General features: G+C 36.2%; 4 protein-coding genes and 1 long non-coding RNA gene across 5 annotated transcripts; 2 read left to right on the top strand and 3 right to left on the bottom strand.

Annotated features, from left to right (window-relative positions):
- Positions 1–17793: 17793 nt before the first annotated feature.
- On the bottom strand, positions 17794–18564 carry LOC122195680 (uncharacterized). Its single transcript, XR_006186203.1, has 2 exons — positions 18324–18564; positions 17794–18134 (listed from the first exon to the last, which is right to left on the bottom strand). It is a non-coding gene; the product is annotated as an uncharacterized LOC122195680 (long non-coding RNA).
- Positions 18565–32891: 14327 nt separating this feature from the next.
- Positions 32892–34952, bottom strand: LOC111914293 (monooxygenase 2). Its single transcript, XM_023910067.3, has 6 exons — positions 34777–34952; positions 34393–34539; positions 34257–34325; positions 33939–34104; positions 33619–33853; positions 32892–33531 (listed from the first exon to the last, which is right to left on the bottom strand). Exons 1-6 carry the CDS (start codon positions 34854–34856, stop codon positions 32999–33001), a joined length of 1230 nt encoding a protein of 409 aa, XP_023765835.1. The 5' UTR covers positions 34857–34952; the 3' UTR covers positions 32892–32998.
- A 1780-nt stretch (positions 34953–36732) lies between these two features.
- On the bottom strand, positions 36733–39538 carry LOC111914294 (uncharacterized). The gene is made up of 9 exons (XM_023910068.3): positions 39381–39538; positions 38632–38755; positions 38425–38505; positions 38242–38330; positions 38076–38150; positions 37919–37980; positions 37755–37823; positions 37227–37661; positions 36733–37082 (listed from the first exon to the last, which is right to left on the bottom strand). The coding sequence occupies exons 2-9, from the start codon at positions 38752–38754 to the stop codon at positions 36991–36993; spliced, it is 1026 nt and encodes a 341-aa protein (XP_023765836.1). The 5' UTR covers position 38755; positions 39381–39538; the 3' UTR covers positions 36733–36990.
- Positions 39539–49311: 9773 nt separating this feature from the next.
- On the top strand, positions 49312–50034 carry LOC111914247 (uncharacterized). The gene is made up of 2 exons (XM_023910021.1): positions 49312–49321; positions 49391–50034. Exons 1-2 carry the CDS (start codon positions 49312–49314, stop codon positions 50032–50034), a joined length of 654 nt encoding a protein of 217 aa, XP_023765789.1.
- Positions 50035–53175: 3141 nt separating this feature from the next.
- LOC111914295 (E3 ubiquitin-protein ligase ATL23) lies at positions 53176–53855 on the top strand. The gene has a single exon (XM_023910070.2). The coding sequence runs from the start codon at positions 53268–53270 to the stop codon at positions 53652–53654; it is 387 nt and encodes a 128-aa protein (XP_023765838.1). The 5' UTR covers positions 53176–53267; the 3' UTR covers positions 53655–53855.
- The last annotated feature ends 18234 nt before the right edge of the window (positions 53856–72089 follow it).

Raw genomic sequence — 72089 nt, 5'->3', positions numbered from 1 at the left:
GATCCAAGCGATAAGCAACCCGGCCCACCTGAGCCAAAACCCTGAAAGGACCGATGTACCTGGGGCCCAACTTGCCCATTTTCTTGAATTGGATGACACCTTTTCAAGGAGACACCTTCAGGAGAACCATATCACCAACTTAGAACTCAAGATCTGATTGGCGCTTGTCGACATAGCTCTTTTTCCGACTTTGAGCTATCTGAAGTCTACTCTGAACTTGTTGAATCAACTCGGTAGTCTTGAGTACCACTTTCGTACTCCCAAGACTCGTTGGCCGACCTCACCCCAGCATATTGGGGTCCTACATTTCCTCCCATATAGCATCTCAAAAGGAGGTCGATCGATGTTGGTGTGATAACTGTTGTTATATGAAAACTCCGCCATAGGATGATACATATCACAACTCCTACTGAAATCCAATACACATGCCTGAAGTATATCCTACAGGGTTTGGATAGTCCGCCCACTTTGTCCAGCAGTTTGTGGGTGAAAAGTCGTGCTGAAGTGCAGACGAGTACCCAACTCCTCATGGAACCTCTTCCAAAATCTGGAAGTAAATCAAACATCCATATCTGAAACCACTGAAACCGACACCCCATGTCGTGCCACAACCTCCTTGATATAAACATCAGCCAACTTCTCTGCAGAGATACTCTCCTGGATCAGAATAAAATGCTCTTGGTGAATCGATCCATGATGACCCAAATCGAATCTACTCTGCAAGCTATATGAGGAAACTTCGTAATGAAATCCATGGTAATCTCTTCCCATTTCCAAATGGGAATATCTAACGGCTGCATCTTTCCATGAGGTTGTTGATGTTTTGCCTTGACCTTCCTACAAGTCAAGAACCTCTCCACATACCAAGCTACATCTCGCTTCATATAGGTCCATCAATAATCAGGACTGATATCTCTATACTTTTTTGTCGCCCCAGGATGAATAGAGAATCTCAACTTGTGCGCCTCCTCCATCAAAACATGTCGTGCACCACCCCAATAAGGAACCCACGCCCTCCAATGGAGAGTCAATATACTTCGACTATCATAATCGAAAGAAGCCACCTGGCCTACTATGCGATCACGCTTTCAGTGTTCTTCCTTCATAGCCTCAACCTGATGCTCTCGAATATGCTCCAAGAGTGGAATAATCCATATCATCCTCATACAGATATCCCTGATCGGAGTCGCGACCGCCTTGTGGCTGAGAGCATCGGCCACAACATTGACCTTTCATGGATGGTAAAGGATCTCACAATCATAATCCTTCACCACATCTAACCACCGGCACTACCTCATGTTCAGATTCTGATGATCCATGAAATACATCAGGCTCTTGTGATCCGTGTAAATAGTACAGCGGACCCAATGGAGGTAATGTCGCCAAATCTCGAGGGCGAACACCACCCCTCTACATCAAAACTGAACCCAAACCCATGATCAATGCATCACAACAAACTACAAAATCCTCAACACCCTCTGACAGGGTCAGAATCGGCGCCTCACACAATCTATGTCTCAGGGTCTCAAAAGTTGCATGTTGCTCATGTCCCCAGCAAAAATGAAAGTCTTCTTTATCAATCGAGTCAAAGGAACCACGATCTTGGAGAAATCCTGAATGAATCTCCGGTAGTAACTTGCCAACCCAAGGAAACTCTAAATCTCAGATGCAGACTTCGGAACCTCCCATCTCATCACGGCCTCGACCTTGGCCGGATCGACCAAAATATCATTCTAGTTGACAAGGTTCCCTATAAACTGCACCTCACACAACCAAAACTCACACTTGGAGAACTTTGCATACAGTCTTTCCCTCCTCGGAGTTTCCAATACCTTCCTCAAATGCTCCTCATGCAACTCGTGAGTCTTGGAATAGACCAAGATATCATCAATAAACACAATCACAGACCGATCCAACATCAGCTTGCATACGCAGTTCATGAGGTCCATGAACGCGACTGGAGAATTGGTGAGCCCAAAGGGCATCACCACGAACTCATAATGACTGTAACGAGTCTGAAAGGCCGTCTTCTTCATATCGTCTTATCTGACCATCATCTGATGATAACCCGAACGTAGATCAATCTTGGAAAACCAAGATACGCCCTGAAGTTGGTCAAACAAATCATAAATCCATGGGAGTGGATAACAGTTCTTCACCGTTCGCTTATTCCTCTCCCGGTAGTCAATACACATCCGATGTGACCCGTCCTTCTTTTTAACAAATAGGATCGATGCTCCCCATGTTGAACTAACCAGTCGAATGAAACCGTTGTCTAACAGATCTTGCAGCTGTGTAGACAAATCATGCATCTCGGGAGGACCTAACCAATACGGTGCTTCAGCTATCGGAGTCGCACTAGGAACCAAGTCAATCCGAAAATCCGCTTGCCTCTTTAGAGGCACTCCAAGAAAATCCTCCAAGAACATATCTAGGTACTCCTGCACAATCGGCACATCATCCACAGTCACCTTACCCTTCCTATGGGTATCTATAACATAGACGACATATCCGGAACAACCCTGATGAAGATAGCGTTTGGCCCTAGCTGATGTACATAGAATTAGAAATGTTGAGCACTATCTCCCCGAGTCAATAACTCTCCCCACTTGGGGTCCGAAGATGTACTAACTGATGGTCGCAATCCATCACTGTCCTGTTGGGGCTCAACCAGTCCATCCCTACAATAACCTTGTTCCTGCATAAAGGAATAGGAACCAAATTGATCGGATATTGCTCGCTGAACATCTCCAGAACACAATCCTGATGAACCCTCGATATCCGAACATATCGATCATCCGAAATCTCAATCTCTAATGGACAATCCAACTCCCCCGGAGCACCAACAAACCTCTTACTGAGTACAACAGATACAAAAGATCAGGTAGCCCCCGAATCGAACAACACCAAGGTCGAGATACCGTTCACAAGGAACGATCCTATAACAAAACACACAAATATAAGCAAAAAATTCAACATAAATAAAGAGATAAGGAGAAGATACGTACCCGTCACCACATTAGGTACTGTGCAATCCTCATCGACTGTCATCTGAAAATCCTTGCTCCTAACCACAAACGTATCAGCCTTGCCCTGACGGCCATCAGTAATCCGTAGAGTCGCTGGAGCAGATGCTACCACTGGTCCCGCTGCTACCAAACTCGAGCAAGTAGCCTTCTTATGGACCCTCTTATTGCAATGGAAGAATATAAGGTCAGATGTTTGAGTGGTGGTAGGAGCAGTGCAATCCCTGCTAATATGACCCGTCATGTCGCACTTGAAGCAGCCAAAACCACCCACCTTGCACGCCCAATCATGCATCTTGCCGAACTTGCCATAACGGTTCCGGCCCTGTTAGCCTCTTGATATCGAATCAAATACCTTGGGCCTCTTTCTCGAACTCCCTAAACCCTGATCCTGATATGGTTTCCTCTTCATCTCCATCTCTAAATCGATCTCCCCCTCTCTGGCTCTCGCAATCATATCCTCTAGTGTCCTACAAGTGGATCGGCTCACAAACTGTCTGATATCACTCCTTAACATCTCATGGTATCTCTCCTGCTTCATCTCCTCGTCCACGAGATACTACGAAACCAGCAACACCCTCTCGCGGAACATCGCAGTGATCTCAACCAACATCTCAACAGTTTGGCGAAGGTCATGAAACTCCCTCGCCAACTGCTGCACCTCAATCACATGTGCAAACTTAACTCGAAACCTCGTCACAAAGTCATCCCATGACATCGAATCAACCACCTCGTCCCCTACGGCGCATCCAACCTCCTCCCACTAATCTCAAGCTTTGTCTTTAAGAAGACAGGAAGCAAGTCTGACCTTTGCCCCCATCGAGATAACTGCTAGTGTGGAAGGCATTAGTGACATCTGCTAACCAACGTTTGCTCGTGATCGGGTCCTTCTCCCAGAAGTACTCCGGAGCCCCACATGCCCTGAACTCCCTGAAAGTCAACATGTGAGCTCATATAAATGCCACCATCTCAGAACAAAAAGCTCTCATCCAAAATCTCCAGGATGCCGTCCTTGACCGTACCAAAGATCACATGAGTACGCTCAAGTATTTTTTGGGTGATCTCAGAAGAAATGAGCTCCAGCATCTGATCATTTAACTGTTCGGCTCCAGATCCCGAACCAAAACTACTACCAGATCCTCCTTGTGTGGCCACCATACTAAAAATATACCACATAAACCATTAGAACACACACACACACACACACACACACACATATATATATATATATATATATATATATATATATACACATCGTGGAGTCCCGTACTCTACAAGCTTCCTAGTATCATCGCAACTTTCCTTGACTCGAGTACGGATCCTCTGCTTCCGGTAGTACAAGCCTATACTACCTTCCTCATCTATCCATACTTTCCTCAAGGACCGCTTTGAATCCTCCAATTCACTCCCTTATCCTTACATACAACTCTCAACAAGACAAGGATCCCAACACTAAATCTCTTCCTATGCTTTTCCTAGGGAAATCACCACACCACTCTCCACCATCAGCTGCAAAAGGAACTCCCTCTAACCCCCTCTAACTAGCTCATTAATACAATCACATATCACCAACACCAGATAATTCTTCGGATGAAAGGTCTCACACTACAACAGTTGGACTCAAACAAGAGTTGCGCAATAGAGTTAAAACCTAACATTCTAAAATTATTTATCCTCAATAATATGTAACTTAGCATATTCGCTTACTAGTTAGCCAAAGTTATTGGGAACTCTTAAAAAAGCACAAACCAAGCAACATTTGAGCATTGAGTGATCGGAATCAAGCATAACCTAAACAGGTCATCCTATCACTGACAGATCAGTACTAGCATGCAATTCTACAAGCTCATATAGCATGCATACAAAGGAATCTCTCCTAGATCCTTAGCCCTAATATAGCATACGATTCACATATTCACAAATCAAGCATATCATAAAACATATATGGGTATTTTGGAAAAACTTACTTGAGCTCGGTCGATTGCATGCATCACATCCCTTTATTTTGTTAGAAAATTCTTCTTATAAAACATTCCTTTTATAAAAACCTACCAAATCCTCAATTTGAGTTCAGACAAACCCGAGAGTGTTTCCGAATCCATCAAAACAGGGCTCTGATACTAACTTGAAACGTCCCAAAAATTAAGACCAAAAATTTCAATTTTTAAAATAATAAAATCATCATTCAGAACACGTTCATAAAACCATGATAAAACCAGAGTATGATCGAAACATCCAAATACATCAGAGTCAAATAAAAAGTAGAGTGATATGATGTTTGCGGTGTGATCACCCCTAGCTCTTCTCCTTGGATCCGGAAGTACTTAAAACATAAACTGAAAATCGTAATCACAAAGCTTAGCGAGTTCCCCAAAACACCACATACCATACATATCAAACATATAATGGACCATGCCTGTCATCGGGCCCCGCCCGACATCGAGCCCCGCTTGGAACAGATCTGTCAGTAATATGAGATGGGGCCCGCCACATCACATTCATTAGGCCCCGCATGTATCGGGCCCCGCCCAGTATAAATACAAACACACAATCACATGTAAGAATCAAAAATATAAATAGCATACAATATAGTAATCATGTCTCGCCTGGCATCAGGCCCTGCCCGATATACATATAAATACATAGACACATCTAAGAATCACAAAGATAAATAATCATGCAATATACTCATCAGATCCTGCCTGGCATTTGGCCCCGTCCAATATACATATAGGTTATCATACATGCAAGAGTCACGCAGAAAAGTAACATCCTAATCATAATAAACCATGGGTCAGCATTAGTGCCTTCGACCCGCCAAACACAGTGAGGAAACTCACCTCGAGCTGCTGAATCTCTTAGATAAAATCTCGGACTGTTGATTATAAAAAATCCTCCCGCTAACACCATCAAATATTATCCAATTAATAATTGGTCCACAACCTATAATTGGAATCCTAGTCTGATGTCCAACCCGCGGGGTAAAAGTCCATTTTACCCTTTTCCCACTTAGCCCAAAATCTAAGGCCCAAACCAATAGCACCAAAAAGCCCAATACAACCCAGCTTCCTAATTGGGACCAAAACCCCATGGGCCTAATCCAAGAAGGCCCAAATTCCTAGATGACACCCAAAGCTCAAAATGGACCCGAGCGTAAGAAGGCCCAAAGTCAGAAAACTAGTGGCCCATTAAGGCAAAAAAAAGCCCAAAACAACATACCATGTCGTGACCAGTCCTTAGTCATGTTGTGAGAGGCATTCGTTCCAAGTCCAAAAGACCCGTTCCTGACTAAGACAACTCAGCAAGGACGAGGGGCTCATGCTCACGTCATGAGAACGATCTGAAGCCAAAATCATCTTTTCAATGTTCTTAATCCATTCAGCCACCCATTTTATATTTCCAAAAGCTAAATGGTACCCTAATGTTCCATAAAAATTCTTGCTTTATGGACATGCATGCACCATGCATGTCCCTCCATCCTTATGGGTCAAAAGTAGAAGTATGGTCTCAAACTCACATACAAGCCTCTAATACTACCCCGACTTCAAGATCTAAATGATATAAGACTCAAAAGACCATTTGAATCCATAAAGTTGTCAACTTTATGGATCTACTCCACTCCAATCAACCCAAAACACAAAAAAATGGGACCAAAGCCTAGATCTAGCCATGAAATGAAGTAAAGGTTGAGTCGTGATACTTATAATGGTCCAAACAAGATGAGATCTGATAAAGATGATGATCCCAAGCAACTTCCTTCCCAAGATGCTTCTTCTTCTTTCATGTTCCTTTCTCGGGGTTCAAGATGTTACATCATCTTACTTGGATTCTTCTACTACCTTTGTTACCAATAAACACACTTTGTCTGAACCTGAGTCATATAGAGAGGTTGTTTCCAATCCCTTTGACATAATTCTATGATTGAAGAGCTTACAACTCTTCATTAGATCCATTTGTGGGATATTGTTCCACTCTCACCCAAAAAGCATATGATTGGTTATCGTTTGGTATATAAGATCAAAATCAGGACGGACAGATCGGTTGAACGGTAAAGGCCATACATGTTGCAAAGGGGTATTCAAAAAAATGTGGTATGGACTACTAGAACACTTTTCCCCAATTGTAAAAAATTATGATTTTTCAAAATCTAATAGTAGTTGCCTTTATTTAACAATTGAAGATCTTCTAGATGGAGTTCAAGAATGCATTCTTAATTGGTGATCTTTATTAGGAGGTTTGCATGACCCCTCCCCAAGTATTGCTCACCAACCAAGTGAAATATGTCATCTTCAAAAATATTTATACACTCTAAAACAAGCTCATCGGGCTTGGTTTAAGAAGTTCTTTATGTTGATTATTTTTGTAGGATTCATTCCTAGTAATCATGATTCAATATTATTTATTAGATGCACATGTGACAGATATGGCACGTACACAAAATACATATATATTGAACATAAAACCACCGAAATTCCAATCATAACTCTATCATATGTGAGGTGAGACATAGAAGCCAATAAAGACATGATATAAGAGATAGAAATACAAAATTAAATTTTTGTTTAGTTGATTTGTATTGAATATTAAAAGAAGATTTATAAAATATAAAATTATATGAAATTAACTTATCAAATTTACGTAGGTTTCATTAAACCTAGTTCATCGCCCTGGGGAGCTCCGGTGTTATTCGTAAAGAAGAAAGACAAGAGCATGAGGATGTGCATTGATTATAGAGAGCTGAATAAAGCAACAATAAAGAATAGATATCCTTTGCCGAGGATTGATGATCTGTTTGATCAATTGCAAGGTTCGAGCTATTTCTCGAAGATCGATCTTAGGTCAGGATATCATCAGCTGAAAGTAAGAGAGCAGGATATAGAGAAGACTGCATTCAGAACACGATATGGGCACTACGAGTTTTTGGTTATGTCGTTTGGGCTAACCAATGCTCCAGCAGCATTCATGGATTTAACGAACAGGGTTTGTAATCCGTTCCTTGATAAATTTGTGATATTGTTCATTGATGACATTCTGATTTACTCGAAAAGCCAAGAGGAGCATGGCAGACACTTGCGAGAAGTGTTAGAAGTTTTGAAGAAGGAGAAGTTGTATGCAAAGTTCTCCAAATGTGATTTTTGGATTCGAGAAGTCCAATTCTTGGGTCACATGGTCAACCAAGAAGGGATAATGGTTGGTACAGCAAAGATTGAAGCTGTGATGAAGTGGGAACAACCAAAAAGTCCCATGGAGATCCGAAGCTTTTTAGGATTAGCCGGATATTACCGAAGGTTTATCCAACGCTTTTCTTCGATCGCTAGTCCATTGACAGCTTTGACCCACAAAGGAGCTACTTATGCTTGGAGTGATAAGCATAAAGAAGCATTCAAGAAGCTAAAGAAGAAACTATGTGAGGCACCGATACTTTCTCTACCCGATGGAGTTGAAGACTTTGCTGTTTATAGCGATGCGTCTGGGGTTGGATTGGTTTGTGTTTTGACCCAACGAGAAAAGGTGATCGCATATGCGTCTCGACAATTGAAAGAGCATGAAAAGAACTACCCGACTCATGATTTGGAGTTGGCAGCGGTAGTTTTCGCTCTGAAGATATGGAGGCATTACCTCTATGGCACAAAGTGCACACTTTTCATTGATCATAAGAGTCTCCAATATCTCTTTAATCAGAAGGAATTGAATATGAGGCAACGACGTTGGCTAGAGTTACTTAAGAACTACGACTGTGAGATACTTTACCACCCTGGTAAAGCTAATGTTGTTGCTGATGCTCTCAGTCGGAAAGTCAATCTTGAAAGGAAAAGGCCAAGAGCGTTGAGAATTGAAGTTTTCTCAACCATTGTGGAAAGTATAAAGAAAGATCAAGAGGAAGCTTCTGAGAAGAATGACTGAAAGGAGGAACATTTGGGAAAAACGTTGGTGTTCGGTATAAACAGTCATGGACTGAAGGTGTTCCAAGATTGGATTTGGATACCTAAGACAGGAGGAGTCAGAGATCTTTTGATGGAAGAAGCTCACAAGACCATGTACTCAATTCATCCCGGTAGCACTAAAATGTATAGGGACCTGAAACCTTACTACTGGTGGCCAACGATGAAGCTTGATGTTGCAAGGTATGTGGCCGAGTGTGTGACTTGTGCGAGAGTCAAGACAGAACATCAGAAACCATATGGGAGTTTAGAACCTTTACATGTGCCTATGGGTAAATGGGAAGACATCGCTATGGATTTTGTCACTAAACTACCCAGAACAAAGAATGGTCACGACATGATTTGGGTGGTCATTGATCGATTCACTAAGAGTGGGCATTTCATAGCAGCCAAGGAGAAATGGTCTATGGAAAAGCTTGCAAATTCTTACGTGAAGGAAATAGTGAGGCTTCACGGTGTTCCGTTAACGATTGTGTCAGATCGTGACAGCCGTTTCACCTCGCGATTTTGGAAAAGTCTACAAGAGGAATTGGGTACCAAGTTGTGTTTAAGTACAGCTTACCATCCGCGGACTGATGGTCAGAGCGAACGGACGATACAAACACTTGAAGATATGCTGAGAGCATGTACCCTGGAATTCCAAGGTAACTGGGATGAACATTTACCTTTGGTAGAATTTCCCTACAATAATAGTTTCCACTCGAGCATTAAGATGGCACCATATCAAGCTTTGTACGGACAAAAGTGTCGTGCGCCTTCTTGTTGGCTTGAGGCTGGGGAAAAGCAGTTTATAGGACCGGAGATGGTTCATCAAACTGCTGAAAAGTTGAAAATAATTAGGGAAAGAATGTTCGCAGCTCAGGATTGTCAAAAGAGCTATGCTGACAACAAGCGAAGACCGATGACTTTTGAAGTTGGAGATTCGGTTTTGCTTAAAGTCTCGTCGTGGAAGGAACTTATAAGATTTGGTAAAAGGGGAAAATTAAGTCCAAGGTTTATTGGACCGTTTAAAATTCTTTAGAGGATTGGGAACCAAGCTTACAAGCTCGAACTACCAGAAGAACTAAATGGAATTCATAACACTTTCCATGTGTGTTATTTGAGGAAGTTCACGGGAGAAGTTCCCGACATGATTCCACTTTCAGAGTTGAGAATCGATGAGAACAAAAGGTTGATTGAAGAACCAGAGGCAATCGTTGACTGAAAGACTAAGAAGTTCACGGGAGAAGTTCCCGACATGATTCCACTTTCGGAGTTGAGAATCGATGAGAACAAAAGGTTGATTGAAGAACCAGAGGCAATCGTTGACCGAAAGACTAAGAAGTTGCGACGCAAGATGGTCAAGTTAGTGCTTGTCCGATGGAAACACACGAATGGGCCGAATCTCACCTGGGAGACGGAGAGTGACATGATGGGTCGCTATCCGCATTTGTTTGTTGATGTGTGATTCCAGGGACAAAATCATTCTAAGGTGGAGAGACTTGTAATGCCTGTGTTTCTGGGCTTGTCATTAATGTTGATATAATAGTCTAGGTTAACCTTTGTAACCCGTTTTGAAATAATAGAAGTGTATTATTTGAGTATTATGTGTTTTGTGCTTAATTGTGTGTCTTAATGTAATTGAGAATAAAAATAAGCATCAAAATGAAATGTTAGATAAAGCTGATATCTATAGATAATGTTGTAGTAGTTGAAATGAGGTTTCCGAATATATAGAGAATGCCGAAATCCGAGCTATAACGAAGAAGTTATGACCTGTCGAAGTTTCGCGACAGAACCGGCAACTCTAAATGACGTAAAAAGTGAAATTTATGTTAGAGCGATATTTAGCCCTAGTGATCTAAATGAATGTTGTAGAGTTCGTTAAACCGAGAGCGTGCATAAATAGAATGCCCAAATCTGACTTCGTATGAGGAAGTTATGATTTTCTGAAGTTTCGACATAGCAATATGCAGCCCAAATACTCGATTCGAGATCGAGTGATTGTTGGTTGAAACAATCTAAACGAGAATCGAAGATCTCGTTGATAGTAGCGCATTCGTGAAAAGACAGACGAAAACGGACGTCGGATGAAGAAGTTATGAATTTATAACGGAGTTTTCTTGTCCCGGCCTACTAAAAATAACTAATGAAAATAAATTCAAAATTAGCCGACGGAGTCTAAACGAAAGTTGTAAAGCGTAGTCTCACCTACGCGTGGATATAAAGAACGTCGAAAACAGAGTTCGTATGAAGAAGATATGAATTTTCAAAGTTTATTAAATAATTAAAATTAAAATTTAATTATTAAATTCCGATATATCCGAAGGAAAGGGGAGTCATCGACCCGATCCGAACTACGCCCAGCGTAGTTGAGTACGCCCAGCATACCCCGATGCATGCACCGCCTCGGACTCGAGTGCTCCGATGACGCATGCAATGACGAACATAGGCGTACGCCCTACGTAAAGTTGTACGCCCAGCGTACTGCGAGGCCTCAGCCTCCTATAAAAGGGTTGCGAGGGCAGCCGACTCCATTTGCCAAATTCTCTTATCTTTCTCCCGTTTTGCATCGTTTTGTATGCCAGAAGTATCCCGAAGCCCCGGTATCAATCCCGAGCCCCGAAGCAAGTTCCGAAGCCCCGAAGATCCCAAGAAGTGCAATTCCCGAGCCGAAGCTCTGCTCGCAAGAAGCCCGGTTTTTATGAAGATCTTCCAGATCTACTGAAGAATACTACTTCTGCAAGTCGTAGTGCCGTCCGATCATCTTCTGATCAAATGAGTGTGTAGTTACTTTCTTCTAACGCATAATTATGAAGTATTTTATATGAAATACGTGTTATGTGTATAATTTTGTTGTTATGTGTGTGAATGTATATTCACTTTCTTCTATCTCATAGATCTGATTTTATTCTCTATGAAATACGTGTTATGTGGGTGTGCCTCATCTGTTATGTGGAATATGTATTGAATGAGAATGCTATACAGGTTTTAAACTATGTATAAAAATATATATTTTTATCTACTAATATGTTGGGTAGAACATGGGTAGATAGTTGATGTGTGATAAATAGATGAGAGGCCTCGATGTTGTTGTTGTTGATCTAGTTATTCAGCAAAGTATGGATAACGACCACAGACTCTTTCTAGACAGTCCTGTGGAACGCTAGCAGGTTCATAACCTGTAGGTGTTGTGAACGATGTGTTCACCGGTGTACTCTATCCCCCTCATGGTTACCTTTAGGATATCTATTATTGAGGAAACCCCTTAGCAGTAATGTCCGTCCCGATGAAAATCCTAGATTAGGTCCCTTGAGATAGATGTTGTTTTAGGGACGTAAAGTGAGGATAACGGGAATGGGTAATCGGGTTATTGTTGGTTGGTGAAATTAAATATAATTTATTTATTGTGGGTTGAAAACCCTATATGCTCACCAGGCTCCCAAGCCTGACCCACTCAGTTTTATTTGTATTACAGGAAGTGGCGCAAGGGCATAAGATGGATGAATCATCGAGTTGTTTTGTTTACAAGTCTGTATATGTATATATTTGTTGAATGACTTGTAATGTTATCGTTTATGCTTTATGGTATGTATCGGAACATGACATCCCGAGTTTTGATTATATAGTGAAAATGCATCTCTTGATGAAATGCTTTTATAAATATTATTTTATCATATTTTGTTTCGGGAACAAATTCCGCAACTCTTTTAAATCAAAAGGATTTACTCTGAAATTATTTTAAAAAGCATAAATGAAATCGGTCTTTTCTGGCCGAGATTCTGGGGATGTCACAAAATGGACCCTGTAGTTAACTCCCGTTAAAAAGAATTTGTTAACCCCCTCATGTGTCTTCCACGTGAGGGTATTTTCGTCTTTTTACTTCTAGGGACCATTTTTGCATAAGAAAAAATAAAACCCCCTTTATAAACTATTTTCTATTTCCAGCTTCTTCCCCAATGACTGTTCTCCCCCAACGGCTATTTTCTTTCATTTCTCCTTCCTGGCCTGCAATCGAACAATGTTGTTTTGTTTTTCTGGAAAGCTCGCTTTGGTGAAAACGTCTTGGAAACCACTGAATCCCAGAAGGAGGTTTTATGCAAGCCCTACTAAGGATTCTATTTATGGGTTTATCGGGTGGGATGACCCGCCTATGTGTGCTAGGAGTAAAACCATCATACCTGGTCTGCTAAGAAACATCAATACATTGGAGGAAAGGTGCAATGGACCGGTAAGAAGTATCAACATGTTAGAGGAACAGTGCAATGGACTTTTAAGCAGGAACAACATGTTGGAGGCAAGGTGTGATGCATTGAAGGATGATGGTTTCAAGCTAAAGATGTATTTATGTGCAAGTTGGTTTATGTTTGTGATTTTTATCTTTGGTATTTGGTCTGTGTAAGGGATAGGGTTAGACAAATTTGGGGGGTTTTGTTGATCAAGTGATGAAGGGTAATGAATTCCAATGTGTTGGTATAAAAATGGTATTATTTTGTTGTAAGTTGACTTGATCATGTTTGTAATGAATTCCAATGTTGTTAATGATATAAATGATATTGCAGTGTGAAAATGTGATCAAAATATGTATCAATAGTCAAATATAAGCACACAAATAGAACCAAAATGTGACAAAAGTACATTACCAAAATATGTGTCATAATTTGACCAAAATGCACATTTCATTAACCACATGAGTGGAACCAAAAACAATTACCAAATTAAGCATACAAGTGTTTGTGCACCATACATAACCACATCATCAAACCATAACTAAAAGTATTAAAAAACAAACAGTTTTTAACAACAAACAACCAAATAGTCATTGCACCACAACAAACAACTAAAATCACTTCTTAGATTGATTCTCACCTTGCCCTTTACAATTCCTAGAAATGTGTCCCTTATTCTTGCATTTACTACAAGTAACACTGATATGCTTCCTTGATAACTTCTGCACTCCTTCATTTGTTGGTCCTTGGGAACTTTCACCTTGCATTTCATTGACTCCATCATCTTGACTTGCCCTCTGCCTTTTGCTTAACTTTTCACCCTCACTTTGTTTTCTTTTTTTCTTAGGCCTTCCCACCTGAGTGCAATGTGGAAGAAGGATTAACTTTGTTGGAAAATTACTTTAAGGCCACATGGGTCTCCTTTTAATTGGCCCCACCTTAAATGAATAAGCTTTTTGCCATGTCTCTATCCAATACACCATGTGTACCTACTTGTAAATTTCAAGCTCAGCCTCAGGGTCTTTGCTCATTTCATTCAGAGTTGCAATTGCATTCCTGCAAGGTATTCCCATTAACTCCAACTTTATGCAAGTACAGGTTTGGTTTCTAACATTCACCACATGTTGATCTTGAAAAGCTCTAGTGACTAGATACTTGTCTCCCCATTCCACCTAGCAATATATTGTGAAGCACCTTTTTTCTGTGCATCTAGGATGTCTGTTGATGTGGGTGTTAGTAGACCTTTATCCTTCTTCATTGCCTTCATGACATTGCATATCCTCTTCATTAGATACTCCTTGATGAACTCTAAACATGAAATTACAGGTTTTTCCCTGCCTTTCTCTATCTTCCCATTAAACACTTCATATATTTTTGAAACCAACACATCAGAAACTACTCTTCTTGAACATTACAATAACATACAATTAATGCTGATAAAATTCTAAAACACATCATCATCATATGGAAACATATACAATTACCTGAGAAATGAGTCATTGACCAATGTATAGGAGGAATCTACTTCAACCATTGACATGCCTCCTTATCATACTCACTAAACTCCTTCATCAAATGCTCAAACTCAGGAATGGTGGTTGCTGATGCACACCTCCATAAGTGGTCCCTATACTCAGTTTTCCCCCACTTCTTTCTCATATTGTCATGAATATGTTTGATACAATATCTATGCTCTACATTGAAAATAATTAATCAACTACAATTTGTAAACCCTACATGACTCAAAATACAATAATTATAATTAATTAACAAAAAAACACAATCTAAATGACCAATTGATGAACTGAAATTACCTTTTGCCTGTCACTTATGAAAGTATAGTCTGAGTTGCTTCCAAGCTCCAAGTCATCTCCAAGGTTTTCTAAAAACCACTTCCAGCTAGCTGTGTTTTCAGACTCAACAATTGCATAGGCTAAGGGATAAATTACATTGTTGGAATCAAAACCTACTACTATAAGAACATGACCAGAAAATGGGCCTTTCATGAAGGCACCATCCAAACCTACTAAGTCCCTAAGACATGCCTTGAAACCTTTTTTCAGTGGACCCAAGCATACATAAATCCTTCTAAACTGCCTTGTTGGGGAATCAGGGTTTCCATTAGGACACACATCTATTTTGACTATGGTGTCTAGGTTTGTAGCTTGAAGTTCAAGTGCATAGTCCCTTAACAATTCAAACTGTTTTGTGTAGTCCCCGGTTACGTGCTTCCTTGCCATATCTTTTGCCCTAAACACCTTGTCCATAGAAATGCCCACCTGGTAAGTCTTTTGAAATTGATCTTGTATGGCTCTCAAAGGAATCTTTGGATCTCCCTCAACTTGATCTATGATTTTCTTGCAGATTAACGAAGCAGTATAAACCCTGAGTTTCCTTATTTGTAAGCATGTATGAGTTTTGTTTAAGGTCCTTATAAACCAGTCAAATTCGAGATTTAACCTAAATGCATGTATATACCAACCACATGTTACTTTTTGTGTCTTTACTTATTTGCCCTTGCTTTTTGAAGTGGTAGGTTGAGTCCCCACTTGACCTTTATTGATGACAGGTACAACTCCTCTGCATTATACCCTAAGCCTTAGATTTTCATATTTTTAAAAAGAATAGATTCCTTCTTGTTTCTAGTGCATGCACATCAATTAGCTCCTTTAATTCTTTTTTAGTTTTAAACTTTTGTCTAACTGAGAATGATTGTATATGTACTGACCCAAGGTTGCACCTTTTTTCTTTTCCCAAATTTTTTATAAGAGCTCTTCTTTCTCTGTCTTGGTCTGATCCTTCATCCAAAGATTTTAACTCCTTATTGTTGATCACTTCCATATCTTCAAGTTCATGACCATGAAAATTATTAATACATGCTCCTTCAACATTACTTTCAACATTTAGACAGAATTCTGCTATGTCCATATCAACATCTTGTATATTGTTCTCCTCATCCATTATGTCATCCAGTTGATTTCATTTTCAGATTGTTTCCCATCCTCAACATTACCTTCATCCTTTTCATATTCTTCATCATGCTTTTGAGATCCATCATCCCTTTCATACTCTTCAGCATCTTCATTACTTCCAAGTAAATAGTCTACAAGGTTATCAAAAAGCTCATTATATTGTTCATCATCATTAACAGGTAGGGTGTTGTAGCATCCTTCAATATGATCATTATCCTAAACCCCAGTCATCTCATCCCTCATATTAGCAATATTTGAAGTAAAAAGCTTGTAGCATTCTTCAACAACAGTTACAGCCTCCTGAACCTCCTTAACACTCTTAGCAGTGTTTTCCTTCTCTTTTAAATCATCAATATCCTCTAAATTAAGCCTCTTGCTACAAGAACCTTCACCTCTTTTTAAATTCCAACCTCTACCCTTCTATACTCTGGTGAGAAAGCATCACTTTTACTCCCAAAAAGAATCAAATACATGTACTCACCAATTGGCTCATCATTGACATGGTTCATATTTCTCAATGGAGATTCTACATGAACTTCAGCCTCAACTTCAGCCCATTGATCATCATTTTCTGGTAATTCCTCAATAACAACTTTACCCTTTGCATTTGGAGACATGAAGTAAGTGAGTAGATTTGTCTTCCCATGTTCTTTATACACCTCAATCAACTTGTTATTTCGAATAAATTTAGAAAGATTGATAACATCCTGATCATTCTCTAAAGCTCTAAAACCAAATTGAAAGTCACCATTGGGTATCCTAAAATGGTAGTATATCACTGGGGATTCATCAGCCAATTCAATCATCTGTGGGTCTGGGTAACCTAGGTCAAGCATTATGGCATCAAGTTCATGTATATAAAACTCATCTATGTCCACATAATCAACATAACGCACTTCACCTCCAATGTATTTTATATCAGGAGGGAGGTGGGGAGTTGACGGGTGTTTGGGAATGTAAATGAGGGATAAAAGATAAAAGGAAGCGTTGACATTCTTATGCAAAAATGGTCCCAAGAAGTAAAAAGACGGAAATACCCTCACATGGAAGGCACGTGGGGGGTTAACGGATACTTTTTCACGGGAGCTAACTACAGGGACCATTTTCACAAACAAACAGTCTAAAAGGACCACGAAGCCAAAAAAATCGTGGTTCGGACCAAAACCCCCAAAAATGCATACCATAGGAACCATTTGTGCAATTTTGTCTTTTTTTTTAAATAATTTTATAGTAAAAAAATATTTTGCATGTGGTTATTCAAAAAAATTCCAAACTATTTATTGCATTAAATTTGAAAATAATGAAAAAAATATGAACCAGAAGCAAGAAATCAATACACATACTTTTGTTTATTTGTATTGTATATAACATATTTCTTTCATTATTATATTTTCAGTTCTTTAACTAAATCATAAATGATATAATTAAATTATAGAAGTTATACTTTCAACTTTTTTCATATTAATATGTTATATTTTAAAAAACATATCCAAATATAACAAGTCATGAAACTTACTTTATATTTGGTTGGCATTTTTGTCAATGAGTAAATTTATCAAAGTACAATCGTACAATACGAAACAAGTAAAAGATATCCGGTGTGCCAAGAATGCTCTTCTAAGTTCTAACGAATCAAGATTAGTCCTCATAGTCCAAAATTTACTTTATATTTTGCTGACAATTTTACAATCGAGTAAATTTATCCTGTCTTACAATATCTGCAAGCTGGCTCTTGTTTAACACCTACCAAATCTCACAATCCGAATGTTCTTCTAATGGATCAAGATTAGTCCTCATAGTTCCTTGAAACAAAGTTGGATCTTGTGGAATTATCTCCAATTTAGACCTCAAATCATGCAGCCCAATCTTCAAAATATCAATACCATCAATCAAGATCCAACCTTTAATTCGTGTGTTCAACCACCCTAAAAAGAGTCTGAATCAGCTACCGGTTGAACCGTATGTAACCACTAGCCGCGGCTAAACCTGTGATTGCAAGATTTAGTTGATTAACCCGACCGAGATACACTAATTAATGATGACTTGATGTGTTGGGGTATATATTAATATGTCATGAGTTTTTCTTTAACTTTAAATCCATGCAAAACAAAATAATAGAGTGAAGTTGCAAGTAAATCTGAAAGATATAATTAAGAAAGAAATTATAGATTTTACCAAGCAGATTAGCATCCCAAACCACAACTATTATTCCGAGTCCACCCGTTCCAATGATCGAGGCAAGATATAGTCGCCATATATGCCATCGTCTTCTCTTGTACCCGAGTTTTGAAATGGAAAAAAATAGGGTTGCAGTGAGTGCAACATCCCAATAGGAGTTTGCAAAATTAAACAGAAGCTACCTAGCTACTTGAATACATAAATGGTGGGTTTTATAAACAGAGATTGAAATGAGAAGCTAGCTAGTTAGCTAGGGGATGAGAGCTAGATGCATGTGAGTTTAAATAGAGAGGAGATATATAAAAGTTTGAACCTGAGCTTTTTTACTACAGGTTGAACCTATTTCATCACAGTATCAATAAATTACCGCCATTAACATAAACATTAAACAAATATACAAAGCAAGTTAATTATTAGGGTTTTTTGTTCATCAGTAATAATATATATGCTTTTCGGCTGTGAACAATAAATTAATGAGAAAGCAAAAACCAGCACTAAAATCAAATGTTTATAAATCTAATTACTAGTGTTTACTTTTTCTGAAGGGGCTCATAATAAAAATGTTGAAATTAAGCGTATCTTATTTTACAACATTAGAGGCATTGTAATTTTTAATTTTTATTTGTAAAATTACTTTTCTACTTATTAGAAAAGACATTGTCTTACAGAATTAATTTTAATTCAACAAAATAATTTTAGTTTTGTGAGACTCTCTCTAACCCATTCTTCTCTTGACGTTGATAAGTAAATGCATGCGTATATGTAATTAGTACCATCCTTGGATCGGAGTGAATCATATCGCATGACATGGGTGTGTGTGTGGGTGTTTTGATGTAAGTATTATTTTGTTGGTGAAGCATATCACATGGATCACAGCATGATGGTGAAGGACGAAGGTTTTTTTTGACGTGCAAACAAACATCGTTGTTTACTTCTTTCTATTTTCTTTTCTTTTTGAGTAATTATTTTAATTGCCCCTTGGGGTTTGGTAAAAATTAAGTGTTTTGACTTTTTTTTTTCGCTTTTTATATTGTATGATTTTGTTATGTCTTTTGTTGCTTACACACATAAAAAATAAAAAAAATGAAAGTAATTATTAAGTAACACTTTTTTTCATGACAAATGACTTATAAGTGTAATCATCTTTGTCGTTTTATTTATATTTTGGTAACTTCTTTATTTTTGTACACATTTCAGCATTTAACTTGTTATATGTGTTTACATATTGACATTGTCACCGGCTATAGCAGGTGACAATGGTAATATGTGAACAAATTAACAAGTTAAATATGTATAAAAAAAATTGTTCAAATGTAAACAAAACGAAAAATTAATTACCCTGATGAGTCATTTTCATCACTTTTAATAGCGATTTTATTTTTCATATTTGTTTGTATTATTTTTTTAAACGTTATTTTTAAAATATCCATAATTTCCTAAATATTTATCAATTTTAAACTTTATTTTTTAATTAATAAATATGTTTTTGTTTTGTGAAATATTTTATATAGCCTCTTAAATTTTTTTTCTTTTGTTTTGAAGCATATACAATATTTTTAAAGTAAATAACATCTAACAATAAAATTAAATATGTTACAATAATTATGGAGTATCTTTTAAAAAATTTAAAAAGAAACTATTACTTACCAAATAAAAAAGAAACAAAAAAAATCTATATAATGTAAATGTTTTTAAATTATTCCAAATTTTTAATGCTTTTTACTTAGAAGTTTATAAACTTTTAATTTTTTTAATATAATGTTTTAAACTAGTATTTAATGAAAGTATTTTAAAATGTTATAAAAAAATATTAAATTATCATACAAAATCTGTGAAACACTTTAAAAATATTATAATGAAAGTTTAGAAATAAATGTAGGAGGGTTATAGAAAAATTGTATGAAAATGTAAAAAAACAAGTAAAAACTTGTAAGAGAATTCTAAAACATTTATAAAATATTTGGTTTAAAAACACTTGTATTAAAAGTATATGCAAGTATAAAAAAAATTGAAAAAAAAATTATAAGCAAAGTTTAAAACATTGTGTTAGAAAAACCTTTAAAAAAATATCATAAAAATACTGTAAGAAATTTAAAAGAAAAAATAAGAAAATTGTAAAAAAAAAAATTATTCACATTTAGACAACTTTTTTTTGTACATATTTGACCATTTATTGGTTAAATATGTTCACATATTACCATTGTCACCTGTTATAGTATGTGACAATGATAATATGTGAACATATTTAACAAGTTAATGGTTAAATGTATACAAAAAAAATGAAGTTACCTAAACGTGAACAAGACGAAAAGGTAATTACCCTCGCAGGTCATTTTCTTTTTTTCCATTCACAACTTATATTTTGTATAGTTGTACGATATAATATTTTAAAACATAAATTGTTGTCTACGAATTAGCTCCCAAAAAAAACTATATTACATTTTATATTTTATTTTCTAATTTTTATTTTATCTAATAATTTATAAATAAAGAAAATTTAGAAAATAAGAAAATGTGTCGTACCACCACATCCAACCTCTTCAGCCCTTCTAAACATCTATTTCTCTCTCATCTCACTTAAGCACGTGAAAAGACCACAGACGGCTAGAGCTCATTCGACCTCCATTGGACCGATGTCGGAACTGCTGAATCACGATCGAATGTAGTCAGATATGTACTATGATGCTTATGTACAACAACAAAGAGGATGAATGACATCATCTCTGTATCTAAGGAAAAGGAATAGGGGAGGCACTACAAGAAAAAAAGGTAACTAACGGCGAAAAAAGTCGTCGGTAAAGAGTAAAAAAGTCGTCGGTAAAGGTAATAGTGGTGATACATCGCCAGTAAAAAGTTGTCGCTACTGCTCTGTCGCTATTGATCAAAATATCGCCCGTAAAGACAATTACCGCCGCTAATGTTGTTGTCGCCAGTAATAGTGTCGCCGGTAATAACATTTTTCATTTTTTTAATCAACGATTTGGGTATAAAAAAACCGATAAATAACGGCATTAAATACAGAAAAAAAAAAGTTACATAACAAAATCCGATTAAATATCAAATTATGTTATAATTAATTTCATACCAAAATAAACAACCAAAATTTAATAATTAATTAATTATAACAAGTAGCAAAGTGTGACGACAAGTGTAACATAGAAAACACAAATTAATTATCTGACGAACCATCATCTTTGTTTCCATCGTTTCCTCATTGATTATTCCTCGATTGAAAAAGTGCATAAAGTTTATCCTTACATGTCGGATCGTTGAGTATTGACCGAAGATTTTCCAACTACATAATAAATAACAACATAAATAACCTTATAAGTTAAATTATTAAACATAAACAAAAACTACCAAAGTACATTACTACTTCTTGCACTTAAATACCAGATATACCAAAAGTACATTTTTATTTCTTACACTTGGGATAAAACACAATTACCAAATCAACATGCATTTATCGATGCCAAAGTACATTGTTATTTTTAAACTAAGACAGAAAAAAAAACCAAAGTACATTGCTATTTCTTGCACTTGATAAAAAAACACAATTACCAAAGGTTTTAGCAAATAATCTCCACAAACCAAAATTACCAAATCAACATGCATTTTATGATGCCAAAGTACATTGTCATTTTTAAACAAGAGACAAAAAACCAAAGTACATTTCTATTTGTTGCACTTAAAATATAAACACTTGAAATTAAATAATTTTACTCTATTTGTGCTAAAGAACCTTAAATACAAGAAATACCGAAGTACATTGCTATTTCTTACACTTAAAATACAAAAAATACCAAAAATACATTATTATATCTTGCACTTGGGACTAAAGCATAATTACCAAATCAACATGCATTTATTGATGCCAAAGTACATTTCTATTTTTAAACTAAGACAAAAAAACAAAGTACATTGTTATTTGTTGCACTTGGTACAAAAAACCATTTACTAAAACTTTTAGAAATCACCATAAACAAAAATTACCAAATCAACATGCATTTATTGAAATCAAATAATCTTGTTTTACCTGTGATTGTTGTGATGGTTGTGGTGGTGGTTGCAATGGCTGTGAAATCAGCGGGATAGCAGAAGGTTTCCGACCAATGCCTGTGATATGGCCACATCGTTCGAAAGTAGCTCTTTCTTAAGCTGGTGTTAACTGTCTTTCACCTTTTGGCCCTTGTGTTTGTTCTAAGAGCTCTTCCACTAACCGATTTTGTATTTCCCAAAAGTGATTAACAATTAAGTATAAATAAACACTTAATTATATGATAAAATTATAATTAAATACTTACATATTGTTGTTCCACCTCGACACTAACAAATACAACATCCCTATCGGTATGAGCCTTGTGAAACGTTTCCACTCTCTTAAGGTTTTGTTTAACATTAAAAATTAGATTATATTTTAAATAAATAATGACATATATCGTACGTTACCTTCTTATAGTAAGTACTGTTATACGAACTCGACCCCTCACGATTCACGGTCGTTTGCATTTGACAGAATTTTTTGTTCCTTTCTGAAATAGCTCGGTGTTCGTCCGTTTGAAAATACTCAATTGTTTTCTTCCAATTATCAACATCCAACCCGTTGGATTAGAAACAAGATCAAATAGTTATAGTTTACCAGATCATGAAAACGTGGATCCAAATCATGTCCTTTTAGCGGTGACACCAATAGCGGCGACATGTACCTTTAGCAGCGACATATTGATATGTCGCCGCTAAAGGGTCATGTCGTCATCGCCGCTAATGTCTGTATTTCTTGTAGTGAGGAGATAAAGGGAGGGATTAGGTATGGATGGTGGGACTTAATGATTTTTAATTTTAATTTAGTATTTGTTTTAATTATTAAAAATATGACAAGGATAAAATGTTTTTTTTATATTTGTTAGATATTAAAAAATGGTCCCAAAAAAGGGACAAACCCGGCGATTTTAACCAAGCTGTATGTAATTTACTATTTTTTTTATTGGAGCTCTTTGATTTTTATACTTTCGTTTCTTTTTCTTTTTAGGTGTTATTGGTTTTTCATCCATGTGGTAACCTTTCACTTCAAAAGTAGTATACCGCTCAAATGTTATCAAAATTGAGATTTTATTTACGATCGTTTACGGTTTGAAAAATCGTAATCGTAAGATCGGATCGGGATCGAAAGATCATACCAAAATGAGCTCATATTCAAATTTATTCGTAAGATAGGGTAATCAACTTTAACTTCTTAATCACCACTTATATTTTTTGTTGCTACAAACTATAAACATTAAGAATAAAACTTCTTAATTAGAAATAAGATCATTTTGATTATGTACATGTAAAACATAAGATCACAAAGCAATTATTATAGGTGTGTTCTTCTTAACTCGAGATGAATTGATAAAATAATGATGTTTTAAAAGACTTCTTGCAACTTGTGATATTTGATTTCAAGTTGAATAGCTGTTTTTTGATACTCGGTTATATAATATAACTAAAGAGGTGAGATCGGGATCATAGTGTGATCATGATCGTAATCGTTTTTCACTTGTAGGATTTTAAAATCGTAGATCATCAAATTAAAATCGAGATTTTAACAACTTTGATATGGCTAATACCTACCTACACATTTATTTAAGGAGAATTTTATACATACATCTAAAAAGCTTGGTGTACTTTTTTCTATGAGTGGGTGCTTGTGTCTACGTGGTAATAAGATTATCTATGAATGATGGGAATACATATAGTTGCGCACTTTAGCATCGATCAAGAAGAATTAATTGATTTGATTATAGATTTATAGTGTCTTTTAAATAATTAGGGTGATCGGAACTACATGATATGGAATACACCTTTCCATTATTAGTGTACGTAAATTTGTATAATCCAATAGTTTTGGATGGCCTTTATTAGTTATTTAGCCCATTTATAATTGTGGCCCATTTTTGATTGTGAATCGTTTTTCTTATTAAAAAAAATGTTTAAAAAAATTATTTATTATTTCATAACATCAAACATCTAATTTTTTTCTGAACAACAAACATCAAACATTTAATCTCTCTTCTAATAAATAAATGTTTTTTGACACATGTCATCTTCTCCTTCACTTAGACACATGACATTTTTTAAAATTTTTAAATTTTCTATTTTCCACTTGTCATTTTATTGTATTTTTTATTTTATTAAATTAAAATTTCACATTTAATATGTAAGATAATATATATGTAAGGTATTTATTAGAAAGGATTTATATATGTAATTTATTCAATACATTAAAGCCTCATTAATTTTAATAATTTCAAAAAATTTCTCATTTTTCTTATAAATTCAAACTTTTCAAATTGTTAAAATTTCATATTTAATTTTTTTTAAATAAACGCATGTAATACATGGGTCCCACACCTAGTTACTAATATCTTTTATTTTTATTTAATTTATTAAAGAATTAGTATCATTTATTTTATTTTTTAAATCGTTTTTTTGGCATTTTATTCGTCTCTCTCTCTCTCTCTCTCTCTCTCTCTCTCTCTCTCTCTCTCTCTCTCTCTCTCTTTATATATATATATATATATATATATATATATATATATATATATATATATAATATTCATTTTTTTGCTGACACTTTCGTTCTACTATTTTCTTTCATTTTTTAACATTTGTTTGTTATTTTGTCAACATTTTGTTCGTTTTTATGAAACCGAATTTTAAAAAACCGAATCATTTGAATCCATAATTTTTTTTAGTGAATTGCATCTATCGTTGTTCGTGCACGTGCCAAAATGTACGTTTAGTCCATATTTTAAAAAATTAATTCAAATCGTCCATCAATTTGTTTAACTTTGTACGCTTCATCCTTGGAAAACAATTTTGTTGTGAAATTAATTTGTGCCGAAACTGAAACGACCATAATACCCATGGGTTTTTAATTTTCATTTAATTTGATGTTTTTTTATTATTTTTAATTAAAAATAAAAATACATGCCCACTATACCACCCCTCCCCCCTCACTTTCCCCATCATATTCACCTTCTTCAATGTGTTACTAATCAGAGATCACACACGCATAAACTCAATAAAATTGAATAAGGAGACTTGCAACTCGCTGAAAAATCACCGACCACCAATAACGACCTACACTCTCTTGATTGCCTTTTTTCACACCTTTGACCACTATTTAGCCCTTCATCCTTAAACATTCAGTGACATCCCATGTTGTAAAATCCAGGCAATGAGGTATTTCCAAAATTAACCCTTAAGTATGAAGGTTTATGATTTTAGCCCTTGGAGTGAGTTGTGTTGGCAAATTCGTCCCATAGTGGCAATTTCGTAAATCCAGGGCAAGGCTTAGTACGTTGGGCGTACATACGCGAGCATTAGTATGCTAAGCATACACCGCGTACGTCGGGCGTACGTAAAGGATCTTCAAACCCTAATTTTTAGGTTTTGGCCCATATATAATCATCATTAACTCCTCATTTGTCATTCCTTCATCAGCCTCTACCTGAGAAAACGTCCATCTAGCTGACCCTAAGTGAGAAGGGTGCATTTTGAGCTCATTTTTGTATTTTGGTGGTATTCTTGAAGAAGAAGAAGAAGAAGAAGAAGGTGGTGGGAAGACTTTGGAGTTTGGAAGCAACTTGGATTTAGGATTCTTTCCTTGCTAACAACCTCCAGGAGGTAAAAAGCTCCTAGCTTGATCATCTTATCTTATAAATCTAGAAATTTCTTCATTTAGGGCATTTTTGGTTCCAAGTATGATGATTCTTGAGCATGGCATGCTCTTAGTCGAATAAGTCATCCTTTCAAACTTAATGAGGGGTCTTGAGTCATAAAAATGTGGTCTTGATGCTTAGTTTTTCCCCATGCATGCTCTAGAAGGTCTTAAGGTGTTAAAAAGTTAGGATTTTGTGTTTTAAGCACTTAATGGGCATGCAAAGTCATAAAGTTCGAAACTTTATGACTATTAGTGTTATTTAGGCCTTGGATCTGAAATTTGGACGTGAGAGCTTAATGCATTAAGCTCTTATTGAGGAAAAATGAAGTTTGTGCGTACATCGTGCATAACCCAACGTATGTCGCACGTACGGGGTCAACCGCCCGACTCCAGTCAAAGCCTGAGTACGCCCAACATAGGAGCTGAATACATCCCATGTACTTAGCTGAGTGGACCGAGTTGACCCGTTGACCTTGAACTTTGACCAAAAGTTTTGACCAATTTGACCTAGGGGTATTTTAGGTATATTGATCTAATTAATTGAGATAAGGTCCTTGGTTTTGGTTAGGTGATCGTTAAGATGATTTTCGGGACCGATATTTATTCATCTTGCATTCAGACTGAGAGGTGAGTTTTCCTCACTATAGCTGTGGGTCGAAGGCAACCAATATCGACCCACTAGATTATATATCTTAGGAATGAGAAGTTTATCCCAAATCCCGATCCCGTACCGGTACCATACCAGAACCGGTACCGAACTGTACCGAATTTAAAAATATGGGATGGTACTTGGTACTCCAAATACACAAAATTCGGGATTCGATACCGCCAGTACCGGTACTAGTACCGAAAACCGGTACCATTCCCGGTACCGATACCGGTGATTTTAATATGGTTCGGTACTCGGGATTAACTTTTGATCGAATTCGTTTCAGGAAATCGGGATCGCTACAGGTCGGTACCGGTTCCATCTTACGCTCATCCCTAATATATCTTAGTCAGGATAGTGATATGATAGTTTGTAGTTGTCCAGTAAATTTGTGTGATTATTTGTATTTATTGGCATTATGTTTATGTTTATCTGTTATATATGTCGACATGTCGTGTTGGGTTGAGGCGGTCATGCTTTGTATTGTAGGCCAAGACACCCGGGGATAAACATATAGGCTATAGGCTCTACGAGGCGGACCAGTCAGGCCGGCGGCCCGTGGAGCAGTCCGGATAGGTTGTAGGCCCTGTGAGGTGGTCCAGTCATTCTGAAGGCTCATAGAGCGATCCAGATAGGTTGTAGGCCCTGCTAGGTGGTCCATTCAAGCTGGTTGCTCATACTGGATGATTGTTTGTTATGTAGTTTGTTGGTACTTTAGGGGAACTCACTAAGCTTTGTCTTACAGTTTTAGTTTATCATTTCATGTACTTCATAGAATCGTGGGAAGGCAAAGGTGTAATCGTACACAACTTCCTGTTTTTGTGTCTCCGAGTCTTGGAAAAAACTCTGATCTGAAATAATGCTTTTGAAACAATGACTCTTTTGTAAACAATATTGATTCATGGTTGGTTTTTGAAATTTTGAAATTTCTATTGATTTTTAGAGTGTTACATGTTGGTATCAGAGCCTTGGTTTGAGATAAATGGATGAACATTCGTGTGAATCCAAACTCAATCTAGGGAACTGTAAAGGTTTTAAACTGATTTTCAAATTCTTTTCAAAAGTAAATAGGGAAGGATGCGATGTGTACGATTAGCCGGAGCAAGAAATTATACCCTAAGTTACATACACTGTTATTTGATATTATGTTATGTTAGAACAACATGCTAGTGATAGGCTAGAGATCTTCAGGATTTGCATGATAGAATTGTCTGATAATTTATGCTTGATAGCCTAGGATTCTTTCTTAAATGGAATTGACATCATTATTGTAGTTGCTTAGTGTATGCATTATAGTTGTACATAACTAAGATTCTATAGCCTAAGAATGTTTGTTTTTGCCTTATTTCTTGTTCTTGTTTGATGAAGGGCTTAGGGTAGAATCAGGTATTCGATTGTGTATAGGATTCAGTGTTATGTATGATTAGCATACACGAGTGTTGTAGGGTTGGTGGAAGTTTCATGGATGGGTTTTGTGGGAGCAGTCGGCCAGTTGAGGAATGTCTAGCCTTTCTCTGACAAGTGAGAATACGATGTATGCATATTTTAGTGTTTGTTGATAGGGTCGTTGTGACGATCTTCTGAGACAAATATGGGTAGGTGCGGTAGGTAGTATGAGCACATACTACTGGAAGCACAGGACCCATACGCGTAGCAGGGAAGTCATAGCCCCTAGGGTTTGTTGTTTAGAATAGATCATATGGTATGAAATGCTCTTCATCTAGTATTTTCTGGTTTATTTTCAGTATGATGGTCATGAGGAGATTTAAGACAGGAGTTGGGTCGAGTGGCCAGGATAGGTCGGGGATGTCTGATGATGAGATTAGGGCATTGATTTCTTTTGAGGTTGTGACTGTTATCCGGGGGTACATACCAGAGTTATTTGGGTGTATCAAGACCTACATTATTGAGTACTTTGACGACCAATGTGCTGCTCTTACTGAGGCTATTGTTGCTACAGCTACCACGACCGTTAGGGTTCGTGGAGAGAGAGCTTTCTAGTACTGAGACTTCGATAATACGAATCCCCCGGTGTTTGATGGGGTTCAGGATCCAATCATTACTATGAGATGGTTGTCCGATGTTGATGCATGTTTCTTTACTTGCTCATGTCTAGTTGACCAGAAGGTCCAGTCATGCCGAAGGCTCTACAAGGTAAAGGCATGATCGTACACAACTTCTTGTTCTTATGTCTCCGGGTCTTGGGAAAAATTCTGATTTGAAATAATGCTTTTGAAACAATGACACTTTTGTAAACAATATTGATTCATGGTTGGTTTTGAAATTTTTAAATATATTTTGATTTTTAGAGTGTTACACATACTCACATCCCTCAAACGTATACCTCCGACAACCACCGTTGTGGACCTAGGTCAAGGTTCGATTTGTAAATAGAGAGAAATCAAGCTTCGATTTGGAACCTAAGTAAATGAAGAAGAAAGGTGGGGGGGGGGGGTATCAACTCCGATTTTTTTTTTTTATTTTTGAAAGTCTTCATCTTCGTCACCACCTATTCGCTTGGAAAGCTTCGTCTTCTTTAAAGCTCACAGATCTAGAGGACAACGTGCACCATTTTGTCTCAGAGTTGAGTTTTTGTGAACCTTCATCATCTCAGGGTTTTGAACGCCGCTGCCTTCATCGTCTCCAAGTTCCAATAAAAGGGTTTTGATTTGTCGCCTTCATCGTCTCTAGGTTTCAATTGTTATGGCCTTCATCATCTCTAAGTTCCAATCTAAGTGTTCTAGTGGTAGTCGACTGGTGGTGGTTCTTGAGCTATTGGTGGTGGTAGGTGGAGGTACCGGAGGATAAAGAGAGGATAAGGAAGAAAGAGAGAGAGAGAGAGAGAGAGAGAGAGAGAGAGAGAGAGAGAGAGGAGAGGGGGAGAGGGGGGAGAGAGAAAAAAAAGAGGAAAGAGAGAGAGAGGGAGAGAGAGAGAAAGAGAGAGAGAGAGAGAGAGAGAGAGAGAGAGAGAGAAAGAAAGAAAGAAAGAAAGAAAGAGAAAGAGATGGAGATGGAGAGAGCGGTGGATGGTGGATAGATATTACGGGTGAACGGAAGTGGCTGATGGTTGGAAGTGACTCTAGTTGGAAATGGTTGATGACTAAATAGGTTGGAACCAATTTAAAGGAGGATGTTTTCTTTTTTTTAAAAATATAATTAATAAAAAAAATAGTAGATAAATTATAATAATTGAAAAATAAATGAAAAGGAAAAAAAAATGTAAGATAGTTATTTTAAGTTTGTGAGGGACGTAAGGTGCACCTTATAACGACATGAGTGATGGTTTAAATTAATTTTTGAAAATAAGGACCAAACGTGTGTTTTGACATATAAATGATGGACGATTGTAATTTACCTTTCCTTTTTTTTAACAACTAAGAATGTTTTTTTTAAAGCTCTTTTAAAACTTAGGATTGTTTTTAACTTTTTGTCGTTTTGTTCATTTATCCAAAACCAACTTTTCAAAAAACAAAATCATTTGAATTCAAATTCATAACTATTTTTTACAATTTAAGAATGTTTTTATAAAGCTTTTTAACGACATGGCAATTTTTTATATAGGTTAAGACCATCCACATCAGTGTAATGTCACTAATCTTTCAATTGTATCATATTAGCTTTACAATTACTATTCACATCAGTGTAATAACACTTATCTTTCAAAAGTGGTCCCCACTGCCAAATCTACAATTATTTAATTAACCAAAAGAATTCTTAATATATAATATATTAATTTATAATTTAAGAAATAAAATATATAATATAATAAAAGTTTTTTATTTATATATATATATATATATATATATATATATATATATATATATATATATATATATATATATATATATATATATATATATATGAGTGTGTGGAATATGTATTATATATAATATATAAATAATAAGAATAGAATATTAATGTTTCATTTGCAAGCTTTGCAACTGTTGCAAGAGATTGGTCTACGTGGACTTTGATTTTCATTTGCAAAACCAATTTGCAAGCCGATGTGGGTGCTCCATATCAGTGCAAGACCAATTTGTAAGCCGATTTGATTTTCATTTGCAAGACCAATTTGCAAGCCTAAGGTCATCCACATCAGCGCAATGTCACTAATCTTTCAATTGTCACACATCAGCTTTGTAATGACTACTTACATCAGTGAAATAACACTCATCTTTCGAAAGTGGTCCCCACTGCCACATCTACAGTTACTTTATATATATATATATATATATATATATATATATATATATATATATATATATATATATATATATATATATATATATATATATATATATATATATATATATATAAAGTAGCATAATAATATTAATATTTGCCGGTTATAGTTTAAAAGTTTTATTCGTTTAGAATATTTAAAGATGCAAATCAATATATTTTTTGAAGTTACATTATAAATTATCGTTATTCAAAAGTTCAACAATAATATACCGCAGGTTGTGGTTAAACTAAAATATAAATTTTAAGAATAATATACAGTTATTCAAGTTCTCTACTGAATCCTAGAAAAAAAAAATTATTTAAGAATAGAAATATAAATAGTAAATAATTAAATATTAAAATCATTCAAATATATCATCAAAAAAAAACAGTTATTAAGGTTTCGTGTTTTTAAACTTTGCGTCTGATAAATAAGAAAATATAGTTTTAGTAAGTTTCTTTTTTATTTATTTAGAATGTTATTTAATCTAATTATGATAAAAGTAAAAACAAAACAAAGAAAAATATTATAAATACATTATTTTTTAAAAAATTAATGATATTTATTAAATAAAACAAATACAAATATAATTAATGTAATAATTGTGATAATTAATCTAGTTTTAATAAGTTATATTAAATCAGTTTAATAATTAGAATAAAAATAATAATAAATTATATAAAAGAAAAAAATATATTTTAAAATAGATTGATTATATTAGTTCAGAAAGCCTAATAATAAAAAACTCCAAAGAAGATTTTTTTAGCACCATCCTTTTTAAATGTTTCTTGTAAAAACATCAATCAAGAAGAATTAATTTACGTGAATATAGTTTTTTTTAAATATTTTGGGTGATTGGAAATTTGGAATTACATGGAATACATCTTTGCATTATTAGTGTATGTATAAGTATAACCCCAATAGTTTTATATAGCGTTTATTAGTTATTTAGCCCATGTATGTTTGTGGCCCATTTATGTTTTGTAAATCGGTATATATTTTCATATTTGAATGCAAAGGCAATCATCACATTTTCATGGTATCAGATGTTTAAAATCCCAATTTGACATACACTAACAATTACAATAAAGAGCAACTACGTTTCATCTTCGTTACATATTGCGAAAATGTAGAAATATTAAAGGTACGTACAAAGTCGTTGAGTAGACGGGCTACGTTTACTTTATTTGTTGCATCTACGACCACTTTAATGATTTTGAATAGCTGGAAAATCAAGATTTACAGTGAAATGACTAAGGTGTTGTTTGTTTTTTGGAAAAAACCTCTTCAGACCTCTTATTGTTGTGCGGCGCAGTACACGCGCAGCATTTTTCATCTCGCAGCTGTTTGTTTTTTAGAAGTCTTCAGAGTCAAAAACCTTTGTGCGTGCTCTGTGAGGCGCAGCACTTGTACTGCCTCTTCCAACCTCTTCCAGCCTCTTCTTCTTTTTTTTTTTTCTTGCTGAATTTTTTCTTATATGTTGTTGAAAATTTATTTCACTTTTTATTTTTCATTTTTTTTTGTTTATTCTTGTTGATTTTTTTTCGTTTTTTTATATTGAATAATGATAATTTTTGATGAAATATTATTATTTTTTTACTAAATATCTTTATTTTTTTTGTTGAAATATCATTATTTTTTACTGAATTATTATTAATTTTTGCCGGAATGTTATACATTATAAAAAATTTCGTATTTAAAAATTATTTTTGATTTATAAAATTAGTTTATTTTAATTTTTTAATATCTGCAGCAGTAAGCAGATGTTAAAAAAAACAAACATGTTTCTTATTACAGTCTGCAGCCGTTTGGTCCACCTCTTCTATTACAGAGGGTTGCAAAGGTGGTCCGCAGACTTCATGAATTTTTGCTTCAGAAAATCAAACAGCACCTAAATAACCTAAATACTTATTTGAAACATTTTGTTCATTTGTTCAAATGTGATAAGCCATAAGTAATGTTACCATAAATTATTACGATAACAAATAACATAGAAAAACATTCATTACTACGATAGCTTAGATACAAAATAGTAATATCTTAAAAGTCATGAATCTGACTCATTTTTCTGAAGAAAACTACCATTTCTTGATTCATATTACAAGATCACCACAATCAAAATTAGCCATCTTAAGAAAAGCACTTGGTGTATATTTAGAAAACCACACTTTCCTCAAGAAACTCATCATCATACCCTTACTCTCTTGCATAAACCCCACACAATAAGCAACACTAATCAAACTAAAACTTCTCCACCTTCTTTCCTTTCCATATTTCTTCAAACCCTTTTCAATCCTCTCAAACTCATCATCTTTTCCATCAACTTTTTTCAAAAGAGCCTCCCCAATACACCTTCCAAGAACTACCGAATCTTCTAACGATGAACACCCACCTTGACCTATATCAGGAGTCATCGGATGAAGGGCATCCCCAGCTACACAAACATTGTCTTTCACTATGTCTCCAAATAAAACATTCCATGGTAATCTGAACTTTAATGGCGACAAAGATATGCTAGTTATCAATGTTCTTTCCACCACATCTTGTGCTTCTTGAGGCATCTTGTTGATTCGGCTCAATACAAATTGCTTCATTTTTATAGGGTTTTCATACCAATCTTCTTCATCTATAACAAAAAAGTGATTCTTGAGCCTTGACTTTGAATATAAGTATATATAATATGTTTTATAAATTATATTCAAAAACGACTTACAAGATGGAACTTGAGATGGGGTGAAGGTGCAAAACCAGTAGACAGTCTTGTCATCAACGGGAAGAAAACCATAGCGAACACCACCTCCAAAGTTGACATGAAACATAGGGTCAAAACCCGACCCGTTTGGGAACTCAACCAAGCCCCGAATAGCTGACCTCCCGACACTCACGGGTGACCCGAGACCCAACCATTTTGAAACCACTGAGTTAACTCCATCGCATCCAATCAACACCTACAATGATACATTAATGAATGAGAGAGATATATATACGACATCTATAATTCATCAAAGTAAAACCGTTTAAAGAGACACTTACTTTGGTTTTGAGAATGGTGCCATCGGCTAAGTGCACGAGCTTGAAGCGATGGAGTTCATCAATGGTGACGACCTTGGAAGAGTATCTAATGGTGCCTGGTGGAAGCTCCTTGACTAATGTTTCCATTAAATCCTTTCTCTTAACACATCGGCTTTCATAACCTTTGCTATAAATCAGGATTAATTTACAGTCACTATATACAGTTTATATATAGAAAGAAATACCACTCACATAAATAAATCTCTGAAAAAACGAAATGTGAAATGATTTGAATTGTGTCGTCATAATAATTATTATATATGAAACATGTTTACTCACAATTTTCCATCTTTGTCGAGAGCTTGCTGTGAAGTAAAAAGACCAGTATCAGGAGATGCGATCTTGAATCTGGAACAACAAAACTGAGTTAATTATAGAATTGCTGGAATAACCCTGGTTATAATGACTATTTTACCCTTTCATTTGGGTAGATTTTTGTCTGAGGGAATCTCCGATTCCAACTGCATCGAGTGCCTTCCAAGCATTGGTCCATAGTGTAAGGGCGAATCCGGTAATTCGCAAGCTCTCTGATGACTCCAACACCAAGCTCTTCAAACCCAATCTTGATGAAAGAAAAAGAAAAACAAGGTTAATATTTGAAGGGGAAATCTTGTTTATTGGGTCATAATTGATTCAAATACATGAATACTGTACAAGTAACTAAAGCACAAAGGAACGAGCTTTTATGAATTGCTTCAGTGGTGAGTGAGTGGGTTTTCCCGATGGTGGTGATTGGATGAGTTGCAGGGTACAAGTGAGTGAAGCGTGCAAAAGAGATGGTAGAATAGAATTTGAATACCTGTGAAGAGACAAGGCAGTAGTGAGACCAGCTAACCCAGCACCAACAATCACTATATCTTCATCTTCATAAACCTCCATCGTTGTTCTGTTGATTTCTGACTTTTTTTTTTTTTTTTTGTATTAGAGGAAAGCTGAATCATTTGAGGTGGAGGGCTGGAGGAGAATGTGTATGTGTTTCTGCCTTTATTTATATTACGAGACGTGACCAAATAGAACACTTCAGTCTCCTATTCAATTCAATAATACTATACTAGTATATGAATTATGATATGTGAGGTACCCGGCAGGCGGCGGCGGGTCCTCATTTTCTAGCATAATATGATACGTAACTCCAAGGCAATCAAAATAATAATAATAATAAGTACTTTTAGTTTCTAAAATATATCAATTTTAGTTTGATGTTAGGCAATACTACACTGGTTTTTATGATTTTATTTTCTTTGTATAGTTAGTCATTTAAAATTAATTTTAATACCATTTTATAGAATTTTTATAGTTTTCCTAATAAATTTTATTTAATAAAAATATTAAATAAAAAATCAAACAATATCTCACCCCACTTGTCCCTGTTCGCTTCCATTACCCTTTTCCCTTCTCCGTAATCATGGATGTCAGAAAATACAGTAGTACCATGCTCCTTCCGTCTAGAACAGTTCACTATTTAGATAAAACTGAATTATCCAATTGGACTATTTGGTTCGGATATTCGGATCTTTGGATTGGTTTTTAGCAAAACCGAATTATTATTTTGGATTTTGGATTGGTTTTGGTTTATAAAATAAAAACTGAATAGTCCAAAAAAACCGAATTGCAATTTATTATTTTGTTCTTTTTAATATATATCTTTAATAATTTATAAATTTACTAAATTATTCTTTTAGTATATTAAAATTTTTCATCTATTATAATACTTTAATATGTACTTCTTATAAAAAAATTGTCTATAAAGTCGTAAACTATAATATATTTTTCTTGATATAAGTTTTAGTTCACAACTAATTAAACAATATTTTTTTAGTTTATATTATAGAGTAAGTTAATACTAAAGTTATATATTTATTGAAATGTCTTGATTCTTGAAAACCGAATTGTAAAAAACCGATCCAACCAAATTATAATTTGGTTGGATCGGATCGGATTTGAATTTAGTTTGGACTATTTGGATCTACGTTTTAAAAACCGAAATTAATTTGGATTCACTTGATCGGATCGGATTAAACCAATCCATCCAAACGAACACCCCTACTCCCGCCCCTTCCTTTAACATTCTTCTATCCTTGACCCCAATAAGAAATCTTATAATCAAACTGCAACGACTAGATTGTAGTATTTCAACATTGTTTTAAAGTTGCTATTTTTTGAAAAGCACATGAACCATTCGAGTGACTTATTATTAATAAAAACATTACTAAAACAAGCTGAAAATAGAAAGTCGCATGCTTTAATTCAATAAATCATTCATGTCTTGTATAACACGCTTGTTTAAATGTTTAAATTTGTGCCTAACCCATGTATGATAGATATAAAACACAATTTTGAAATTCATAACACCAAACACAAATTTGCAAAATCCATACACAGAAACACAAGACATCTTCATGTCGTGTCAATCGTCTCATGTGTCGAGACGTGGAAATAGGCAAAAACATTGGCTTTGGCTAGGAAGATGCTACACAAAAGTAGACCGGTTTGGACCCAACTATAAACATTATACCAACAAGTTCATTCAAGAAAACACATCACAATAAATTCATAATGTATCATTTTTTTTTTCTTTTTATAGCTCAATATTTGGTGATTTCTTAAACCTTTTAAAATTCATGTTTAAAACTCAGTTACCTTCTATTTAAGGTAGTGATAAACGATTAAATTTGAAAACACACAATCAACTTACCTTGTGTTATTTTAGATTATGTGAGGTTAAAAATACTATTTGGCAAATCAAGAGTCTTAATACTAGAAAATCAAACACATGAACTATAAATCCTACAGCCAAAACTCAAGAACAAAAATTACAATAAAAATTGAAAAAATCAAATAACAATAAAAAAAAAAGGTACTAAAACTTAGTCTACACTTTTGGTACAAACTCATTTCCTAAGTCAAATTATCCCAAACTTTTAATAAAAAAAAATTCAAAAACCAAACATAGAAATGCCAGGCATCATCATCATCCAAACACATGATAAAAAAAAACATAGCCACCTTTTTTTTAATCACCACCACCAACACCTGCACCTTGATTTGGCCTGTTTGACCTGAACCCACGTCCCCTGCCACGTGTCCCCCTCCCACGACCACGCCCTGTTCCACCCAAATACATCAACCATAGTAATTTACATGTTTAGTCATTGAGTTTCAATAGATTTTTCAATTTGGGACAAAAACTGTAACTTTAACAAAACTCAGGGTCAGAAAGGGTAAATTGTCACAACTTTTTTAACATACCTCGAAATTCTTGATTGTAGCCTCCAACATCTTGTTGATTATCCATATAAGCATTATTATTATTATTATTGATATCATTATTATTATTATTGTAACCACCACCCCTTCCACGACCACGGAAATTACGTCCTCTACCCCTGGGAGACTCTTGATTGTTGTACCCACCAAAATCTTGTTGGTTGTTTTCCATGTAAGGGCCATTGTTGTAGCCACCCCTTCCACGCCCACGGAAATTACGACCCCTACCCCTTGGAGACTCTTGGTTGTTGTACCCTCCTACTTCCTGTTGAGTGTCCATGTAAGGGGCATTATTGTAATTTCCCCTTCCACGCCCACGGAACCCACGTCCCCTTCCCCTTCCCCTACCCCTGGGAGGATACCCACCGGGACCATCCCAACCCCCATCATCATACTCATCTGGCCCATAACCATTTCCTGTTTATCATTTAACAAAAACAAGAAATAGCAATTTACTTTATAATCTTTCAACAAATATTTTTTAAAAAAAATATATTATTTATTTTTTACCTGGTGCAGGTCTAGAACGCCCTCTCCCCCTTCCACCACGACCTCTGCCTCTTGCAGTTGGTGATCCTTCTATTAAAAAAAATCAAAATATAAAATTTATAAAAAGTTGATAAATTTATGACGTGTGTAGAGTATTTAATATTTAATGTATTATAAATTTATACCTCCATCATATTCAAATTCAGTTGCCACCTTGACCTGGTCAGCTGGCAATGGTGGTTGGTATCTGAAAAAAGGTTAACCACATAAGTTTTAAGGAATAATTTATAAAAAATGATAATGCAAAAGGAAAAAAGAAAAATGAATTGTAAACAAACTCACCCGATAGATGATGTATTCAGCTCTTTCTTAGAGAGAGTTATGGTGATCATTGAAACATGTCTTGTGGTCTCGAGACTGTAAAAAGAAAAAAGTTAATAAATTTATGAAATGTGGAGAAGTGGAATATTGAAAGTGTGTTTTTCAAGAAGTGGGAATGTTATCTTACGGAAGTAATCCTTCCTCTAAAGGTTCCCAGGTGTCAGTTATGTCTGTGGATCCAATGGATGTATTTTGATGAAGCCCAACAATTCGCCTCTAAAAATATATGATGAAAGAAGATAGTGATAAATAGTAAAAATTTGGAGAATGTAATATAAGTGTGGAGATAAAAAAAAAAAAAAGAGCAAACCTTTATCAATTCCACAATAGTAACAGTCTTGTTGATGGCTCTTCCCATTGCTTTAAATACAATCTCTGATGATCCTTTTTCCTGGAAAGCAAATAAATAAAAAGATTTAAGTTCATAGTAATTAGTAAGTGCTATTTACATACACCACAGTTTATAAAACTTGAAAAAGATGAAGATATTAGTTTAACATTCATGAAGAGTTTATACCTGAAGCAATGTCATTGCATAGGTGATATAGCTTCGCATCCTTCCCTGGCTAGTAATTCGGATCTCATTCTCATCAATTGGTTGCTCTGCTCTAGGCTTCTCAACCTTCTGATAACGATCCATCCTTCAAGATGAAACATTTACAGACATTAAACACAAAATAGAACAAGTCGGGTTTCAAAGAAACACACAAGATGATATTATCCATTTAGGGGTAACGAAGAATTAGATAAAGCATCTCCAAATCACCAGATTAACAGAAGCACCATAAAATCTAGGGTTTTCTCAACAACTATAAAACGGTCAAAGAATAGATAATAGTTAGGTAAAGCACACAGCAAACAATTGATTGTTGATAAATCTTAGGAGCAAACATATACATCGACAAAAAATTGAGTCTTTTAACTTTTACATAAAGTAAAAATTGCAGTTAATGAAGTTTGTAATTAGTATAGATATGTACAGATACGATCAGCACGAGTAATGAAACATCAGAATTACATTCCTCCAATTTATAATTACATACAGCATAACCGCAAAAACTAGGGTTTTCAGTATTCTCATACACCAAAATAAAAAAATTAGAAACAAAACACAATCAAAGGGAAAATCAACGACTAATTGTTGCCAAAACAAACCGAAAGACAAATAATTTAGAGGATTGAATCTATTAAGTTGAATGAAAACAATATAAATCAGTAATCAGCGCTTACTTGTCAGATATTCGAGATTAAATCATCAACGGTTACCTTTTGTTTGTTGGACGATTTGGATAAGACAGTACAGCTCCTTCCTAATGAAGAGCCCTCTTCTCCGGCTTCAATTTTCTTCGTTTAAGCCCTAAAACCGTATGGCTGTGGAGTTTTCTGTATTTATATTACCTGTGCCCTAAACTCTTATCTAAACCGTTGAACCGGGGTCGGTTATCTTGTAACTTTGGGCCGAGCTTTGATCAGAAAACTTGGACCGGGCCAAATTCTAATGGAAAATGGGTTAGCATTGAGCCCAAATCTGTGTAGTTTATTTTCTTATCAATAGTTAGGTTCCATAATTTCATTTCTGGTTTTTGGATTTAAAATAGTCTATTACAAATTAAAAAATTAATAGATTGTGTATTATGAGGGAGAGAAGTAGGGAACTTGGAACTAAATTGTAAGGGTGTTGATTCGGAAAGTCGTATTGTGTTATTATATGACAAGACATATGGTGGTTTTTTTTATATAACACAAGTACGACATGAAAATATACTAGTAATTTTTTTTAATTAACACGAGACACAACAAATATAGCATAAATTGATAATTACTTAATTTAGTTCATATTTACTCATAAAAACACAATAAATACATGTTAATATTTTGTCAATTCATGTTGGATTTTGAAAACGAACATGACACAACGTGACATCGTTTTTTTACTTCCAATATAAACACGAATTTGAATTTCAGTTTTGTTTCATGGCGTGTATTTTTGTCGTGTTATCGATTGACATCCCTAATGAACTATAACCATTAAAGTAAATTGATAATGTCGTTGGATTTGGATTGAAGAAAACATAGTAAGGTAGTATGTTAATATGATTGGTTAGGGGAAATTTCAAAAACTATTTGGTGATGCATAAAAATACTAATGACATAGTTCATTAGGTCAAACTTTCAGGGAAACCGACAAATACTGAAATGGGAAGGGGTGACACATCAAACGTCCTGACCCGTTTTATGCTTTATGTTTTGCTTATGTCTAGAGTCGGATCCATTCCTTTGATCTCCTTAGCTTTCATATTTTATATAAGGATACTCAAGGAGCTTTTGGAGGTAAGAATGATGAGTTGACCCATAAAGGGTATACTGTTCTTTTGATTATAAGATCCAATTTTGGGATGTTTCTGATTTTGGGTTAGCGGGTCGTGATTTGATCGAATAAGGGTCTTGTGCTTCAAGGGAATACAGTTTAGACCCTATTAGATGTTGATCATATTGGTTAAGTGACTTAGCCCCTTGAATTGTGCCCTGGAGCCAAAGGGTAAAATGGGAAAAAGCGATATTTTTGACTTCTTGCATGAATTAATGAATTTAGTTCGGTATTTTAGGAACTCACTAAGTTTTGGCTTATAGTTGTGGATTAAATGTTTTTCAAATATTATCAGTTCGTGGGGATGTGAAAACATGACTGTACACGCTCATCTGTAGTTTAATGATTTGAGATTTCATAACACTTTTCTTTATAACTCTAATTTTGAACTACAATTTGCAAATAAAGGGTCTTTCCTTGAATATGTCGTATGAAATATGTGTTTAAAAACAAAAAAATTATTCTGAAAATTGGGAGATTACACTGACAACATTATGATGACGATTTTAGGTGGTTGACTTGGAAACATAATACTTGAAGAAATATAGTCAAATAAGGAAAAGTATGGTATTTTTATCGTTGGATCGAGGGTGAGTTACAGGGAACACACACCCCCAATCTTGCTTTTGTGATTTTATAAGTTTTGTTGGTTTTCATTATATGATATTCTATGTAAGCATTGTTTGTTATATGAACTATATGTGCATTCATGAAATGAAATTTTTGGAAATGATTTGATTTTAAAAGCAAAAAGGTTATATTTTTGGAATTGATATAAGCATCTTACTTATGCATATCATGATAGGATGGGTTAGGAGTAGATTTTAGATAACTGTAAGACCCGTTTTCTAGGATAGATCAATTTAGGGTTTCAGGGAGTCAAAAGGTCGAATTTTGGAGGAAATGGGGTCTCACGACGTGACCTTTGACTGATCATGACGTGAGGAGAGTTAATATGTAAATCTTGTTGCAGATTGATCTCACGACGTAAGGCATAGAGGCTCACGACGTGAGAACTAATACAACACAAGCTTATGATCTTTAGGGTTTTCCTTCATATTTAATCCCCTCTAAACCCATTTTAAGGTTCGTTATCAGCCTCCACCCCCCCCCCTCCCCATCACCTCATAAAACTTTGGGATTCATTCCTTGCTTAATCCTTGGCCTTTTTTTTGGAGCATTTCTTGGTTTGAAGAAGAAGAAGAAGAAGAAGAAGAAGAAGAAGAAGGTGGTCTTTTGAAGAGGCATGCAAGGAATCATCATCATCACCACCTCACATTGTTTATGGACCCTTGTAAGTGTCAAAGCTTCCACCTTTATTGTTGTTTATGGTTAGATCTAAATCTTGTCCCACTTTTCTCCTTGGTTGAGAAAGTTTGAATGAATGAAAACCATGAAGTTGGCAACTTAATGGGTTATAAGGGTCTTTAGAGTGTCATGAAGTTCAGATATAGTGAATGGTTGGGTTTTGGAGCCTTACATGAAAGTTGGATGACCTTTTCTTCAATTTTGTCCCTAAGTGAGATCTAGACATGTATTGGACGTACATACCCATAAATCATTGACTTTTGAGTGTATTATGGAGTTATATGACCTTTTAGAAAGTTAGATTAAAAGGATTAATGGATTAAGGACTTAAATTGTTGGATATTTTGCTTCTGACTGTGCTTATGACGTGAGACATAGGGTCTCACGACGTGAGGATTGAATGACCTCGTTTCTGTTAAGCTTCTTGGGGCTCACGGCATGACAGAAGGTTGCTTACGTCATGAGGTCAACTCCAGTGACTTTTCATGTCTGGGTTGGTTCAGTTGAGTCGAGATGAGTTAGAATCAGACCGAATGAGCTCTCACGATGTGACCAAGGGCCGGTCACGACGTAAGGCTGAATAGTTGACATTATGGGTTGTTGACTTTGACTTTAATAGTTGATTTTTGGCTTGGGTTGACTTTTGGTAAAATTTTATTTTTAGAAGGTATAGTTAGGGTTTACTTTGTGTATATTGATAGGAGGTGTTAAGCACCCATAATCTAGTTAAAGAGAAGTTAGTTGTGGTCGGCATAGTTTTGAGCTGAGTGTTAGTCGGCCTTCTGATTCAGGTGAGTCTCCTCACTGTACTCGGGGGTCGAAGCCACCAATGTTAGCTTACTGTTTTATGTTATATAGAAAGACCAGGGGGTGTCCCCTGACATTTGTATAAAAAACCTGGAGTGGGCAGTGATATGTGGAATGCTAATTGTCTTTGTGGTACTTGCATAGAAGACTAAGAGGTGGCTCTTGGTACTTGTCTGTAAGACCCAACGTTTTGGCCGCCGCCTTGGTAAGAAAAGACCATGATACACCTTATGGAATATAGGCAAGACTATGTTGGCACATAACAATCCCTATTGTATGTATGCTATGTGGTATTTTGGGAAAGTCACTGAGCTTTGTGCTTAAGGTTTCATGTTTATGGTTTTAGGTACTTTCGATACGAAACGGAAGGGCCCGACGTGATTGCACAACATCCCCTAGAGTTTTTTAGCATTGGCAATTTATGATCTTTACTTTGATGTTTAAATAATATATTCACTTTGATTGGTTTTGGACAACACGTTTGTATGGTTTATTGTTTTAAAAATGAAAATTTTACTATGAAATTTTGGGACGTTACAAAACCACTGAAGTACACAAGTTGAGGCTAGCTGCCCCTTGTGTGGCCTATATGGATAACCCTATTGCTTGTTTGTGCATATACGTGTAAAAGTTGGCAATTCAATCTATCATGAGCTCTTCATATCCAATCACCAAACCTTGTTGTTAGATGTTAGTGCAAAAGTTGGCAGTTTCGTCTAGCATGAGCTTTATTCATTTGACGTTTGTTAGTGAGTTGGACTTATGGGATTAACAAAGGGATGGGAGCAGTTGCATGTATTGCATTATACTTATTGTTATGAACTTGTTATACCCTTTGTATTTTGTGGGACTTATTGGTCCTCTGTTTTGAAATTAAAATGTATAAAGTGTATTTTTTTGGGCATATAAGACCCTTGATTTGATTTGGAGTTATATCCAACTGTTATGTTTACTTTGAACTAATATTGTTTGAAATCAAACTTTTGGGCATATAGCCCCGTTATTGATGTGGATTTCTAAACCATAAGTGTTCTTTGTGTTGTAAATTGTTTTTAGGCTTGGTTTGAGTACAATTGGGTTGTTATCCCTTACGCTAAATGAACCAATATCAGGTAACTCACTAGGCAATTATATTGTCCAACTTATTTTAATGTGAGTTTATATTGAAACCACAACTTTAGTTAAGGATTAGTTTTGACTTTTAGAAGATCACAAAATGTGTGGTGAGCTTGGATCATGATTTGATATGTTTATTGTTAACAACCTCGGTAGTTTTCAAACTTGAATTAAGTTTACTATTTTGGGACAAAAGTGTTATTCTACAAACTTAAATTCTAAATATTTTAGAAAAGCGTTAACAAATGATTTTTTAAGTACAATTTAAATAGACTCTCGCCATGAGTGTTACTAATAGAGGCGGGGTTTGGTAAGGACTAAGATACATACATAACAAAGAAGTGGATTGCATACAACAATAATTCATATATATATATATATATATATATATATATATATATATATATATATATATATATATATATATATATATATATATATATATATATATATATATATATATATATATATATAACTTGCCAGGTTGATATTGTTGGTTAAAAGTATAATCATAAATATATAGAATAAATACAAACTCATTAGCCAATCACATACAACACTAACTTACGTTAAACAAAAAGTAAGATGCAAAATTATGTTTGATAGTCGTAAAGTTTTAAAGGTTCTAGAAAAATAATTTAAAATTTCACATTTAACATCTCAAACTTGTATATAACCTAAAAAATGAGAAGGGACATGAATAAGAAAAGGCACAGATTACCTTATTTGGTTATTTTTCTTTGCCATGATGTTGATTGTTGATACTTGGGTATCATTAGTCAAAAGTCCTTACTCTTATAGTCCTTAGAAGGTGGAAATGGCTAAAACAAGGTTGTAACACTAACAAGACTATAACTCCAACTTTTATACATGTCAACCTATTCAAGGAATTCGACTTTTACCAAACTACCCACTCCTCCTAAATTAACTTTTCTCATAGCGTTTCGGAATTTTCATAAAAGTATAACTAGTTTCCAAGGTTCCTTGACAACATATCTCAAATGTCTTTAGTATCATTGTCACATGCGAAAGCATAAAAGTGACATTTAAAGTTCATGTCACGTAAGCCATGATCGTATTGTCTCTAAAATGTCCATCAATCGAATCCAAATTGATTGGACACCGTGCAACAAAATAAGCGCAATAAAATAAAAACATTACAAATACATATACAACCAAAATTTACAATTAAAGAAAAAAACTAACTTTTATAAAACTACAAGCCTTTTTACAACACATAATAAATCTTTTCAAACCGACCAAGCCAATTTATTTGACTTAGAAAGTGACCAAGTCAATTGTATCATATGAGATTATGCCAAGCTAATGTGTAAGTTAGTTTAAGATATCAAATGACCGAGGTAGATTGTGCTAAAAGCCAAAGTGTGTGTATAGTAATTGTGTTCAAACTTGATCCGGGCAAAGTCACTTGATGTTATGACTACTCATATAGAAATTGACCAAAATTAGTTCGAACTAACATGGTCACTTTGAACTAATTATAATTGTCATGTAATAATTATAATGTAATAATTATAATTATTGTTTAACCATCATTTCATAACATTTATACATTTTATGGGTATTATATGTATATATACTAATAGTATACCATGTTTTTGGGTCGATAAGATCTTGAACATTCATTCCATACAAAAACATGGCTAAATGATATATGTTTTCTTTGTCTAAACAATAAGTTGCCATTTGTTTGAACCATCCTACATACACAAATTGTTCGTGATACTCAATTATTATATAAACACATTAACCGAACAACATGCACACAAAATTTAGAAACATTGATCATCACACACCAAGTTTTTCCTCCCACTTTCAAGAAAACACATGTATATAGGGAGTAAATTTCAATAATTTGGAAAAAGAAAGCTTTCACTGTTATTTCCAATAAAGGTGAATAAAGTACGCGTAAGAAGGTGAGTCATGGGGAAAACATGATAAAATAAGATTTTGGAAGAGCAGAAATTTGCATAATGCAGAAGTTCAGGGACTAATTTTTAAATTTTCGAAATGATTACATAAACATTGATAGAAAAAGAAGAGAGAATTGTAGAAAAAGGTTAATGGTGGGTGTCCAAGAATAATATATTTTGGAAAATAAGCCGCTTTACCACCATTTTATTCAAAAGGTGTCATTTATTTCAACCCCTTTAAAACACAAATGCAACGATTACCGTAATTTTATGATTTTCAACTTATTATATATATAGATAAAAATAATTATTAGTATATTAACTTGTCTAAAAATTTATGTCATAGAGACAAAGACATTTTAAAAATAATTCCTAAACTAAAAGAAGTTCATTAAAAATATACTTTTTGTGTAGCTTCTTTTTATCTTTTATTAAAGTTAAAAAAGTAATATGTTTTTTTAAAGAAAAGTAACATATGAATATTTGTTTGAAGTTAAAGTGGGGGAATATTAAAAAAGCAAACTCCAAAATGAACGGCGCGTAACATACACACACATAAAATAAACTAACGGCTCACTGCATTTCTGCCGTTTTTTATTTCGATTTATGCTAACGGTAAAAGTCAACGCCGTTAGATCAAAAAAGAGACACAAAAGCATGGTGTTCTCGTGAGATTTCTTGTACCTCACGCTACACGTCACCGTTTTGCCAATTAGGTATTATATTATATTTTCAAATATGTAAAATTATTATTATTATTATTTCTTTTTATTATTATCCTTGAAAACGTGAAACGAATTCAAACCACAATTTTTTTTTGTTATAACTCATAAACACATACAATCTTTCTTGTTATTTTATTGAGAAAATTCTAGAAATGACAAAAAGAAGAGGTGGTTTAAAATAAATAACCAAGAATATTTTTTTTCCGAAAATAACCAAAAGATCCGCAGAGCATCCTCTACGGATCCATTAAAGGCTATGCGGATCTTCTACAACTCTGCGGAATCTTTGCTTTTTTATTTTTTATTTTTTATTTTTTTGCGTTCACTTTCATTTATTAATAATATATTTTTTTTAAATACACTAATACTTTATGTGATTATTATGTAAAGAAATCTACAAAAAAAAAAGTTAAAAATAATGAAATGTTTTATGTAATACGTCTGAGGAACCAAAACACCTATGCGGATCTTGAATTTTTGTTTTTTTTGTTTTTTCTATTTTTTGTTTTTGTTTATTAATATTATTTTTTTAATATACTAATACCTTATGTTTTATGTAAAAAATTTGACAAAAAAGGTCAAAAATAATGAACTTATGTTTAATATTAGTCCACAAAACTGTTTGGGAATCCACAAAACTGTTATCAGCGGATCAGTGTACACCTCTACGGATGAGTGTATGAATGTTGTATCAAATAAAACAAGGAAGTCTGTAACGACCCAATTTTCACGTCCAAAAATTTCGTTTTTAAAACATTACTTTAGAAAACATTAATAATTAAAAACATTGTTTGATCAAACCACATCACAACGTATACCATGTCTAAAAGCCAAATCATACAACCAATCGAAATATCATAGTATAAATCCCAGAGAAATCTCGTAAATGCGGAAACCAATGTGTGTGTATGATGTACCGCTACCGCGCCAGCTCCTTCCTCTTCGATGAAGAGGTACCTGAAACCAAAACTGTAAACTGTAATCACAAAGCTTAGTGAGTTCCCCTGTAATACCTCATACCATGTAGGCATATAACAAACAACATTCAGCTAGGAGTTACGGGCCACACCCACACTCGGGAAGATACGGGCCCTGCCCACACTTCGCTAGCCGGGAGATACGGGCATCGCCCACACTTGTGAAGATACGGGCCCTACCCACACTTCGCTAGCCGGGAGATACGGGCCTCGCCCACACTTGTGAAGATACGGGCCCTGCCCACATTTCGCTAGCCGGGAGATACGAGCCTCACCCACACTCTACTATCTGGGAGATACGGGCCTAGCCCACACTCCACTCTCGGAGAGATACGGGCCTTGCCCACACTCAACCGCTAACTCATAATATACAAGTATCACACAGACAACAAGTATAGACAACTCTATCATACCGACACATATATCATACTTGACTAAACCAAGAGATACGGGCTCGGCCCACACTCTAGTGCTAACATCTCGTCTACTCGGGTCGGCCTTGGTGCCTTAGACCCGTTCCTACTGTAAAGGAAACTCACCTCGAAATAGCTGCTGGTCTGTGTGGGAATTGACTGTCTGCTGCTGCTACTGCTCCGGAAATCCTCCGGCTATAATTCCCACAAAACACTCAATCAAACACCGCTAACTGACCCTCGGGTAAATTGACCATTTTACCCTTGATCAAGTTAAAAGTCAAAGCCAGAGTCATCTTTCAGTTGACCCGACTCGCCGAGTTGGCTCCCCAACTCGCCGAGTCCTTATCCAATCAACTGTCCTGCAACCCGTCTCTACTCTTCGAGTTGGGCGTTGACTCGACGAGTTCTCCTTCTAAGCTGATATCCAAGTCCTTCATCCTACTCGCCGAGTTGTATGAACAACTCGCCGAGTTCATCTTCATCCGATGAACAATTTATGCTGTGACTTGCCGAGCTGTATGAACAACTCGCCGAGTATGATCTTGATCTAAGAAGATTGCCTTGAACTCGCCGAGTCAGGGCGTTGACTCGCCGAGTTCCTTCATGGGTGAGTTCGGCTACCAACTCACCGAGTCCACCTAGGACTCACTAATTCAACTCGACACAACGAAAAAGTGACAAACTCGGAGACTCGCGACCAGACTCGCCGAGTCAGATGAGCGACTCGCCGAGTCTGCTTCATGCAAAAGCCATATACGCGATTTTGCTCGAATCCATTCCATGCCAATCATAGATCTGAGCTCCTAGGGCCTGGTTTACACGTAAAGTTTCCAACTTTACGTGTAGATCATCACCAATAAAGGTTCTAAGGCTTAAAGTGCACCAAAAGGGGTAGATCTAGGGCTTGTGTGCAATATGACTCCATAAAGGCAGTAGATCCAAGCTCCAGGGACTGAATGAGGTCTAGATCTAAAGGCTAACAACTTAATTCAACCAACAATGCACAACCAAGCTTGGGACATGGTTCAAGATGGACTTTAATGGAGTAATAAGCATAGAAACAGAGGGAAAACGAGTTATACCTCAAAGAAATTACTGAGAGAACACAGAAATACTTGGCTTCCTTCCCTTCCTCTTGATTTACTCCTCTTCTGTCTCAAAATCTTCAAGGAAAACACACTAATAAGCCTCAAACTCACAAGAACAAGGGCTATGACGTATGGAGGGCTTCTGAGGGTGAAGGGGGTGGAGTTGGGGCGCAAATGGTCGTTTAAATAGGGTGCAAACTCGTGGAAATTAGGGTTTCATCGGACAGCGCGGACTCGCCGAGTCCATAATATGGACTCGCCGAGTCGCCAACTTAACCGCATCCCAAGTCTTGTCTCTACTCGGCGAGTCGGGCCTCCAACTCGCCGAGTCCCAGGCCAATAATACAAAATACTCAGATAATCTTACATACCTGGAACCAGGTGCTACAAAGTCGCCATATTACCACTTCTTGGGTTCTTTCGTGTACTTATGCAGAAAACGGTTTTACAAACGGCGGATGGTTGCAGGTATTATTATGTTTATTTTTAAATTATATGATAAATGTCATATATAATAATATATGCTTGTTTTAACAGAAAAAAGTACAACAATACTTATGAAGTGGGCTGAAGATATGGTTAAAAAAAATAAAGAGGGGATTCAAGGATGGCCGGTATCCGGTGTTGACAGTACAACATATAAAGTGCATGACTTCAAAAGTGGTGACATAGTGAATTTGAGGGAAAAGACTTGTTCTTGCAGATATTGGCAACTAACTGGTTTGCCATGTGGTCATGTGATAATGGTTTTAACGCACTTGAAAATTGATCACTGTGGGCATATGGCTATAAATGCTTATAAAATCGAAACATATCGAAGAATGTATGAGCAAGCCGTATACCCTCTTTCAGAACTTAGTGATTGGGAGGTTCCGGATGACCTTATGGTTGTTAACCCTCTTATGATGGAAACACATCAAGTTGGTAGACCGAAAAACACCAATCGTATTCCCTCTCAAGGTGAGAAACCAAAAATAAGAAGGTGTAGTAGATGTCATAACACAACTCATAATGCAAGGACATGTAAGGAAATCGTTCCAAATAACCAAAGTAAAAGTAAAAAACGTACTGAGGTGTCATGGATTGGGACAAAAGTGAAAGAAGAGGAACCGACGCAAGCGACCGGAAACCAATGGCAGCATGAGCCAGAGAACCAATGGACGCAACATACCGAACAATAATGGCAGCAACAACTAGACAACCAATGGACACAACAGACCGAACAACGGTGACATCAACAACTAGACAACCAATGGACGTAAGGGATCGAATACCGACCACAGGAAGAGCCACAGAACCACTGGCAAGGTTGCACCGAGTACCAATGGCAACAACAGTTAAATAACCAATGGACGCATGCAACAGTAAATCTAGGGACACAAGCAACATAAAACCCATGGACGAAATACGAAAACAAATCAAAGTTTTTTGTGGTTCGATTTGAATGAATGAAGTTTATTTCATAGTATGTTTATTATGAAGGTTGTATGTTTATGTTTTCTAAAATATGTTTTGTAACCTATAAAAAAACATGGAATATTTGTATAATTTTAATTAGGTTATTTATATGCACCGATTTGTATTGTGTTATTTATATGTATTTGGTTTGTATTAGGTTATTTAGAAACCAGTATTCCATATAACATAATATACAAAACAGTAAAAATACATAAAAAATATATATCAGTAGCAAACGTATTACATAAAACATTTCATTATTTTTAACTTTTTATGTCAAATTATTTACATAATAATCACATAAGTATTAGTGTATTTAAAAAAAATTTAATATTAATAAACGAAAATGAACGCAAAAAAAAAAAAACAAAGATTATACAGAACCGTAGAGGATCCGCATAGCCTTCAATGGATCTGCAAAGGGTGCTCTCCGGATCCTTTGGTCATTTTTCAAAATCTATTTTTTCTTGGTTATTTTTTTCAAACCACCTCCCATTTTTGGTCATTTCTCGAATTTTCTCTATTTTATTCTTTTCCTTCTTTTTTATTTCCATAACTTTCAGGTTGGTACCGAAGGTTCAAATATTTTCAAATCCTTAAGATGAATCAGAAAAAAAAATTATCGTTATTATAAAATTTTCTAATTTTAAATTTTAAATATATATAATAAAAAAAATTTGGAGCCAAAATTTTTTAGGCCTATTCGGCCCAAAGTTTTGAAAACCGGACCGGAGACCGAACCGGTCGTTTTATTGGTTCGATGGTTCAAGTGATCCAAAATATCAGACCGGTTTAAAAAACCGGATGATGTCATAATTATATTTAATTATATAAATAATACAAAAAATGAAAAAATAAATAATTTTTAAAATTTCCGGTTTTGACCGGTTTTACAGGTAACAACCGGACCAACCGATTCATACGAATACCGATTTTTTGACCTTTAAGAACCGCATCCGAGACCGGTTCCCGGTTGAACCGATCGAACCGACCGGTCCGGTCCGTTATTCAAAACATGGATTCAGCCCCCTTAACGCCCCCGTAATAACTTTAGAGTTATAAAGAACTATTTAGTTTATTTACATTTTTTAAAGAAATAAAATTAAATATCATGAACTGCTTTTTTCCTCTCCATCAAATTCACGTCTTTTTCTATTCATGTATGTTTTTTTCTCTTTCATCAAAAAACCCCCCATTAACCATGTGTTTCCCATTTCTATCTTTGCATGTTTTTCAAATGAAAGAGAGAAAAAATATACATTCAAGGTTTCTTGTTTTCTTAGAATATAATTTTTTATATTTGGTTCGTCCTACTTTTCCCAATATTGTGTGCCTGGCGTTTTTTTGTACATTAAACAGGTTAATTGTTATTTTTATACTATTACCAGGTAACAAAGTCATAGAATTAGGGTAAATGAAATTAAAAAAAATAAATTATATTTTAAGTATTTTCGGATTAACCATTGCTTTTTTTACCCAATAAATACAATTGCGACATTTTTTTCGATCCAACAACTTTACCTTATAAATTCGGTACAAACCGGTAAATTTAATAGTCAACTTAAGAAAATGTCTAAAATATAATGACTTTGATATAATTTATCTAAAATCAACTCATCAAAGATATCGATTGTTCTGAATATAGGAAGTAAAAGCGGTCAGATTAACAACAAATATTAAAATTGTATGAATTTATTGAAAATAAATCAATGATTTATCCCCAAAAAAACTAAAATATAGTAGTTCTTATGTGATTTTTCCTTATAATTTTATAAAATAATCATTTTGCTTTCAAATTAAAAAAATAAAATTCGAACACTCCAAAAGATGCTATACTATGGTTTTGTTTTGGTAAAACCTGTTCTTATGATAAATTCATACATTCTCTAATATTTTTTAAAATCTACATTGTTGTCCCAACAAATATCATTCCAATTTTGACGACCTCATCATCGTTGACATCCGTGCATTTTATGTATTCTATATCATACTTTTTCATAGAAAAACACAAATTTTCAATCAACTTTTAAAAGCACAAGACCTTTATGGTGACAAATATTTTAATGTGCTTATAGTTTTATGGTAAATTAACATCTTAATCGATTTATAAACCAATAAATTCGTTGGAAATCACACTATAGAAATTGTTGTTATAGCGAGGAAGACTATATGGATGATAGTGTGCCACATTATATATGGCTCTACAACGGTGACGTATTGTGACAGGAGTTTTTCTCAACAACACTATTAACCTTTATATGATATTGTGTTAAATTTTATTTGATTTTGTATCGTACTTTGAATGGCTGTTTTTATTAAACTTTGAAACAAAATATATGTAAATTTGAAAGTATTATGGTAAACTTGGTGTTATATGTTGTATATGAAGTTTCTAGTGAGTAGTTTGAGTTCTAAAATTCGTATTGAGTGAAAGTAATCATGCCTAATGGTCAGTGATTGATGGTGTGATGAGTGTGGTATGTGGTGAATTAATTACAGTAGAAAAACGAAAAAAGTAACGGGAGAGGTGGGTCCATTTAGTTTTTTATTAAATATATATCATTAAAAACATTAAATAAATATTTAAAAAGTTATATTGATAGAGAAAAATATTTATTATATACAACTTTGAAGTTGTGTAAGAAGAAAAAATATAAATATATGAAATAACAAAATTAATGATGACAATCATTTGAAAGACTTCCCCAGTTGTATACTGCAATATACTGAGTTGTAATTTACTATTTCCATCACTTTCCCAGGAAACTTACCATGGCCCTCGGTGCGCACCCTACCCCCCTCCCCCTCCCCCACCCCCTTCGGCCCTTTAAAAGCCTTTCTCCACTGCTGTTCCATTCGTCGAGAAATCAGAACTCACAAGAACAACACTAAACCTCCGCCACCGCCTCCGCCTCCGCCGCACAAGGCAGAAAACCACCGGGAAAGGAATAAGGAAATGCTGATATCAGTATTCCTTGCTCTCTTCCTACCATGTGCTGGCATGAGCGCCGTCTTCCTCGTCTACATTTGCTTGCTCTGCTACGCCGCTCGCCACTACCACCGGGATGATCCGGTAAAACCCGCCACCGAAAATGGTCTCTCCTCCACCCAACTCGCCAAACTGCCGACAACCATGGGGAAGGATCTGGTGTTGGGAACGGAATGCGCCGTGTGCTTGGATGACGTCGAGCCGGAGCAGCTTGCTCGGATGTTTCCCGGTTGCAACCATGGGTTTCATGTACAATGCGCCGATACTTGGCTCTCGAAGAACCCCGTTTGCCCTGTTTGCCGGAATAAACTCGACGCCGATTTCTTTGTTCCTCCTGAAGAAAACCCATGTTGAAAAACTCGTATTCATAACTTTTCTAGAGATTTTGTTAGGTAGTTAGTTCTAGATTTGATTCTCAACATCCTCTGTTACAGCTTTATTTTTTTAATTTTTTTTTCTCTTCTTGAGAATGTAAGAGTAGTGATTATGATTAGTTGTTTCATTGATTATATTCTAATTGAAGTTGAAGAGGATTGTTGTTGATTTTTGTAAAAATGTTAGATTTTTTTTTTACAAGAAATGTGAAAAACAAGCCCGAGTTTTTTGGAATGTAGAGAGAAGAGAGAAGATCGGTGGCCGGAATTACGTGGGATTGAAGCGCCGCTGGTAGTGTTTAGGGTAAAAACTGTTTCTCATTGTTGGCATATAGCTGTAAATTGGTAATGAGGTGGCATTAACTACAGTGTGAGGGCAATTATGTAATTTACTCCTTTTTTTTCTTAATTGTAAGTGTAGAATGTTCGAATTTAATGAAACTAAGATTTTATTAGAAATCTGACTTCGATTAAATGGTCTTCAGCCAAAGCATATATTTTGATCAAATTGTATGAATGTGGTTTAATCATTGAATTTTTATTCTCTAAAGAAAGAAAGAATATGTTAAAAAAGTGATGTTGCACATATATTGTTAAGGTCAAGTGGTTAATAGTGTGGTTTAGTAAATTAAGTATGTAATTTATTTACATTAATGGTATATAATCCTTCTATTTATGGTGGAGCATTTTTCTAGTAAAACAATGAAAGAGTGTGGTGCAATTTGAGGAAAAAAAAAAGACAAGAATATATAGCTAGAAGAGCGGCTATGAGATTTACGTGGAAGACACGCGCCGCCGGTGAGAATAGGGGTGCGGGTAAATGTTTGAACTTGTTGCAGTATAGCTGTAAGGGAGAGATCGATGGCGATAGGTGGAGTGTGAAAAAGTACTAATTATTAATGACTTAACATATGGTTTGGCTCTAGAATTTTTATTGGAAGAAATTAACTTTTAATGAGTTTCAAATTTAAGTGAATTATAATCTTTTTTCAACTCATATGTGATATGTGTGGTTAGCATGAAACGTACTGAAATAGTATTTTGGTTCTTTATAGTTTTTTGTTTAATTAAAGGTGTTATGTGTATATATTATATAATAGTAGTATTTTGGTTCTTTTATGTTTAATTAGAAAAGGATAATGATTTAAAACAATAATGTATTTTTTTATTTATACATATTTAGCCACTGATTTTTATTTTCGTCAACATTTACCCCTTTAACTTGTTAAACTGTACACATTTGTATACATTTAGTCCTTATAACCGGTAAAAATGATTTAATAGGGTAATATATTTCTCACTTTGTACATATTTAGTCCATAATATTTTTGTATACATTTAGTCCTTAATATTTTCTTTGTTGCAAAATAAGTCATTTTTGTTTTTGTACTCATTCCGTACTTATGAATGATTTCTTTAGGTTTTTCTCACGATATCTTACGTGGGATAGCCATATGATGGTGAATATATACAGTTTAATAAGTTGAAGGGGTAAATGTGGACGAAAAAAAACTCAGTGACCAAATATGTACAAATCGAAAAATATATTACCCTTTTAAGTCATTATCCCAATTAAAAATTGCTTTCTTCTTGTTTTGCAGGAATGCAGATGAGGTTTTGTTTATTTTATATTATTTTGTTTTTTGAAAACGATTATGTTTTAGTCACACAAAAAATACTACTATTAATTGTTCTATCATTTTATGTAAACTTCTTGGGAGAACCAAACTTGTCGATGTAGAAAAGTGTATCGATTAAACTTGTAGATTTTTTATAAATTATAGTGAAACTTTTTTTTTATTTAAAAAAAACTTTCACAAGGATTGTTCACGTAAAAAAGGGTAAACAATTACATTTTCTATAAATTAAAAAATTTAAGAATATATTTGTCAAAATATAAAACATTTGTTAGTGTCATAATGTAAAACTGGCAAAAACTCCAAAAATAAAAAAAACATTACTAGCATATATAATATAATTAGAGATATTATATGTAAGATGCCTAGAATTTTTATATATGTATAATATAAGATCAAATTTATAGTATTATTATGTTTAATTATATAATTATTATTATGTTTAATTATATAATTTTGATCTGTGAAATGAATATATGTTCTAAACGAATATATAAAAATTTGGAAAATAGATTTAAAAAAAAACCTAATTTGTAAAAACAAAAATACTAATAAACATATATAAAAACAAAAATATAAAGAAAATTCTGAAAATATAATTTTGTAAAATATAAGAATGTACAAAAATTTTTGGCTAAATTTGTAAAAATAAAACTTAAGCCAAACATATAAAAAAAGTTGGATGGGCCAATGTAAGAAACCTAGTCGTAAACAATAGAGAAAATGACTCTTGATGGTAACTAACTGTTGCATTTGTTTTCATTTGGTATTTTTCCTTTTTTTTGTACTCAATATACAATCAAACTTGTTGTTTGTGTTCACCATAACCCTTTTGACCGGTCGGCTTTTGACATGTGATAGCCGGTCAAAGGGTTATGGTGAACACAAACAACAAGTTCGATGGTATATTGAGTACAAAAAAGGAAAGAGACCAAATGAGAACAAATGCAACAGTTGGTTACCCTCCTAATTCATTTTCCCTTCGCTCATTTACAGCAAATCACACGTCATCTCCTGCTGATATTAATGAGTTTATGAGATTCATTCTTGTTTCTCTTCAAAACATAACCTACGAAATAACATTATTCATACATATTGTAACATCCGGAACTCCAGGTATCAAATTTTTATTAATTATTTTTGTGTTAAGAAGAGGGACTCGACGAGTTGACGCCTAGACTCGTCGAGTAGGATCGTGATTGCTGATTGGATTTAATGAATGGGCTCGACGAGTTCGCGCTGTGGACAGAAACCCTAAATCCTCAGGCTTGTGCCCTATTTAAGGGATCTTATGGCCCTCATTTGCGGCAACCTTCACTCTCGACGAGTTCGCGCTGTAGACAGAAACCCTAAATCCTCAGGCTTGTGCCCTCGTGTATTTGGTGATCTACTTGAATCTAGGGTTTTCTTATGCCTTCTTTAGCTTGGATTTGAAGCATTTGAGGTCCCAAGGTGGAATTCTTCTTAGATATGGACCTTAAGATGTCCAAAGAGTCCTATCTATCCTGCTTTATACTATTCCTTTGGAGATATGACCCTTGGTTACCATTCTAGAAGCTATTTCACCAAAAGAAGCCCTATGAGTGTTGCATGAGTGTAAAGGTCGGACCTTTACGTGATTATTGTGTATTGGAAGGTCAGATCTATAGATTAGAGAAGCATATCTGACATCAAAAGGTCTTTTGAGTGTTGCCATGGAGGGAACTCGCCGAGTCCATAAGGGGACTCAACGAGTCGAGTCGGGTTGCCCCGCGATTCGTGACCAGTGGTAACCTGTCGAGTGAAAGGTTAACTCGACGAGTCGAGTAAAGAGTTATGAGGATTAAGAGGACACACATGGACTCGCCGAGTCACGCGAGTGCACTCGACGAGTTTGGTCAAGGTTTGACCATTGACTAGAGTTGACTTCAGTTGACCTTAGGGTTTTGGTCAAGCTGGTTCAAGAGAGGTCAGTAAGGGGTAGAATGGTCTTCTACCCATTCTTTGGAAATGAGAACAAGGGAAAGTATTGATTAGAGATGTTATTATGTTGATAAGAGGAGGCTAGGTCGGGTTATCGAGCACGAGAGGTTATCCGACATCATACGAGGTGAGTCTTCTCACTATACTTTACCTAGAGTGGTAATTATGTGTGACCGGAAGGTCTTATGTGATATGATGAGTATGTGATGTATGTTGTTATATGATATGTATGTGCTATGATATGTTATGAGTATTATGATATGGACCGAAAGGTCGACAGTGTATGGGCCGGAAGGTCAAGATGATACGGACCGGAAGGTTAGAGAAGTGGGACCGGAAGGTCTACCAAGATTATAGGACGGAAGTCCCCCGAGACACATTGACCGGAAGGTCTTGTAGAGTTATATCCTTGAGTGACATATGTGCGCATGTGGTATTTTGGGGAACTCACTAAGCAATTATGCTTACCGTGTATGTTATATGTGTTTCAGGTACCAACGAGGAACGCGGGAAGGCGCCGACATGATCTGTACACACATGAAAGAGTTTTTATGTATTTGAGATCTTAGGATTGTTTTATTTGGATGATATATGTTATATTGGGTCTTGATATTTCTTATGAATGAAATTATGTTTTAAAAATGAAAAATTTGTTTTGGAAATTCACGTTGTTACAAATTGGTGTCAGAACCTTGGTTTGAGGGATTCGGATGCACCTTCGGGTGTATTTGAACTCAAACTAAGGATTTGAGAAAGTTTTTCATAAAAGGATCAATTTTTCTAAAAAGTAACAGAATCTGAGAAAAGCGGAAAGAAGCAGTGTGTGCGATCAGCCAGCGCCCGAACGGTGATTTCCCAAAATACCCTTACATTATGTGATATGAGATATGATATGATATGTTATGCATGCTAGAGTAGGCTAGGTATTCATATTAGGAGTAGAGTGGCCTGATTTGTGATGCCTTAGCCTAGGAGATTACTGCTGTTATGAGATGCTTCGAGAGTGAGTAGGTAGCAGTGAGGAGCTTATGGGAAGTCTACCGAAGGGTAGCCTATGCATAGCGAGATCTAGAGTACTTGTGATCTGGGATCCTAGGAGGAGGACTTGGAATGAATGTGGATACGGTGTGGAAGGTAGTATAGGGCTCGTACTACTGAAAACACCGGATTAGTGCGCAGTCCAAGTAAGAATCCTTAGGGTACCAGGGAACAAGTAGGGTTGAGTTATTGAGTGCGAGTATACTCAAGCGAGTCTCTGATATTTTTATGTTGTATTTCAGAGACATCATGGTTGGGACACGCCATAGACCAGAGACCAGCGGTGTGAGTGACGAGGAGATTCGTCAGATGATCCACGATGAGGTGGCTGCGGCTATCCGAGCAGAGATACCAGAGATGTTTGGGTCTATTAAGACCACGTTGATTGAGACATTCGATGAGCGGTACTCCGAGGTTATTGAGGCTGCAGCCGCTGCTGCTGCTAGACCTCAGGGGGGTGACTCGTTGCTGTTCCGTGAGTTCAGCAATACGAAGCCACCGGAGTTTGATGGGACACATGACCTGATTGCTGCGATGAGATGGATTTCTGATATTGAGGGATGCTTTTACACCTGTTTGTGTTCGGAGCATCTGAGGGTACGGTTCACGCTGAACCAACTCTGCTTGGGAGCGAATGATTGGTGGAAGTTTGTGACGATAAACTTCACTCTTGCAGAGATCTCAGAGGTGACCTAGGAGAGGTTCACCACCATGTTCAGAGACGAGTATGTTCCCCTGGTGGAGAGGGAACGGTTGGCACAGGAGTTCTTGTCCCTCAAGCAGGGGACGGAGTCTGTGACTGTGATTACATAGATGTTCCACGAGAGGGCGTTTTTTTTCCCTGAGCACGTGTCGTCTGAGCAGGCACGCATGAGCCAGTATTTGAGCATTCTGAAGAGGGACATTTGGGAGTTCATGGCGAACTCGACTTACCGGACATTTTCTGAGCTCCAGGTAAATGCCTGAAAGAGGGAGATTGAGCTAGAGACTCAAGTCAGGGAGGAGGCCGAGTCTCAGGGGAGGGACAGGCGACCAGTACAGGTACAACCGACAGTCAAGAGGGCTAAGCCCGCTGATACGAGATCTGGAGGCCAAGAGAGGCCGCACTTATGGGAAGTGCGGCAAGGGACATGATGGAGTGTGTAGAGCGAGTGCTTGCTACAAATGTGGCAAGGAGGGGCATATAGCCAAGGACTGCCCCAAAGGATTCATGGTTTGCTTTCATTGCAACCAGACGGGTCACTGGAAGGCCGAATGCCCACAACTGTTACAGGGATCAGCCCCTACTACTGCACGAGCTACTGAGGGTCGGCCAGTGAAGGCCGAGGCACCAAAGGCTCGCGGGAGAGCCTTCCAGTTGACAGTGGAGGAGGTCCGCGCAGCGCCCGGTGTCGTGGTTGGTATGTATTCTTTCATTTATTTATTCTAAGTTGAGATATTGTGCTTATATTATGATATGCGTAGGTAATTTTCTTGTGAGTTCTGTACCTGCTTTGGTGTTATTTGACTCGGGTGCGAGTCGATCATTTTTGTCGTTAGCATTTAGTCAGCACATCAATATTTGGCGAGAGGCGTTGAGTCGACCTCTACGAGTTTCCAAAGGTGACGAGCGAGCGGTGTATGCTACTGACGTGATTCGAGGATGTGTACTCGAGATCTTCGGTGTTGAGTTCCCGATAGATCTGGTCCCGATTACGACGGGGGATGTTTGCGTTATAGTGGGCATAGACTGGTTAAGTAGATTTGGGGCGCTTATAGACTGCGAGCGGCAGATGGTGACGATACGAGACCCTAGTGGGGGAGTGCTGACGGTATTTGGCGAGGGTACCCGATGCGGGTCAGCATTTTGTTCGGTTGCTAGAGCGAGACAGAGTTTACAGCAGGGCTGCAGCGGGTTTGTAGCTTAGGTGATGGATACACGAGTGGCCGCAGGGAGGCCGAGTTCGGTTGATGATGTTCCGATAGTACGTGAGTTCCCAGATGTTTTCCCTGAGGAGTTGTCAGGTGTGCCTCTCAAAAGGCAGGTGGAGTTCCGCATCGATTTGGTTCCGGGGGGCAGCGCCTATCGCCAAGGAGCCTTATCGCCTTGCGCGGCCAGAGATGCAGGAGTTATCCTCGCAACTTCAGGAGCTGCTGGTGAAGGGGTTTATTCGACCGAGTAGCTCGCCGTGGGGAGCGCCGATCCTTTTTGTCAAGAAAAAGGATGGGTCACACCGGATGTGAATTGATTACCGGGAGTTGAACAAGTTGACGGTCAAGAACCGTTACCCCTTACCGAGGATCGACGATCTGTTCGATCAGTTGTAGGGAGCGTCTTAGTTCTCTAAGATAGATTTGAGGTCTGGATATCATCAGATGAGAGTGCAGGATGAGGATATCCAGAATACGACGTTCAGGACTCGTTATGGGTATTACGAGTTAGTGGTGATGCCTTTTGGGCTCACCAACGCACCGATAGCGTTCATGGATCTCATGAACAGGGTGTGCATGCTGATGTTGGATCGATCGGTGATCATGTTCATTGATAATATTCTGGTGTATTCGAGATCCCAAGGGTAGCATGAGGAGCATTTGAGGGAGATCCTCGGAGTTTTGATATCGGAGAGGCTCTTCGCCAAATTCTCCAAGTGTGATTTCTGGTTACGAGAGGTCCATTTCTTGGGGCATCTTGTTAATCAGAATGCGATATTGGTCGATCCGGCCAAGATTGAGGCGGTGATGAGTTGGGAGGTGCCGAGATCCCCCACCGAGATCAGGAGTTTTTTGGGGTTGGCCGGTTACTATCGGAGATTTATCAAAGATTTCTCCAAGATTGTCGTGCCTCTCACCAGGTTGACCCGGAAGGGCGTTGCTTTTACGTGGGGTCCAGAGCAGCAGACCTCGTTTAAGACTCTTCGCTAGAGATTGTGCGTAGCCCCGGTGTTAGCCCTTCCAGAAGGAATGGAGGATTTCGTAGTGTATTGTGACACGACGATATTGGGGTTGGGTGCGATGCTTAACAGAGAGGGCACGTGATAGCATACGCATCGAGGCAGCTAAAGCCTCACGAGGTGAGGTATCTCACCCCACGATTTGAAGTTGGGGGTCGTGGTGTTCGCCCTCAAGATATGACGTTATTATTTGTATGGGGTTCGGTGTATCATATACACGGACCACAAGAGTTTGAAATACTTGATGGATCAGCTCAACCTGAACATGCGCCAGAGGAGACGGTTGGATGTGGTAAAGGATTATGACTGCGAAATCCTGTACCATCCAGGCAAGGCCAACGTTGTAGCCGATGCCCTGAGCCGTAGGGCGGATAGTGCCCCGATACGAGATATTTGCATGAGGATGACGGTGATGACTCCGGTGTTGGACACCATCCGAGAAGCTCAGGCAGAGGCTGTGAGACCGGAGAACCGCAAGAGAGAGCGGGTGATTGGGCAGGTATCGGAGTTTGTTACCGATAGCCAAAGAAGGTTGTAGTCTTTGATAATTTTGCAACTTTAATTTCATTTAACTTTTCGGGGAAAATGACTCAGGAGGGTAACCAATTGTTGAAGTTGTTCTCATTTGGTCCCTTTCATTTTCTTTATACTCAATATACCATCGAACTTGTTGTTTGTGTTCACCATAACCCTTTGACCAGCTATCACAGGTTACAAGCCGGTCAAAAGGGTTATGGTGAACACAAACAACAAGTTCGATGGTATGTTGAGTACAAAAAAATGGACCAAATGAAAACAAACGCAACAGTTAATTACCCTTAAGAGTCATTTTCCCTAAACGATAATATAAAAAAGTATGAGTACACAAGAAAATTTTAGTAAACTTTTACGGTTTAGTCTTTAAACTATTTCTAAGAAATAGAGAGAATAAACATATAACATTTTCGATGGTAAATATATATATTATAAATCAAAATTATGGTCACTTTATTATGTTACTTATTTTTTAACATTTAATTAAATAATATTTTAGACTATATTTAACGTACTAGTTGTTAGCTGAAAGTTAGTTAATAGTTGAAAAACTAATTGTTAAATAAAATGCTAGTTGATAGTTGAAAAATTAGCTGATAAATAATAATGTTTGGTATAACTAGCTGAAAAGCTAGTTAAAAGATATAAAATGACATAAAAAGACATTTAAAAGAATGTATTTCTACAATTAATTAAATGATTTATTTGAAAAAAAAAAATTAAAAACTCTTAAAAAACTGATTTAAGTAGCTTTTTAAAAAGCTAGCTTATAAGTTACTTTTTGACTTGTCAAACATGACAACTTAAAAAAGTTTGAAAAATAAGCTAGTTGTGGCACGCCAAACACGACGTTAATGGTAACTTCTTCATATATGCAATCTTTCTAATAGTTTTATTTGCAATATGTAACATTTTCTACATTCAAAGGCAACCTTTTTTAAGGGTTTAGGTAAAAATTACAACTTTGGGTTATGATATATGCAACCTTTATTACGATTTTTTTACACCAAGTGTGACCTTGTTTACACTCACATGCAACCTTTTTTTTTTTTAATTTTATGACACTAACAAGACATTTTTTTTTGTCAATACATACACATGTTTTTGTTACATTTGCAACATCAATTTTTCATGCACTCTGATAGATATTAATACGAATGACTAACTCAATTACACTATAACAATAATAATATAAATATCATTGATAATTTTACGGTGTAGTTTCACATATTTGTCCAAAGATAAAACAACAATCATAAATCATTGTCAACACAAAGTTGTCACCCTTTACTATGCCACTATTTTATATGCAAGGAAGCTCCTACTTTTGATCCAGTTGACTTAGAAGAGCTTCTATTTTCGGTTGGCAACTATCGGGTTTGCTTTGACAGGAAAGCATTATGCTTGGTCATCGGCCTGCGGTTCAGGGATTTCCATCCCAGTTCTGGTTTTACAGCATTCAGAGAATGTGTGTTTCCATTTGTGCCACTTTTCACGTTCGGTGACTATGGATGACCATACGGACGTGTTCAATAACTCACTTCAATTAAGCATTGAAGACGTGATGAAAGTCTCCCTGCTATATATGCTAGAGCGAGGATTTTTGCGGAAATACCCGCGACAACTATTTACTAATGAACGTATGGCACTCGTCTTTAATTTACAAGAGTTTAACAGGTATAAAGGTTTTTACCCACATTATATCAAAATGATACATTTACTTATTAAGTGTAATTTTTTACATAGGTACCCATGGGGAAGATTGATATGAGATTTCACTTACAAACAATTGTGTATTGTGTTTGATAAGATTAAGGACCATTTGAACCCAAATTCGGCAAGAATCGAAAGTAGACACACCTATACTCTACAGGGATTTGTCTATGCATTTAAAGTATGTACACTATATTTAATAAGAGTTTTTAAACAAGTATTGTAAATCTGTTACCTTGGTAAGTTGTTTGTCATCTTAATTTTGTAGATTTGGATCTTCAAGACATTTCCTAATAATAGTATTGTTGCTTCCCTTATATTGGGTGTTATCCCTCGGGTAGTTGCATACCCTAGGATGAGGTGTTTGCATGCACCTGATTGTGAACATATTCTCGATGTTACTGATGTATATAGTTTAGTCCACCTTATAATTTATCAGCTGATATGACATAAATAACTTACGCTTAACCTTTATATATATATATATATATATATATATATATATATATAATGCAACATCCCCCCATCGAGTTGTTGTAGTCTACTGCGCAGGAGCGTGCTGCTAGGTGGTGGATTAAGAGTGTCTAGTGGATAGATGCTACATATTACGCTTATGTTTGATTTATGGTCTTCTTTGTTAATGTTTTAAAACAATTGTCTTTTGAAGAGGTAGCCAAAACAGGTTTATCCTTACAACAATATTATGATATCGTACATACATCACTACAAGTTTTTCAAATCAACGGTATCATACTATTGGCTACCTTTTTGACTAGTATGTCTACTGTTAAACTGAATATTATTTTTGGCTTTTTGCCACTTTACTTGGTCCTACTTGAAGATTCACTTTTTATTGAGTCTGTGGGAAACGGAGCGTCATAGTTTCTGCTTGTGTGACCAATCCTTTGGCAACAACTACATTTTTTATGAATCGGACCTTCACCTTAGGATGGGATACGATTATGGTTTTTAGGTCTTCCGACTTGTCGTTTGGCCATCAATGGTGGCAAGACATCCATGAATTCATTTGGTTCTTCGTATTCAGCTGGAACTAGTACATGAAACGCAACCTCTGTATATGTTGAACGATATGTTTCCATGTGAAATACAATGACACCTATGCACTGCAGTGTTGATATCTCAGTCCCTTGAATACCACCATAGCATGAGTAAAAGGTATACCCAACAATTTCCATTTACCACACGTGCAGTAATGACATTCCAAGTTTACTATACCATTTTTCATTTGGCCGGTCACCTCATATCTGCTTTGATCAATCTGGTATACCCGAAAACCAGATGATTTGTTGATCCTCCTATCGATGACCTTCTCAGCATACTCAGTGACATCTTTTTTGCTTTTAGTTACAAAAAAAATTACATATATGTTTTCATGAATAGTAAATTACACTACAATTATGATTGAACTATTACAATATAGGGAAACACTTACCTCCAACATTACGCCACTGGCACCAACATTGTTGCATAGTTGCTCGAAAGAAATCGATCAACATTGTTATCGATAGTTTCCTTGAGTCTCTTGATAATGCATTGAAGGACTCGAGGCTATTTGATGTCATAATATTGTACCGAACCATGGGGAAACATGACCTTGACCATCTTTCGTTATTGGTTCGGTCTAGCCATGTCTGACAATCATTGATTAGTACACGAAGTAGCCTACTCAAGCTTTCCTTGAAATCAGACTCTCGGTATGCCTTTGCAGCCTCCCAAAACAAAATCTATGGTCTCTCTTTCTTGCCTATCTTTATTCTCATATTCATCAACAAATGGCAACAAAAAAGTCCGTGATATGCATTCGGGAACACGTCTTGAATGGTCATTTCAATTGAGTTGGATCTATCTGATAAAATAGCCAAAGATGGCATGTCCCCAATACATTCTTTGAGTATTGATAAAAAACCAAATCCATGACTTTCCAATTTCAGTTTTCCTAACACCAAATGCATTAGGAAGGATTTGGTTATTACCATCCATGCCTACTGCTAGCAACATGGTGCCTAAGTATTTCCCTTTAAGGCATGTATTGTAACGACCCAAATTTTCAAAAGAAAATTTTCATTTTTAAATAGTCAAACACTTTCCATAAACCATAAAATTTCAATACATTTGTTTTCAAATTCTTAACAATAACAATATTATTCCAATCATCAGAGTGTCCCATGAAAATGCCTGAGAGAGAGTGCATGTCGCGCCATCAAGCCTTGTCCTTGCCCTTAGGATCAGATGTACCTGAAGCAAATCCACAAACTGTAAGCTAATGCTCAGTGAGTTCCCCAGAGCATACCCCACACACAATCTGTTGGATATAGTGTCTAAGTCCATAACTATATTTGGTATGTACTTGACCCGACCCGGCATGGTTCATTTGGGTTGCACTTCACCCGAACAATTTATGGATAATCTTTTGAGAATAGTATAAGTTATGATTTATTAATATATTATAAGTTCTAATATATTAATATAAAATCATATTATTTAATTAGTATTGATCTATAATTAATCTAGGATTAATTTAGAGATCAAAAGTATTACTAATTAAATATGAGCTCTTATATTTATATAGTGTGGGCTAATGCTTATTTGGAATGGGCTTGGCTTGCATGGAAAGTCCATGGTTGGAAAGTCCATGGAGCTTTAACCCATGGATCTCATGGAAATGAAAAGACATGGGTATTAGGGTTTACATGGATGTAACCCTATTCCACCACACTATATAAAGGAGGCTTTGGTTCTTGAAATCACACTAGTTGTGGTGAGTAAAGTAAGAGGGCCGATTTCAAGATAGTTGTGACTATTCTCTCAAGGTTCCAAAGTTTGTGGAGATTTGTGATTTCCATTTGAGGCATCCACACTATTGGTGCTAGGCTCTAAAACTCCAAGCAATCAACTACAACTACAAGGTAAGTAATTCTACTAGCTTTATTTGATTCAAGTTCCCCATGCCATGCTAGATAGGAAAAGAACCTTGGAAAAATAATTATTTGCATGTATCTTAGTCAAACATAGATCAAAGGTTTCTAGGGTTGCATGTACACCATAGGAGTGTTAGAATGCTCAAAACCCATCACAATCCACATAAACACATACCATATTAGCCATAACAACTACATATACCAAATAAGACATGCATACAAACATATAAGGAAGCAATGGAAATCCTCCAGGGTCTTACACTTAGTGCCATTGGAACCCCCATGTGGTCTTAACTAACTGCCATGGGAACCCCGACATGGTCTTCCTGCCATAGGAACCCCCACATGGTTTTCCTGCTGTGGGAACCCCACACGGTCTTTACAATCAAGAGATGACATACAAAATACACAAGCAAATATACTAGAATGCCATGGAAATCCTCCAAGATCTTACATATAATTGCCTCGGGAACCCCCCCGAGGTCTTTCATGTGAGTATCACAAGTACAAGCATATCACATATCCCATAACACCTAATCATAACTCATAGCAATAATGGGTCGGCCTTGGTGCCTTAGACCCATTGGTATGGTTAGGAGACTCACCTCTCGTGAATGCTGAACTGACAAGATAAGCTCATATGAATCCCACGTTCTGCTCCCACTCAACAACCTATAATCATCATGTAATCTACTTGTCACAATCCCAAATTACCATAGTTATCCTCGAAGTCAACCCTAGTCAACCTTGGTCAAAGTCAAGGTCACTAGTCATGGTCAACATTCAATGTTGACCTTAACTCGTCAAGTGCATCCAACAACTCATCGAGTTACCCGAGTAACTCTTTAAATCACCAAGTTACCTATGTAAGTCGTCGAGTTCCTCAACATCCAGAAGACCGAAAACCCATGCCGACCGAAAACTCCAATCCTTTCACAGAAATCACTCAGAATCTCGAAAACGGGTAAGCCCTACTCGACTTGTCGAGTTGTCTAAGGGACTCGACTTGTTCCTTCAGTCCTTTTTGTGTTCAGTTCTTTCAAGTGAGATCCAAGGTCCCAAACTTCAGATCCAGCTTCTTCTAGTGTAGTTACCATGTAAAGGTGAAAACTTTATGTGCATGCAAGGCCTCACAAGGCAAAAACACCAAAACTAAGGTTCCTACAAGGTCTTAATGCATGGAAAGGGCCTAAGCTGAATAAAGTGATAAACTTTATGTCATTGAGGACCTAAAGGGGTCTAGATCTAGAACCATATCCTTATGACAAGTCCAAGTCCGAAGATGACACCATTTTGCACTAAAAGTGACCATCTACCTCAAAGAAAAGAGATCCAAGCAACTAAGGTCAAGATAGTGACTTTATACCTCAATATGGGCACCAATACAGGGTGGATGTCGGATCTACTACTTACCTCTTTGCTCCTTATTCTTCAAGCTCCACAATCTTCAAAATCACACCAAAAATCACTCTCAAAAGATCTCTTTCTCTTTCAAGAAGGTGTAAGGCTCAAACTAGGGTTTCTCTGGCTATAAGAACGATGGAAGAGGCTGTAAATGAGCCATAAGTTCTTTAAATAGGGTTCAAACCCCTGAAAATTAGGGTTTCTTGTTATAGTGCCTACTCGTCGAGTCGGGGCCTTCCGACTCGTCGAGTAGGATCTGAATGCCGCGTCCTCATAAATAACTCTACTTGACGAGTTGGAGCTCCCCAACTCGCCGTGTCCAAGCACAAAACCCTAAAATTTGATAAATTAAATGATACATGGAATAGGTGTTACAAATCTCCCCCACTTGAACTAGACTTCGTCCTCGAAGTCTGCTAATGCGAATAAGTCCGGATAGTGATCCCGCATCTCATACTCCGGTTCCCATGTCCATTCGGAGCCTCTTCAGTGATGTCATTGCACCTTCACTAGCTTCACTTCCTTGTTCCGAAGAACCTTCATCTTCTTATCCAAAATTTCAAATGGCCTTCCAATGTAGTTCAGGCTCTCGTCCACCTGAATGTCGTCCAGTCAAACCACCGCGGCCTCGTCGATGACACACTTCCGAAGCTGTGACGCATTGAAGGTGTTGTGTATCTGGCTAAGCTCGTCCGGCAGATCCAAGCGGTAATCCCCTTTGCCCACTCGGGCCAAAATTCTGAACGATCCAATATATTGCGACCACAACTTGCCTCTCTTACGGAACCTGATGACCCCCTTCCGTGGTGACACCTTTAGTAGCACAAAGTCCCCCACCTGGAACTCAAGATCCGCTCGACGCCGGTCGACATAGCTTTTCTGAAGGCTCTATGCGACTCGTAGCCTGTCACGAACCCGCTGAATCAACTCAGTAGTCTTGAGCACCACTTCAGGGCTCCCCATGACCCGGTGCCCTACCTCACCCCAACAAACTGGGGTCCTACATCTCCTACCATATAACATCTAAAACGGAGTTGTATGTTTGAGAAAGTGTGTTTCTATGATAGTTTAACCACTTGAAACGAATCAGTAGTATTATGTTTCGTTGCCCTAATCTGCCAATCACAATTTTCCATATAGAAAATAGCTTCAAACATGTCTTTTGTAGATTTTTCTCACTTTATATTGGAAACCTTCACTAACACTTTTCTTTCCTAAATTAAGCTTACGTTCTTCCTTGTTTTTGAAGAGTTGGAATAACTTAACATGGGAATTATAGTTGTGTGTTTTGGCCCATTTACGATTTTTTTGAGCTAATTCGGGCAGTGGTAAAGGATCAGGCATACCCTAATGGGTGGGTTGTGTTACTTCATTTTCGAGAAAATAATAAGGGAACTTTTTCTGTTGTTCTTTTTGGGGTTGCGGTAAGGGATCAGTTTCCTCTTATCCATCTTCATGATCATCCCCATCAAATTCAGTGTAACTGTAAGTCCCTTATCTCGGATCTATCAATGTATCAATGCAATTGTTTGAATTAATGCGGAATCTTAATCAAACAATGATACAAGACAATCAATAAGATATAAAAAGAATACGTTTCAAATGAATGCACACAATTCTATTAGATAATTTTCAGGTACATTCATACACCCTTCTACCGTGAATAATCTCGTGTTCAGTCAAAAATGCATCTAACCCCACAAACAGCTATACACAGACTATATATACACTAAACCGATTAACCAAAAGCCCAAATAAAATAAGCCCACTGAAAACACTAAGAGAATTCGCTCCACAACCGAGAACCATACAATACATACAAACCAAAGCATAAACCACAAAATATAGCCCAACAATCTCCCCTTGGTTTATTGCTTTCAGTTGTTTTCAAAGCTTCTCTACTGGATGCACGTCTTCCTGGTCAAAAGCCCCTGCCTACAACTTCTTGTCAATTATTGTAGCTACCATTCCAGTGAAGGCTTTTGCAGCAGCTTCAAACAAGTCATTCTCAACAATTATTTGAAAGTTTGACAAAGTGCGGATATCACGTTGTCCAAACTTCAACAAGTATTTGGGATCAACAATACGATACTAGTTTTTCTTCAGCTTAATCACCACTGATGCAGTAGCCTCATCATAAACCCAACATTGCCTTTAATCTAAAGTGCCTTCTGGTAAATGTTTGGGAAGTGGAATCCTTTTAGCTTGCTTTGTGGGTGGCCACATGACATTCACCAGAGTTTTGTTTGTGCGAGGATCAATGACACCCTTGGCCTTCTTAGTAAACGATGAAGCAATTTTTAAACCTTCAAAGTTATTTTTCGCTTTAGTCTCAAGAAAATTCTTAAAGGACCAGGCCATGGTATCACTGGTTGGATTATGGAAATGTGTGTGGATGAGTTCAGAAAGATCAACTTTTGTCCAGGACAAGAAGTCAACTTTCTTCTCATAGTATTCAATTCTTTCACTTTTCCGCTTCACGACCCGCATCCTTTTATCATCATCATACCCCCACATGATGATGCCAGACCGATCCCCATATTTATCTATGAATTTCTTCCCAGTTTCCCTGAAAAACATCTCAGGGTGATCACATGGAGAATTTTGGTGAGAATGCCTCATCACGAGCGTTTTACCTTTTAACTGCTCAACCCTAATTTACTTCTCTCTTCTTTCTTGAGCAGAAGCAGGACCAGAAGATGAGAATGAATCAAGGTTAGCATATGGAGCAGGTCTTACAACTCTCTCACTTGAAGACTGAGAAGTTGGATCGGCAACACCTGAACTAGAAGCAGAAATCTTTTCTCCTTCAGCGCTCAAAGGTTGAAATTCATCACCAAACTTTTGAGGTAAGCGCTGTTTCAGGTCAAAGAAAAGTGCAGTTAGACCACCAAGATTTTCTTGAAGTTCTAAAATCTTTGCATATTTAATGGAGTTCTCCTTTTCAAGCTCACTGATTTGAATGTCATGCTTTCCAATAATCAAATCATTTCACCAGAACCTTGTTCCAAATCAAAAACTCTGTTCTGAAGCAAAGCGACATCCACAAATTCAGACTCAGGCAACTTTCTTTTGCCTTTGGAAATGTCCAGCTCGGGGGCTTCAAAAGAGCGAGCTTCCAGAAGCTTGAGCTCCTTTAGAATGCAAAACTACTTCTTCAATAATAAGGCTTTGAAAATCCTGATCCATAGGAGTGGTGTAACATCCATACAAATCATGTCAAATTTAAACTTTTTAAAACATTTTCAAAGCCAAGATTATTACAAAACATGTTTCCAAATAGTATAAGGTCAGAGTATCCCAAAATCAAATCATAAAAACATGAAATATGAGGAGCTGTACAATCACGCCTTCACCTTCCCGCGATCTTCAGAATTACCTGAAACAATCACTACTAGAAAAAAGGCCTTTTACGACGCTCATTGCGCGTCGTAAAACGCTCAGACGACGCGCAAATGCGTGTCAAGGAAGGCCCTGTCATAAAGAGAGACGACGCGCTTTGACGACGCGCATTTACGACGCGCGGTTATGACACGCATTGCGTATCAAGGAAGGCCCTGTCATAAAGGTAAATGACACACATTTGCGTGTCGTAACCTTACGACACGCGTGTTTATGACACGCAATGCGTATCAAGGAAGCCCCTGTCAAGAAAGGCCATGTCATAAATGAAGACGACACACATTTTTGCGTATCATAATTTTAAATGTTTAAAAAAATATTATTTATAGATTTACTTATTTTCAAATTAAATTTGTATTTAATGTTTCATAATAGAAAATAAAATATCATATACAAAAAATAGAATCCATTGCATAAATTTAATGTCATACAAATAATCGTTCCATGGAAAGATAAAACAAATCAATAGAAGTTGTAACAAAAATTTACAAACGAATTAGATACAAAAAATAGAATCCATTGCCCCTTTGCTTATTCAAGATCAACCTGAAAGTAGCTAACTAATCTCTACAAATTCACCCTTGTTTCTAATCATTTTCTTAAATACTTTACAAACATAATTCATCCATAGTACCTGAACTATAGTTGCAGCCTTGCTTCTTCTTCTTCTTCTAAACTCATCTCTTGCAACCATTGCTCTAAGCCTAGTCTGAATAGATACAACAACTCCTTGTCAATTATGTGAAAAATACAACCGGAGAGTGGCCTACCTTCATAATAGCAATAACTAATGAAGCAGGAATGAAAGAGAAGGCAATACTCACAAATACAAACATTTCTTCTTTAGTTCTTCACA

Source organism: Lactuca sativa, chromosome 8 (assembly GCF_002870075.4).
Source record: "Lactuca sativa cultivar Salinas chromosome 8, Lsat_Salinas_v11, whole genome shotgun sequence".
NCBI classification, from domain to species: domain Eukaryota; kingdom Viridiplantae; phylum Streptophyta; class Magnoliopsida; order Asterales; family Asteraceae; genus Lactuca; species Lactuca sativa.
The sequence above is the reverse complement of the archived record's forward strand: the minus strand, read 5'-3'. Positions and strand labels throughout refer to the sequence as shown.

Coding starts and splice junctions, on each gene's coding strand:
- LOC111914293 (XM_023910067.3), bottom strand. CDS start 34,856: ATGGAGGTTTATGAAGATGAAGATATAGTGATTGTTGGTGCTGGGTTA. Junction 34,105..34,256: donor CTCGACAAAGATGGAAAATT/GTGAGTAAACAT, acceptor CCTGATTTATAG/CAAAGGTTATGAAAGCCGAT. Junction 33,532..33,618: donor CCCATCTCAAGTTCCATCTT/GTAAGTCGTTTT, acceptor TTTTTGTTATAG/ATGAAGAAGATTGGTATGAA.
- LOC111914294 (XM_023910068.3), bottom strand. CDS start 38,754: ATGGATCGTTATCAGAAGGTTGAGAAGCCTAGAGCAGAGCAACCAATT. Junction 38,506..38,631: donor ATGCAATGACATTGCTTCAG/GTATAAACTCTT, acceptor TTTGCTTTCCAG/GAAAAAGGATCATCAGAGAT. Junction 38,331..38,424: donor CTATTGTGGAATTGATAAAG/GTTTGCTCTTTT, acceptor ATATATTTTTAG/AGGCGAATTGTTGGGCTTCA.
- LOC111914295 (XM_023910070.2), top strand. CDS start 53,268: ATGCTGATATCAGTATTCCTTGCTCTCTTCCTACCATGTGCTGGCATG.